At 41.9% G+C, this 59,461-nt stretch overlaps 2 protein-coding genes across 2 annotated transcripts; one reads left to right on the plus strand and one right to left on the minus strand.

The window, feature by feature from the left end:
• Positions 1-1,755: 1,755 nt before the first annotated feature.
• Positions 1,756-47,732, plus strand: phlpp1 (PH domain and leucine rich repeat protein phosphatase 1). Its single transcript, XM_084912134.1, has 17 exons — positions 1,756-3,720; positions 32,661-32,857; positions 33,940-34,065; positions 34,866-35,014; positions 37,666-37,812; positions 39,054-39,281; positions 40,065-40,267; positions 40,615-40,675; positions 41,298-41,393; positions 42,048-42,203; positions 42,509-42,709; positions 43,323-43,485; positions 43,582-43,712; positions 43,993-44,106; positions 44,469-44,663; positions 44,772-45,000; positions 45,133-47,732. The coding sequence occupies exons 1-17, from the start codon at positions 2,091-2,093 to the stop codon at positions 46,450-46,452; spliced, it is 5,346 nt and encodes a 1,781-aa protein (XP_084768260.1). The 5' UTR covers positions 1,756-2,090; the 3' UTR covers positions 46,453-47,732.
• A 340-nt stretch (positions 47,733-48,072) lies between these two features.
• Positions 48,073-55,718, minus strand: mep1bb (meprin A subunit beta b). The gene is made up of 14 exons (XM_084912135.1): positions 55,644-55,718; positions 55,500-55,518; positions 55,336-55,386; positions 55,182-55,225; positions 54,987-55,065; positions 54,254-54,371; positions 53,276-53,454; positions 52,782-53,000; positions 52,407-52,559; positions 50,249-50,464; positions 49,664-50,131; positions 49,358-49,537; positions 48,975-49,116; positions 48,073-48,296 (listed from the first exon to the last, which is right to left on the minus strand). Exons 1-14 carry the CDS (start codon positions 55,716-55,718, stop codon positions 48,077-48,079), a joined length of 2,163 nt encoding a protein of 720 aa, XP_084768261.1. The 3' UTR covers positions 48,073-48,076.
• Positions 55,719-59,461: the final 3,743 nt, after the last annotated feature.

Raw genomic sequence — 59,461 nt, forward strand, 5'->3', positions numbered from 1 at the left:
CCTATCTCCCCTCACCACACTCCCTGCCGGTGGCTGATGCCCTTAGACGTTGGTGTGTTGGTGGTCCTTGTCATCTGGGGCTGGGCGCTCATGCATGTACCGGCTCACTCCTGGTGGCCGATTGGCGGGGCCGGGCGCCTGTGGCCCGGCTGGGCTCCTTCCGGGGGGTGGGATGCCCTCAGGCCTCAGGCCTCTGGGCCTGAAGCTCGGTCCTCTCTGGCACAGCTGGCTGCCGGCGGAGCCCGCGGGCACGCCACTGCAACCCCCTCTGGCCTCTGCTCCGTAGCTGCGGGGTGACCTCTCGTTTGGGGCTCTACTCAGCTCTTCCCAGGAGGGTGGCACGGTTCCCCCCCCCTTTGGTGGTCCTCCTCGGGTCCTTGTACTCTGGGGCCTCTGGATATCTGGGGCCTGGATCTCCTCCATACCTGCTTCATACCCTGGTGGACGGGGCTATGGCTCCCCACACTCCCTAGCAGATCGTTACATGGAGAAACCTTTGGAATACAAGCATGCTGATCCACACAGGTATGCACACAGGTGTACACACGGGTGTTCACAGACGCGGACTACACCTTTCTTGGCTGCTGCCTCAAAGCACATTGTGCGCTGTCTATCTTGCGTGCTGCACAATATCGTTTATTATTTAGTATCTACTGTTATCTACTGCTAGCTAGTTTATTGTGATGGTGCTGTTTTTATTATGTTGCTCTTTGTTGTTTGCTTTCTCTTCTGTTTTTTTTCTCCATACAGGTGATCCAGGCGTTTTGTTTGTTTGTTTGTTTGTTTGTTTTTTCCTTTCTTCCCCCCCTTCTCACCGTCTCTTCTCCCCTTTGGTTTTCTTTCTCTCCCTCTCTTTCTTTCATTCTTTCTCCCTGTCCTATCCCCCAGTCACGTCTGTCCCGTTTGTAGCAACCGAAAATAAAATAAATACATAATTATAATAAAGGTCAATCAAATGGACCAATATGGCAAGGCCATGATGATCCACTTGGTAAAATAAATCCGCTTGGCATCTTTCTTGGCCTTAAGACAACAATTCTGATGGCTAAAGATCCAAACGGGACACAAAAAAAAAAAGAATGTGAACAAGTAGTCTGTCTGGTACAGTAAGGCTCGCTGTGGCCTCAACGCTCCACTAGATGGCGGAAAATACAACAGAATAAGTCGACGTACACTGAGCCGGACTGTATGGCCTTGTGAAATGGCGTCCTGATGAGATGGTGCCGAAGTTATTTGCTTCGTCACCACTTGTCTAAAACATTTAGACCTACAGCGAGGCTTAGTTTAACCTTGTAGCATAACAAAAACTTTCTCTTTTATTTTTAAGATAAATAACCGCCGTGTAAGCTAGCCAATGTGCAAGGAATCCTCGATAACAGTTGAAAGTTTCCTCACATATTCAACAGTTGACATTGACAACTCACTGTGTGACTGCGTCTTACAGTTTTACTCGCTGTTAGCGTACAAGTAGCAAAAGGTGAGTTCGCCACAGTAAACACAGGACGTGCTTCTGTAACGCAACACCAAACATTTTATAGGCGCTATGTTTACGCCTCTCAACTGTTCACCGCCTCACTTGACTGAAAGTGCAGAAAGGCTTGCTGGGAAATGTATTTTCTTAACAGTTTCGTCCCGGCAGCGGCGACTACAACACGCTAGCTAGCGCAATACTCTTCCCACAATTCACCGCGTTGTTGTTAGCGACCCCCATCTTGTGTCCTCCTCATGAATATATATTAGTCGGTATTTGCGTAGGAGGTCGGCCGACGTTCATTTCATATTCTAGCGCTGTGTTTTGGTCCAAATGGGACGCACAGTCACGTCTCCGCCCTGATCTGTCCCTGCTCGCCCAGCCTCTTTCCCAGCGAATTTAATCAGTAAGATGTGTTTTGGGAGCAGCGGAGGAGACTCCGACAGGGAAAGGAAGGCGAGGAGTGAATGACTACTAGTGGAATAACTCAGCAACACCGCCCAGTTGGCGGACATTTAGCGCGGCGGGCACGTATTCGGGCTTTTAAATGTAGAGCTTTTAGGCATAACCAAGTGCGCACCGTTATTTATTTAGAGCGGGGGACTTTTCATTGGCAGGGATGGAAAGTGTACAGGCTGTCGCTGGGGATGGCGCGTCAGATGGAGGCGCGACCAAGTTAATGAAGAAGCCCAGCGGACTGTCTGTCGCCCAGGGGACTCCAGCGGATGATGGCGGTGGACGTTTGGCACCCTCCCGCGCTGAGGCAAAGAACGGGAATAGCCTTTCTCATTCCGCCTCTACAGCGGGGACTAGTGCGTCAAACCGAGCCGTGGCGTTTAATGGCCGGAGCCCATCCAGCAACTCCAGCTCGCTCCTGTTGCGACGGAGGCGCTTGAAGAGGAACCTCTCAGCTGCAGCTGCAGCCACCACTACCACCTCAGCTGTCACCGCCGCTTGCGGCGCGAAGATGAACTCGGCCCTGTCCTCTGCGTCTTTACATACTCGAAGTCTGGATAGGAAGACTCTGATGAAGCACCGACAGAACATGCAGCTGCAGTCCGCAGATCGCGAGTGGGTGAGAGCAGATCTCCACCGGGGCGCCATACACGTCCACGACAGACTGACGCCCTCGTATCCCAGGCCGGTGCTTTGCACTATGGACACCACAGCCGGCGAGGTGGCCCTCCGACTGAGTAAACTCTCCAGCAAGTCGAGCTCTGTAATGCGCATTTTTTGTAAAGACGCCTCCAAGACGGACCAAAATGGGAACTGTAACGTGAATTATGAATATAACGATAATCAGGGCAAGGTAAAAGAAGACTCGAGTATAAAATGCAGCCACCTGACCCCACTGGAAACCACAGATTTAAGGACCCGTCCAAATGACAGGTTGAGACTGCTCCTCATGGAGAACGCAGATGTCAGGCAAAAGCAACAGGACGTTGATGGAAAACTTTTCACCCCGGAGTCAGAAGACAACATAACCTGTTCGCTGTCAGACTTGAATTCTAACTCTAACATGGATACCCCCAATGACGATGATTCGGAGCACAGGAACGGTGTGGACAGTTATGGATTAAACTCTGGTTCAGATGTGGAAAGCAGTGCATTTGACGACCTGAGCTCCGGGGCCCGCCTGAGTGAACACAGGGACTCCCTGAGTGATGACATGATCCTGGGAACTGAAGCATCCATCCTCAGTCCCTCCTTTGATAGTGCCACAGAGGGCCATGACATGTACGGGAGCTCGTCAGACGAACTGGAACTCGACTGTCCAGCATCGAGCTCAAGCATGGACCCCATCTCCCAGCATCATACTAATGGCATCACTGCTGTCACTGCCAACTACAAGCAGTGCAACGTGGGACATTTAAGCGACGTGACAAGCGACGTGGGGCCAGATAGCAGACTCAGCCCACACAGTCTGGGCAGCCTCCCACCCAGCAGTAGTTCCGGCTCATTGTCAAGAGCTGGTTCTACAGGTAACACACCTGACATCCAAGATCCGGACTGTGGCCAGGGGGCCGTAAAAACAGGGCTCACAGCACACCAGAATGGAGATTCTTATAATTCCAGCCCCACACTCTATGTTCAGCTGCATGGTGAAGCTGTTAGGAGGCTTAGCCCAGATGAGAGGCCTCTGCAGATCCAGAATGACTTTCTCTTTAAGCTTGGATTTAAGAACCCGTGGAGAGTTCAGGAGGAGGGGCTTAACACAGAAATTGGCTCCTTGTTACGTTTTTATGCAGGTAAATGAAACTACGTGTCTGTGTATACATGTGTAATATGACTAATATCATTATAATATCATCCTATTGCGATCCATGTGTGTTTTGCTCATTCTGATACTTACTGAGGCCTTTATATGAAGCCTTTGTTGTTTGGAGTAGAGATCCGTAATGTTGTAGTGCTTGGAACAGGTTGTTAACCTGTGAAAGAATGAATCTGGTGGATTCAGGCATTTGTATGGTATGACACCATATCCTTTTTGCAGAGGCAGGATAATATTTTCACAGGATGAGCTTGTGCAGTATGAGTGCAGCACAAAACCTGATAACTGCGACAACAGTTTAGAGGGTCATTATTAAAGGTCTGATAGACTAAGCCTGTTTCCCAGTGATGGGTTGCTATGTTCAGGTTATCCGTGTGCTTGCATTAATGGGTCAAAGTGAGGTCACGTTCCAGAAGGATGTTGATTTTACAGATCTACCTTGCATTACAGTCTTTGTTTGTTTTTTTTTGCTTCTTCCGGTTTCAGCTATCTTTGTTGGCCTGTAGCAGCACACTTTGCTCTCATGGACACACATGCCATTGGCTGCAAAGCCATCACCACAACTTATGGTGCTCAGACATGGGGGCCCTTTCCGGCTTTTGCCCCATTATCATCCTAATGAAAAGCCTGAATTCCTTTTTGGTTGGATGGAGAATAGGGGTGGGAGCGGTATGGCTGGGAAGACCATAAACCCTCTCTGTGGACTCTGTGAATTCTGGTCATTGAGATGCTGCACACTGCCTGTCCTACTGGCATCCAGCACAGCTACTGTCACACTAACTAACTGCTTGCCAAGCTGGGTTAACGTGCTTCTCCAAAGCTCAGGAAGCCCTTTTCTTCACCATGCCACTGCCTCCACCACCACTGCTATTGCTGTTTGCTGCTGTGGGAAGTCGAGTGCGTGGGTGGCGGTGGTGGTTGAGGGGTGATAATGTGAGTTGAATGAGGACAGTTGAGGAAACTGGTCTGAAGTGTGCAGACTGTAATGCTCTGTAGCTTCCTGTCCCTGGAGGCTGCTGAAATAGAAGTTATTTAATAAGAAGCTGAAAACGGCCATAGAACCAATTGTTTCCAATTGCTAGGATTATTTAATTACATGGAAGGCTGTATAAGCGTGCATACTGGGACTCCTTAATCAATGTCCATTTAGAGAAAATAACAAATCAAATCCTACATGAGCCTGTGCAGTCATCTGAGATGAGCCAGTAGCAAACAGCAGCTGTTAACTGCCGGCAGAGGAAGCCCTCACGGCCCTCTGATGGTGACGCCTCCACATCTCATGTGAGACAGCTTAACTACGATCACCTGAGCTCTCCTCCGGCACGCCCCCAGCACCACCACACAAAGTGCCACTCAACAACACCCAGGCTGCAGTCTGCAAACGAGGCTTGCCTCTTGTCCAGCCACATGTAGAACGACATTGAAGAGCACTACACACACACACATACACACACACACACACACACACACACACACACACACACACACACACACACACACACACACACAGAGGGATGCACTGTAAAGAGAGAGCAGTGCTGATGCCCTTGGGACTTTACTAGCCCGCTCTTCCGCTGTTTCCTTACTGCACTGAAGCACGTGAGGAATGTACGCTGGCTCCTCTAGAATGTCAGGCACGTCTTCTACAGAAGGGAATGAGAGGGCTGAGGGGGATGGGATGTATGAAGGAATTCTGCGCTGACACATGTTGAGCTGTCTTCGAATGGCTTTTTTTCTCTCAGATAGCGGCGATCAGACTAGCCCCAGCTGACTTGTTGGCTGAATCTCAGCCACAGCTGCCACAGCTGTAGGCCTCAGTCACACTGAAGACCTTTTTGTTTTATGTGTCTGGTCATGCAGAGTGGCCTTTGATACAGGAAGTTTAGTATCTAAACTATGTTTTCTCACGCTGTTGCACAGTACAAGCTCTATGCAATTTGAATCGTAACCTAGATATTAAGTATGAGAGCAGCTGCTATGCTGTGCTATATTTTTAATAAGAGTGACATATGAAGTACTCAGCAACTCTGCATGATTAGGGAAGCAGGAGAATGATGGGAAGGGGCTGTTAAGTCGAGGAGTTGCCATGGAGCATCTCGATAGATCCTTTGGACAATCCAGAGACCAGTTTGACTTGGAAGGGGTCAGGTCATGGTTTGAGAACACAGACTCTGCAGTGGTCAAATGAGAAAACTCACTTTGCCCTACTAGACACACAAGCACACACATATAGGCTGACTAGATCAAAGGGCCGCTGTCCTCTTTGGCAGGCTGATGAGTGATCCTTTCAGAGCTGCTCACACAGGAGTCTCTTGTAATGCCAAGCCAGCTTTATTAGAATTTGAGTATAAGGGAAAAAAATTATTTAAAAAATACAGAAAATACACACAATTTAAAGGCCACTTGGACTTATTATTAAACTAAAGTTTAGTGGAATCAAGAAAAATATGTATCTGCTTTGGTTTGCATGTTATTGCCACTTCTGTGAGTGTGTGTGTGTGTGTGTGTGTGTGTGTGTGTGTGTGTGTGTGTGTGTGTGTGTGTGTGTGTGTGTGTGTGTGTGCGTGTGTGAGAAAGAGCGAGAGCTGTCTGAGCCCCGACTACTGTAAAACTCTATCACAGATAGCAAAGTGTCTCATCTTTTTGAGAATAAATTCCTTTGAACTCGAGAGGCAGTGCCTCCCTGGAGCACATGTTTGGTGGATCTCTGATCTATCTATTTATCATTCTTCTTGTATTACCATTCTAGAAACTTATTCAATAAAAAATACACAAATATTTATTCTTTAATTATTGCTCTTGAAAATGTTGGTGATGGATACTTTCCTAGCTGTGAGCCATGTAGCAAAACAGTCTGTACCAGTCATGCTTTTTGGTGGTCTATCTTTCTAACTGTAAAGTAGTTGGTTATACAAGTTACCAGTGTTAGCTATCTACTATTCATCTAAAGATGATAAACTACATTCTGACTTTATTCTTGTTTCTAAGGAAAAACGAAAACAGACATTGCTATCACTTTAGACATAAAGAAAGATGGAAATTAAATAACAGTGACATTTGGAGGGTTAGTGAAGTCGTGTTTAGTGGGAGGAGATAAACACCATCATATGGCAGAAAGAAGGTGCTGAAAAAGGACCAAACATAAGCCAAGAAAACATTTCAGATGAGCCCATCTTAAATATTTAAGCATTTAAATATTTGGTGTTTAGGAGACTGTGAGCCTTAAAAAGGCACGTTAAAGGTTTCAGATAGCATATAAGCAGTGCTATCTGAAAGCTGGAGATCTAGAGAATGAACACTTACTTAGCATTACAACATGTTGAAAAGACAACAGCCTCAGTCAATGCAGTAGATGCTTTGACCTGGAAACAGGGCTGATGCATCATCGCTTAGCAAGCAAACAGAAGTTCTCTGTTAATCGACGGTGCGGTTTAGTAAAAATTGTAATATTTCAGATTAAAACATTATATTTTTTCAGTGTTACTCTGTAACCCAGTTTCTTCTCTGATGACTGCAAATCTCCAGTCCAGCAAACTAATGAAGTTACCTACCCCCTACTGGGATGCTTCTTTTCCATTACCCAGAGGTAGTAGTGTTTGTCTCTCTCTAGATATGTGTGTGTGTGTGTGTGTGTGTGTGTGTGTGTGTAGACTTGTTTTAAAGAGAAATGGCACACTGAACCCTAACATGCACACACTGGCACAGGGTTTCTCTAGAGGCAAAGAGCCTGAAGTTCTTAACTAAACCAAAGCAGCATGCTAAATTATTTAGATTCATTAGCCTACGGGGCGTCGCAAACACTCTCATCTATGCACTTAAGCATACCAGCTACTTTTTGTGAGCTCTGCCTTCGTACTCTATTAAAGTTGAAATGTTTGAAAAGCAGTTTCCTGTAGGTCTAAAGTGGGAAGATTTGGTGTGCCTTACGAGTGAAATTAATGACCACAGGCCTAGAAAATCAAGGTATTAATTCCTTTCAGTTCCATGCAGGTTCATAGCTCAAGCTTCTGTGGAAGTCAGTTTTGGTAGCCGTTTCAGCACACTGCACCCAATTTTCAGGTAATTCCCATGTCGTCATTGTGCGCCAGGAAGGTGAAATTGGCAGGAAGAATCAGCCATGAAGAACTAATAAAAGCAGAGATAATACCAATAATGACTCTGGTTTTATGAAACACAATATCTTCCTGATTAAAAATGTTTGCAGCTTTGCAGGTTTATGGTAGCTGTTAACGTTGTAATCTGAGTAATATTGGTTTTTCACAATGGCATTTTATAGTGCACAATTTTAATGAAATGTAACATTTTTATTTCAGTTTGTTTTTGCAAACCCTCAAGACCAACTGAAACATGGCCTCACTGATATTCAGGTGTTTACTTGCAACATTCGGGCAATAACTTGACTACTTTATTGCTTTGGGATCTAGCTACAAGGCCAAGGCTAACACTGCACATATTCTGCATTTTTGTCATCACCTGGGTTAATTCCACTACATCTAAAAATGGCAGTAATATTCCTTCAGCGTCTTACAGAAAGCTTTGTTTAAAGGGGGGAGGGGGGGTTTCTGCACTTATCCGGACCTTTTCAACACAAGCCTTCGAAGTTCCACAACTATTTATTTTTTCGTTTTTCCTCTGTGTTTGTGTGTCCTGTTCATGCTGAGAGATGTGTAACAGACAATCTGAGAACTATAAATGTAATTTAACTAACTAAAGCGCAAAGGAAAAAATTTAATCTAGAGTATGAGCAGGTGGCCTGTTGTAAAAAGGTTTCCCTTACCCCAAACTGCTATCATTTTTTTTCTTTTACCTAGCCAAGGAGCTTTGATGCCTAAGATAACAAACAATATATGAACAAAGTGTCATATTAATTGATCCCAATTCTTTTGCCGCCATACATTTTCTTAAAGAGACTTCTTTGCTTTGTAAAGGAAAATCCTGCTCAGTCTCTTGGTAACGTGTCTTATAGTCAGGAAAATGTCTTTGCCTGTGTGTGTGTGTGTGTGTGTGTGTGTGTGTGTGTGTGTGTGTGTGTGTGTTTGTTCATGGACACAAATTTTGTAAGTAATGCATTTCAATATGAAATATATTTTGTGTCAGATTCGCAGTTTTTTTTTTTTTGTTGTACAGAAAGAGCATGTGACACCATGGCAACCAGGAAAACAAAGTTCTAAAAGCTGTGGCAACTGTTGTATTTCAGCCAAACCACTTTTTTTTTTTTTTTTTTATTAATGCCTAACCTTAACCAAGTAGTTTTTAATAGCTAAATCTAAACATAACTATATGACATATCTGTAACACATACCCTACAAATGGTGTGTGAAGAAATGTATGGGTCTCTGGCGTGAAAGTCAAGAATGACTTACTCCTCCACCACCAGTCATGTTCAGGGACACCAAATAATTTTGGGAAATTTGTCATTACAAACATTAAAAAATGTGCTGTGAGATCAGCTTGAACTGTTATATGTCACTTCTCCAAATTTTGATAGTTGTCATCAGGTCATCACCTCTTTTCATTTTGGTAGGCAGATGTGTTGAACCCCTGCACGCCACCAGAACCAATGTACCTTGGCATTGATCACCAATTTCTTTCAAAAGATATTCTGATGTAGAGTGTTTTAGTGAAGGAGGTGAAGAAAGTTAACACTCTGGTCCAAAGTCTCTCGTGAATTTTCAGCTGGTATGCATAGCATATTAATCATATAGTTTTCATGCTCAAAAACTCATCAGTGACCCCTCATGTGGTTTGTATGTGGGCACAGTCATCCTGTAAGAGACCACTCCTGCTCTTGATGTAAAAAGTTGAAAGTGATCACTTAGAACAACTTTTTTCCCCCTCTGATACAAGTGGACTCAAATGATCCATGGCCTCCTAAAGCAAAGCAGAGCCACCAGATCCTCTTGTTGTAGAGGTGTGTGGGGGGGGCAAGTGTTCACGCTCAGCTGCCCTTGAATTTGTCACTCTTCTTACACATCTTTAAAAGATTTGTGGCTTTCTATTACTATATTTATCATATGATAATAAAGTCTCGGTGGAATCTTGAGTAGGTTGTTGCCTACGGTGTGAGGAACATGTTAACATTTCATGAAGATTGCAATAGTTTGACTACTCTCAAAGCTTTGTGAAATCTCTTTTCAGGACAGTATATTTCCACTGTTACCTCAGGGGCCTCTCTGAGGCGGCAGCGGCTAGTGACGTGATGACTTAAAGGACTGTGCAGGGTTTAAAGGCTTAATGAAGCTCCCAGCTTTCTCCAGCAGGCTCTGTGGCAGCTATCAAGCAGAAAACCACTCACTCTGTCTTGTCAGTGCCACGTTGCTCCCTTCGTACAGTCAGCGCGCCAGATTGCTCCCACACTCACACTTGCATTTCTATGAAAACATTTTCAAAGGCAGAAGGAGGACAGTCTGCGCGATTCTTGTCATTGTTTTGTTTTTTTGTTTTTATGAACGATTACTGGTTATCATAATAACAGTAGGAGGATGCCTTCCAGCGGTTTACTTTGGGTGAATTTTGTTATTCAAATGATGTTTTATTGGTGCTCGACGATTTTGATCATTTGCAATATTCAAGTGTCGCTTTCACTTAAACCTATAAAACGCAGCCGAACCAAAGGATCTCCGTGTGTGTAAAGGCTCCTGCATCATCTCTGCAGAAGTGAGGCGCTGGGGCTGCCTCATCCTTCCTCACATTCACGTTCTCGCCTGACAGCTAATGGTCTTTCTAAATGGCCCATTGCTGAGTCATTATGTAATTGTGTAACCAGATTTCACACGTTCCAGAGCTCAAATCCAATACGCATGTGTTGGTGTGCGCTGAGGTTTTTCTGGCTTTCGCTAGTGTATCTGTGTGCCCAAGAGAAAACTGAGCGATCAAAGAATAGATTTACTGTATGCATTTTACTTTTGTTCACATGCGAGCCGCACGTGCGCAAGCGGTCTTAAACGAATAGTGACCATAGAGTCTCAGTGCTGAGCTGGATGTTAGTATCTCGGAGGATTCACGTGTGTGTCTACTGAGGCAGACTTGGAGAGGATGGTGGTATCAGCTTGTAGCAGTTAAAGCAAGGGGAACTGTGTTCTGTCTAATATAGATTGCCTTCTTGGCTGACATCCGCCACCCTCCCCTTCTCTCCTCTCACGCCGAATCATCCTCCCTCTCTCAATTTCTCTCATGATCGATCCTCCTCCCTTTCCTCTCGCTATCTTTTCTCGCATCTCCTCCTCCCTCACACCATCTGACAGTTTGCATTTATCTTCCCATATCTCTACCCTTTCCTTGCTTATTGCTTTTCCTTTCATATTGCTTTTTCACAATTAGTGGTCACCCTCCTGGTTGTCTTATTAATAAATGACAAAAACCAACAGCTAACATCATTGCTTTTAGACGCTTAAAAGTCTCTGTCTGATTGCTGTCTCCGTGCGTGGATTTGCTTGCTTGGGTATATAGCATGCCCACTGTGTAAACACTGTAAGTAAAAAAGAAACAGGGTTGTATGCAGCTGAAAGTGCCTTTGTAAACAGTTGAATCTAGGCTGAGCAATGTCATGCTGATATGTCACTGTTGTCTGCCAGCCGGCACATCTTTGATAGGGAATTGGGAAAGGGGGTTGGGAAGGGCAGCGGATTTTCCTGCCCTGTGGGAGAAGCCCATCCTCTTAGCTGTCTGTCAAGCTGCCCTTGCCAAATGCTCCCCGGAAATCTCGGAGGTTTGGAATAGTCGATGTTCACCAAACAAAAAGCAATGAAAGGGTTCCCCCTTCGGCAGGGTCACGGGCTCGGCTGACTGTCCCCGAGCTGAGCACCAGCCCCTGGCCCCGACCACATCCATGAGCGGGGGATTAGAAGCCGACCAGCAGGGGCTGACTTTATGCAGCTTTGATCAGCAGCAGCATAGCCTAATACCCAACAACATCTGCAACTCTCAGCATTAAAGAGGCCCAAAAAAAGCGGCCTGCTTGCCTGCTAGTCTACTGGACAGAACTGTGTCAATTTGGATGTTTTTTTAAATACCACCACTCCAGTGGTGCTTAGACTGATTTGTTTTACAAAGCCCACGTCTCCAGACAGGGTAGCTTGCTTTGTGTTTGAAAATCCAGTGTCTTAGCTTTTTGTTTTCACTAGAAGAAAAGATAGGATCACTTTGCTTTTTGGGGTGGCTCTGTATTTCTTTTCTTTTTTTTTTTTACAGATACATTTTCCTGCTTTGCAGAAACGGAACAGAAAAAGCTAAGGAGGTATAATGTTTTGCAAACATTATTGTGTAAAGAATGTTACCAGGCGGTCTTTGAATCTTTGTATATGTCATCTGGACACAGTTAGATAAGGTGTGTTTGGGTGGAGCTGAGCTCATTTCTTTGGACTCTGCTCTAATAGAAAGTGGACAGAGTTGTCATTTCATATCAACAACATATCTGTTGATATGAACTGACCTATTTTGAAGTTCATCTCTCTCAAAAAAAAATGCTGAAGCACAATGAAAGTACTTCCTCATTGGTGAGCGAATGAAGAAAGAAAGGTTATTAAAAAACAAGAAGGATGCCACCACACGCCAGTGATTTACTGAAACAGATTTGCATGATTACTGCGCAAGACACATGCACAGATATTATACTTAAAATTCGAAAATGTTATATCCATAGCGCTCCATTCTTCTTTTAATCTGATCACACTTGGCTATAGTGTTTTTAATTTATTCTTATAGCTTTAATTGTGCTGTTTGCTCCAAAGCAGTCCCTGTATCCAGGTGGGATACACCAAAAACCCACTCAGTGCCACCTGCCTGTCACCAAACACCAGACAGAAAGAAACAAATTGTAACTATTTGATAAAACTGGATAGTTAACAAAAAGAACATCTTAAAGGAAAGTGAATAATTTACTGGCATTCATTAATTGGCCAGAAACACATCTAAGAGTTAATAGAACAGGTTACCGTCGTTCTTTCACTATTTGGTGTTTAGAATATCAAAATAAGTAGTGTAACAATTTCAGTTTGTCCCAGTTGGATTATTACAGATGCGTTACATTTCCCAAAACTGAACAGATTCATCAGCAGCTACCAAAACATTTATACAGGTAAGATTTGTTATAGGCGCCCTAAACTGCCAAGTGGATGTTAACAGTTAGGTTCATATGTATTTTTGGCATTTCAACTGTTTATCAAAATATATTTTAGTGACATTTATATCTTTAATTGAATGGGATTACATCAAAATTCATGAATCACAACTCTTTCTCAAGTGACTGCTTGTCTCAGACCCCTTTTTATAGACAGGTGTGGTCTATTCCATCATTCTCGCTGTAGCATTTGCTTTTTGAAGTCGCTGCTGTGAACCCACTGCATGCTGTTGAGGAAGCAATACATGCAAATAAGAAATGCATCAGAGAGATATACATTAGCAATTGCGAATGTTTGAGCATGCGTTTTAGCTGCTGGCACAAAGAAAAGGGGCGAACAAACAGCATTAAAGGATTGGTAGAGCATCAGAAAAGAGGAAGTCCTTTATTTTATTATTTTATTTTTGTTTTAGTCCATGGGTTTCAAGTATTTAAAATAAGAATTTTAAATATTATTGTGTCCAACCGTACAGTATAGGTATACCCTCCAAGTATTTCTTGACCTAACTGTATAATAGTGGTGTGTCTGTATAGGTGAAGGCTCAACATCAGCCTTTAGAGAATGGACAGGTGAAACTGTGGCCTGTGTGCAGCCTGTCTCAGTCATCAGCAGGGCAATTTGCTAGTCTCTTTCTGTTAGCTGTGCAGTTTGATAATTACCCAGGTCCTGGAAAAAAGTGAAGGCGTCACCTGCTGCACCAGGAAGTTACCCTTCACTTTTCTCTCATGTCCTTCCCCTGTGGATTTTACTCTCTTGCGCATACTTATTCTGCCCAGTGTCAGTTCCTGTTTCATTTGTGGTTTCTTTCACATAAACACTTGGTGTCTTTTATCAACTCTCACTTGGCCTCCACTTTTCTATTTTTCCCAGCTCCTCTGATTAAAGACTTTCCCTCTTTTGTTTTCTCACTACCTCCCCCTTCTCTCTTGCTCTCTCCCTCTCTCTCCCTCACTGCCCTCCCACCCTGGCACCCCCTCACCCCTCCTCCCTCTCCCTCAGTGCCACTGTGTTCACATGGCCCCTGCATGTGACATGAAGCTGAGCCAAAACACCCCGGATGCCCGCTTCAGCCCTTCGCTGTTCCAGACCTTGTTAAATTTTAAACAAAACAAAAGGACAGGGGAAGGAGGGAGGAGGGAGAATGAGAAGAAAGAGAAAAGTGAGCACGTGGGGCCAGGGGAATGTGCAACAACATCACAATTTCATTCATTCACTCGTTCTGTCCCTCTGCATCATCACAAGAGCACAGCCCTTTAATTCTTGCCCTCTGTCCATTTACTGGTGTGAAAGGCTTTCTCTTGTCTCTGTCCTCTCTCTCTCTGCTCTGGGTCGGACTAGTTGAGGCTTCAAGCAAAGATCTGGAGTCTGATTACTTCATGGACTGTCCTTCTTTGGTATTAAAGAACAACTGCTTTGCTGACTTGCAGTCTTCATGGACAAGCTTCAGTAGCCTATCTAAAAAAGTAGGCTTTTTAATAGAAATAGCTAGAAATATGGATGAGAAAACGCAGAAATCAGCTTTGTGAAATGCAGTGACTTGCAGACAATATCTGAAAAGTTGGGACAGGGGTATGTTTACTACTGTGTTGCATCACCACTTCTGTGTTTGGAAAATAGGAAGAGCAGTTGCTGCAGTTTTGAAAGCTAATGGATGATACGGGGTTTCAGCTGGTTAGCAGTTCTGGGCCTCCTTTGATGCTTGGCCTGGTCAGGCCAATTTATCAGTAAATTGTGTAACTAGAGAGTCATACTGCTGGGATACGTGCAGAATGTGGTCTTCCTTATATGAGCAGGGCCTTGTGTGCTGCAAGGCTAAATACAGCAGCCTGACCCATGCCTTCCTCAGGCTCTCTCTCTCTCTCCCTGCTTCACTGTCTAATCTTTACTCCGCTATCTAATAAAGCTGAAACCCCCCAACAGATAATTAACAGATCACTAAAAAAGTCATCATGTAGATGCTCTCTCTGTATTTACACTATGTTGTTTAGTGTTAATGGTGCCTTCACAGCTGTGCAAGTAATCCATGTCATACTATGATACAGTGACAGGTGCTGGCTTTTGAACTATATTGGGTCTATCTTCTCTACAAGAGGAAAAGAAGCCATGCAGACTGTGCTAAGCTTTACTCTTTTTAAATGTTGTCCCTTATATACAGAGTTTTTGATTTCTTGGTCATTTTTAGACAGCCACAGTAGAGAGTAGACAGGAGGGTAGTGAGAATGACCTGCAGAATGACCTGCAGCCTTTCAGCATGTGGTTTTCCTGCTCAACCAAGTGAGCTGTAACAGCAGCCATACAGAGAGTACAGAAAGGGTCTGTTCGCTTATATTAAATACCAAATAAGTGTTTATTTAAAAAAAAAAAACAACAACAACAATACTATTTCTTAGTTTCAACATTTGTTTATATGTTTATATTACTTTAAAATCACATGCAGGTCACCAATCTGTTGTGGCTCTAACACAGACAACCATTCACACCTACAGCTAATTTAGAATTACCAATTAGCATACTGTTGGACATAGTGCAGCACTTTGGGTGAAAGTACCCGAAGACTCGAACCACGAAAACGCCATACAGAAGGGTCCCAGCCAGCCAGTGGATTCAAATCCAGCACCTTCTTAGTGTGACGCCACACATCCATGCTGCCAACATGGCAACCCTTAATGTATTTTATCCCAGAATAACTTGAATGCCTGCAGTACCTCGGTGGATATGTGCCAGATTTAGCCAAGCTGTGAGGGTCATTTATAGCTTCTGATAATAAATGGCGGTAAAGGTTAAGTACTTACTATAAGAAGTGATCTTGTTATCTGTATGTCTGGTTTACCCGCTGGTAATGCTTGGAACTGAAAGTGATTTGATTGTGTTTCAGCTTGGTTTAACAGCTAATCAATCAGGAATGAGAAAGTTGTCTTTGCCACTATGCACTGCTCATATAAAGACAGGGCTAACTGAGCTTGATTTACAGTTTTCTTGCAGTAATGGTCAAAACACGTCAGCTCAGTGTATCTCTGCTATCAAATGGCACGTTGCGTATGAGGAAAAACAAGTTCAGACAGGAGCCTCAAGCAGCCTGCAGTTTTCAGTCTGCCGAGCATAATATTAATCCCCACCAATCACACACGCTTTCTTTATGATTTTGTACACTGCTCTGGTATTCAGCCAGTCTCTAGCTCACTCCAGTGCTATTCTAGTTCTGCACGTATGAAAATGTTGCTGCCGCCCACTTAAATCTGCCTCTTTTTTCTAAGCAGGAATCTGTCTACACTTTGATTTGTAGCACATGCTCAGTGCACACAGTCGATAATATCACATCTGTTGATGGTGATCATCGCTGTTGTCCTCAAAGCATTTTGTGCAGCATTTTACAGCACAACGATCTATACTTACTTGTTAAGCTGCATTGCCATGTTGTTTAAGCCAGCGGTCCCCAACCTTTTTTGCGATATGACCAAAAATATTTATCACGATATACATTTGAAAATTTGCGATAACGATATAACTGACGATATAATTGACACTAGACAAAATACTTTACAACTCCACAACTTTATTAGTGCAAAAAACCCCATCAATGTATTTTCACTTAAACAAGCAGCTGTTTTTTATGTGCATTAAAGTTATATAAAAATGTAACAGTGTAAATTCCTTGCTGACAGTTTAACCAAAAGGCATTTCCAGTGGAAATTGGCCGACATATCCTCAGCATAACCATGTATAATATCTGCAAAACTTAAAAAGAGGTTATACACACACAATACGGTAATATTATGTTGAAGCGCAGTACGTATCACTCTGCGAGGCTCCTGCCTACGATAGCCGTAATGCTCCGACGCTGCGGCTTCGTAGCTCAGCAAAGTCGTACTAAAACATTTGACAGATTTTCGAGCGCCGTGTACCACATAAAATCGTTTCGACGTCAGTAAACACAACCAGAATTCATACATAAGGCACACGGGATTATAAGGGGCACTGTCGATTTTCAGAAAAATCAAAGGATTGATTTTAAGTGTGCCGTATTTTCCAAACAACACGGTAATAACAACGGCCCGCTAGCATGCTCTACCAAAAATAGTGCTTTGTTGTGTATCTGATGGACGAAAGCTAAACCAGTTCCACACCACTGAAGTTTCAGCATTTTTACAAACAATTCTGATTCATCCGTTTCATTCAGCGATCCACTTTCGCTCTTCTCATTCTGCGTCGCCGCCATGTGCGTATGTAAACATAGGCACTGCGCATGCGCGTTTTACCCATATTCTATCGCGATATTTCATTTTCCTATCGTTGCCCAAAATTACACCGGTATTACCGTGAACGGTATGATATAGCCCAGCCCTACATGGCTGTAAACTGACATACACTAGAGGCAGATTAATCCATTTGCCCACTTTATTATGCCTTCAGCCTTTGAGTTTTAAAGGCATCATGTGCGAATGGCTGACAGGTACACACACAAAGTCTCGGTTAGGGCTGGGCCATATCATACCATTCACGGTAATACCGGTGTAATGTTGGGCAACGATAGGAAAATGACATATCGCGATAGAATATGGGTAAAACGCGCATGCGCAGTGCCTTTGTTTACATACGAACATGGCGGCGACGCAGAATGAGAAGGGCGAAAGTGGATCGTTGAATGAAACTGATGAACCTGAACTGGTTTGTAAAAATGCTGCAACTTCAGTGGTGTGGAACTGGTTTAGCTTTTGTCCGTCAGATACACAACAAAGCACTATTTTTGGTAGCGCATGCTAGCGGGCCGTCGTTATTACCGTGTTGTTTGGAAAATACGGCACACTTAAAATCAATCCTTTGATTTCTCTGAAAAGCGACAGAGCCCCCTATAATCCCGTGTGCCTTATGTATGAATCCTGGTTGTGTTTACTGACCTCGAAACGATTTTATGTACACGGCGCTCGAAAATCTGTCAAATGTTTCAGTACGACTTTGCTAAGCTACGAAGCCGCACCGCTTGATGGATTGTCGGAGCGTTACGGCTATCGTAGGCGGAGCCTCGCGGAGTGATACGCACTGTGCTTCAACATAATATTACCATATTGTGTGTGTATAACCTCTTTTTAAGTTTTGTGGATATTATACATGGTTATGCTGAGGATATGTCGGCCAGTTTCCACTGGAAATGCCTTTTGGTTAAACTGTCAGCGAGGAATTTGCATTTGCACTTTTACATTTTTATATAACTTTAATGCACATAAAAAAACAGCTGCTTGTTTAAGTGAGAATACTTTGATGGGTTTTTTGCACTAATAAAGTTGTGGAGTTGTAAAGTATTTTGTCTCGTGTCAATTATATCGTCAGTTATATCGTTATCGCAAATTTTCAAATGTATATCGTGATAAATATTTTTAGTCATATCGCCCTGCTCTAGTCTCGGTCATAACAAAATATGAAGAAAAGGGATTTAGCTGCCGTGCAGGAGTTAACAGTCAAATATATACATAAATGTACCGAGAGTTGGCAATCCTCCTGCTCCTGTAATTATGATTTTTACTTATTGTCACATTAACTTTTTAAGGCCTTTGGAGCTTCATTATGAACACTGTCCATAAATTAACAAGTAGGTTGTTTATGCCTTTTTAGAACTCTCCAAATGTCATGGAATCGCAGTCGTCAGTGTTGCCATGACTCAAACAATCCACCTGATTATCTGTAGCAGTTTTGCTCTTTTGTGACCTTTAAATTTTCTCCTTCTAATGGGCGTCCGTGTCGGCCTTCAGGCTGTGGAAGTGAAGTTCTGGTGTCTCAATTAAAAGCCTCTATTTTAGAGTGTTAATTGGATTAAATTGGTGGCTTACTGATATGAAGTACGATTATTATTATTATCATTAATATGGGAGGACCGTGCTGAAATGCAGAGGGGGATTTCGACTCTGCAGTTGACTTTGATGGCTCATTCTGGTGTTATTAAAGTTATTTTTTTTTCTTTTTAGAGCCATGGTGCTCTGTGCCTATACCACATACTGTTTGACTGTGTGTGTGTGTGTGTGTGTGTGTGTGTGTGTGTGTGTAAATATCCCAAATGTCAAGTTTGTCATCCATGCATTACCATTATTTTCTCGTTTCTCGCCATTTGAAAGGAAGAAATATTAGTTTTACTGAAAAGGGCAGTGGCATGATGATGAGAAGAGAAGGGTGGCGCATCGGAGAGTGTATGTTAAATGTCCCATCTTAATTACTGCCAGCATTATTAATGCTGTGGTACAAATGAACAGGGAAACCCAAGGTGACAAACACATGGGAGTCCCTATATGCTAATTAGTCACCGACGTAAACACAAATGTGTGAGTGTGTGTCTCCATGCTTGTGCAACCCACCGCTATCAGTTTTAACCTTTTGCTCAACATCAAACCTTCACTCGCTTACCAATTACTATACTCATCTCGCGTCTTTAGCCTCTGTATCAGCAGGAGGTGTTGTCAGCCTGCTCCTTATCGCCGCAGTCTCTTCATCCCTAGCTCTCGTATTTCACCCTCCCTTGATGCACTTCCCAGGGGGGTTGAGTGTGAGGTGGGTAAGCCTAAACCTCTCTGTTTGGATGGGTGTTATTGTACTGTGCTTAAGATGACAGTACCCACCTCCCCACCCCTACCTCACTTTCTTTAAGCCCCACATACAGTATAAGGCACTGCACTTTATCAAGGCTGTATAGAGTGCAGCAGAAACAGGCTGCTGCTGCTGTATGCAGGCCATTAGCAACTGCTGAGTGACAGAATGCGGAGGCTGAAGTGACACAGTGTTAGCGCTGATGAGCAACCAGTGTTGCAAACGATAACATAATATGTGTGTCTGTGAAAGCTCTTGCATGATTTGGGTAAATCTTAAAAATAATGCTCCTAAAGGAGAGCATTTTTTTCTGATTCAGTGATGAGAAAATTTGCACTCAAAACTTTTCTAGAGGCCTGGTCAATATCTTTGTATGGTTTGCTTGCTTTTGTACATGCATAACTGTAGCCACAGTAAACAGCTTGCCTCTTGAGTATAATTTGTAAAGTAAAATGAAGATGCACCGCCCATTTGAGAAGCCAGAAACCAGCAAATCCTTGGCTTTTTTCCCCAAAGTGTCATTAATGAGACATAGTGCTCTCTCAGCTTGTGAAAACAGTAATAGCAGCTTTGGAGAGACCTTCCTGTGGTTTAAAAAAAAAAATCTGGATTCGGGAGACAAACACCCTCTCTACTTTTAAGATTAGGCTTAAAACTTTCCTTTTTGATAAGGTCTATGGCTAGGGTTGGATCAGGTGACCCTGAGTCCTCCTTAGTTATGCTCCAATAAATCTAGGCTGCTGGGGGATTCCCATGATGCATTGAGTGTTTCTTCTTCAGTCACTTTTTTCACTCATCATGTGTTTATACACCTCTCTCCATGTAATTATTAGGTATTATTAATCTCTAACTCTCTTCCACAGCATATCTTTGTCCTGTCTTCATCTGCTCACCCCCAACCAGTCGTGGCAGATGTCTGCCCTCCCTGAGTCTCGTTCTGCTGGAGTTTCTTCCTGTTAAAAGGGAGTTTTTCCTTCCTTCTGTTTTCTTTGTATTATTGTGGCGTCTTTACCTTACACTATAAAGCGCCTTGAGGCAACTGTTGTTGTGATTTGGTGCTATTTAAACAAAATTGAATTGAACTGAATTAAAAACAGCCCTTTATTTTTATGACAGAAAACCTTTGTTTGCTAGACTTTTTGGCACAGCCCGAAGAGCATGTTGTCTCACATTTTAACGTACCCCTCATGTACTGAGTTCTGATGGTAATTATAAAACATTATAGCCAACATAATAAAGGAGCTTGTGAATGTATGCTTGAGTTCATATTGGGTTTAAGTAAAAACTCCTCGAGGCAGATGCTGTTAACACGGCATTGTTTCTTTAATTGCAACTTCATACTACACTGCAGTCAGCCTTTGTTACATTGTGCATGCATTTCCTGTGTGCTAGCTTTTCTCATGTGTTTGTCAAAGAGCTGTTAAGACCAAAGGCGAGTGCTGCATCATTCATGAGTGTGTGCCACCCTGTGCCCAGACTGCAGTGACCCATAGCTGTCAACAGTGTATCCTTGAACATAATGGCACAGGTTGTGCTGAGGACACACTGCAGGGACCACTGGCATGTGGAGGTCTGTGGGTGGGGCCAGGGGATGGGTGGGCTAGTTGGGGTTGTAAATGGAGAGAAGCACTGAATAAAGCACTAATATAAATGCAGTCATTTCTCTCTTTTTCTTTTAATTCTCTTTTTTGCTTTCGGGTACTGCCTGTACCAGTATATTTCAAAAGATGGCTAAGGTTTTTATAGGTTTGCAAAAAAAAGAGAGAGAGCAAGAGAGAGCAAGAGAGGGGTCAGGCTGTGAGTAACCTGGGCTAGAAATCATTCCCTACCCACATGAACAGCCACTGAACCACTGGACAGAAGAAAGTGAGGAAAAAACAAAGTGTGAATAACAGCTGGAGATACTGAAACCTGACATTATATATACAAGGTTTATGAAGAAAGATGTGTAGGAAAAAGGAGGAATTTTGGTCCTGCTGAGGGCTTCTTGTCCTATAAAATATTTCATATGCACGCACACACACACACACACACACACAGAGCTGAAACCTGTGTGTGTCTGTGTGTGTGTGTGTGTGAGAGAGAGAGAGAGGAAGCAAGTAAGACAGAGACGCATTACATAACTGGACACCATGGGTTTCCTGCCAGTTTACTATCACACAGCAGTAACTCAGTTCACACGTGTGCAGGCTTGCTTTATTTTGTGTGTGAAAGCTTAGCAACCTCCCGTTTGTTTCTCACGCGTTCATGACCTGCTGGTAATTTATGATTTCCCTACTTAGCCAACCTCTTCCACACCAGAGGACAAATTCACCATGCAGTGCAGCTCCACATGAAACAGCATTATGTTATGTATATAATATAAAGGCTAGAAGAAGGGTTTGACAGGAATTACATCTGACTTTTAGCTGGCAAGATATTAGACAGCTATTGCAAGTGACTGAATCTTGATTCTTCTCGCCTCATTTCTTAAACAAAACATACAAAAACACACACAAAAAAGGTTTTACTTCTGTTTGAAGCAATCCGCCAATACTGACTGAACATGTGTTTTTTTTTGAGGTCATTTGTGTTACTAACATAATAATAACAATGATGATAATAATACTAATAATAATAATAATGATAACTTGAACTGATCATTTACAGAACAGATGATGGACAGTCACTGTGACATTTTAGTTATGTTTCTCGTGAGATGTTTATTACAGTTAAATTATCGCAGTGACAGTTTTTTGGGGAGCTATTATTACTTATTTTGTTATTCAAAAAAACTTTTTTGAGTATTTTAAACAAAATATGATCAATAAAATGAATACTCATCGTCAGCGGTAATCATCCACTGTAATTTACAGACATAACTCATCCGAACTACAAAACCTAGCTCACTGATTTTATATTATCACTCTAAATCTGTCAGCTGGAAACGACAGTATTTTGTGTATTTTCAGGTTTACTGCTGACTGAGATTTACTCCCATAACATTTTCATTGCACTTTCCTCTTGTGAATCTTTCTGCCTGAGGTGACAGAACATGCCACTAGCCAATTCATCCCGTCTGTTTATATTGTGCATCTGTTTGTCTTTACATCTATTATCGTTTCACTTCTTCATCTTAGCCCATTTTTATCTTGTTCTTGTTAGCGTCAACTTTTCTTTCCGTCCGTAGAGCTCCATTTATTTGCATCGTTCTCTCTGTTGCCTTATACTAGACTGCCATGCTTCCACTATTGATGCTTTTAACATGCCTTTTGGCCCTCATCTTTTTCTGCACTTGTAGAAAAAGATAATGCACAAGCATACTAATAATTAATTTGGGAGTCCAACAAACTTCCACAGCCTTGGAATTATACTCATATACTCATAACACCCATGCTTTCAGTTAATTTGTAGTACACGCTCCCATGCAAAAAACTGTATGCATTCACTTGAATACAAAAGAAAAGCTAATAAATGAAAAAAATCCCCACAGCTCTTGTGTGTCTGTGTATGAATGTGTGAGCTAGCTGACCGGGAGGCCTGTGTATTTCAATGTAAGGTTTCATAACACACACTCATTACATAACAGCAGCAGGAGTGGAGCTGGGAAGAGAGAGGGGGAGCACAAATGTACGTCAGTATCCAACCCTTTCACTGGCAGGAAATCACTGGGGAACATTTTTTTTTCTCTCACCCTGATGCCAGCACCTGAATTTGAAGCATCCATAATACAATTCTATCCACTGCACCTAAGTGGTGTTTAGTGTTTTTTAAATAACGTGATGAAGCATGTTACCAGTGTAATGGGTGGCTTGAAGGACTGTGTTACTTTTATTTAAAGGCACAAACTTTATATATTTAATATTTAAATAGCTGCACAGGATGATTCGCTAAACACTTGTTGAGCCTTTATAACTCCTCGTGCCAACGGTCAGGCGCATGTTACACATTCATACATCGTTTACATTTGCAATTGCGTCTGCCTTTCAGTACTGATTTATCTCAGGTTAATATGATCTGATATGGAATGATATTAAGTGGACTGAGTTTTTTTTTTTTCTTTCGCCCAGCATGCATTAACTAACGTTAGAAATTAAAAATGCAGAAGTGCAAGTGAGTGTGCAAATGGGCAAAAGCGAAGTGACAAAAAAGGCAGCGTTAAAGACAAATTCATCTTCAGATAAGACAACCCTTCCTTTATCCCAGTGCTTCTCTGCATCCGGGCATTATCCCTGCAGGTGGTGGGTGGTAATGCAATGACCTGATAACTGGAGTTGTATAATGCCTTTAATAGCAGAGGACTGTTTAGTTCCCTTCTTCCCAGGGGCAAAGGGTAATAATGGTTTGATGGAGAAGATATCGCAGGCTGTGACCTCATTTGGATTCAGAATGTGTTTCACTGGACTGAGAGTTTGAGAGAGTGATATTTTGTGTAGTGTCTGTGTGTGTGTGCATGTTGCCCTCCTTGGTGACAAGTTTAAAAGAGATGAGGTTTCAGAATTTTACGGCATCCTTCACACTAATAATTGTCCACCTCATCCTCTCTGTTGTGATAGAGTGATGTCACATGGGCACCTGGGTCACTACAATACCCTAGACTCCAGTTCTCATCTCTCTGGCTCTGCTGTGCTACTGTTGGGGGGAGGGGGCATCACCTCGGCTGTGCTGTTAAGACTGAAGGATGTCCACTGACAGCAGACAGGAGCTCGAAGCTGAATGTAACTCAAACTGGAGCCAGTAATTAAAGCACTAAAAAAAGTGAACACAGACAGTGGACTACCTATCATATCCAATATCCTTATAAAAGATTACTCATCAAAATGACAATTTTATACTTATAGCAGGCTCTCTTTCTCTGATTTATAAGGTATTACTAGGTATCTGAATAATTCAGAATGTTAGAAAAAATATAGCTTTATGCTAGCCACAGTAGTTCGATCTTTTACATTATTGCCCATTAATTTTAGGCTTTTAATTTTTTGGATGCATTCATAAACGAGCTTTAAACTAGACTAGAACAATATTGTTTTAAAAATGCATTTTTTCTTGACTTTTTAACTCAAACTTTTTCCAGTTAGCTTAGCTTAGCATAAGAGACTGCCCCTATATGCTAACAAGTTCACAATGCTAACAAGTTAATATTGGCTTAATGTTTTTCAGGTTAATCGTAGTACAGTATGTTGTCACACTAACATAAAGTAGACAATAGTGTTCCCATATACTAATAGGCTCACATATGTTAATGTCTATATTTTTGTGTTTTTTACGTTCATCTCATCATCACATTAGCTTACCATGTTATCATGCTAAGTTAATATGCTTAGCATGATAACATTGCACGATAACACTTGATGTATGCCAACATGTTATCATACATAATTTACAAGACATTGGCCTCATAGCTCAAGAGGCTCACGACGCTAACATGTTAATATTGAGAATGTGTAATATTTTTAAGGTTTATCCTATTAGTTTAGCATGTTACGCTGATAACATTTGCATAATGTACATGATGCTGAGGGAGGATCTTTTTTTCCTCATCTAACAAAAACTAAATTCTTAACAGTTTCATATTTTGACCCTTGAACATTTTATTAAACTTTGCCTCCCTTTAAAAGTTTAAATTATTCAAACTTGAGCCCTAAGACAACAGGGAAATGTAGAACATTCATGCTCAGCACAAAGTAAAGTAAGAATACACAGATGCTGTATTTGCCCAACTCTAAGCACTTGTGCAAATTTAGTGTCACGCAGTGATAATGCAGGAACACTTATTTCCCATGCAAACATCCACCTCATCTCCTTATCACTTTTTACACAAAGGACAGCTTGACACATTTCACACATCAACACCTCTTTAGTCCCTGAGGCCAAAGCAACCCCTTCTGTCTGTTTGGACCGGTTTGTGCAGTAACATCTGGAAAGTTTTAAAGAGCAGTTTGTAGGATTACGAAGTTACAAATTAAGGGTTACTCATTACAAAAACGATGAAACTGTGCGGTTTAAACGGGCTTGAGACCTTCCTAAAAATTTCCATTGTGCACTATGTTGTTTTTTATCACTACCGCACATTCACAGTTCAGCCTGTGTATATCTCTGAAAGGTACAGAGAGGTAAAAATGTAATGTAAGGGAAAATGTGGAGTATTAACATGAATACAGCAAGCAGTCTGTCACCCGCGATGGCTTTTGCCACCTTCGAGCATGGCTCATCAACCACTGCCTGTCACTTTTCATCTGAGTAATCACCTTCCACAGAGAAGGAGTACTGCTGAAGAAATAAAGAAAGGAATAGCAAGACTCAGACTGAGGGACGCAGCAAGTAAAATGTAGGACAAATATCACTCTCTTGCCTGAGACAAGTCACCTTTGAGTAGGTATATTTTGACTTATTGTGTTTGTATATGTTTGAAGCAGAAGCATCTATTTTGTGTTGGAGAGTAACAGCTGACGTTTCTGTTTTACATCTCCAACAACTCCTCTCAACTCCAGTTTCCTTTTTGTAAATGTATAAGACATCTCATCAAAGTCTCTTTTAGTCAGTTTTCTATGCTGTTAAATATTTATATGATTCATTTTGGTTGCATTTAAAGAAGTAAAATATATATATACTGACTTGGAAGCATTTATATATCACCAGAGTCTTGCCAGTCATTAAATTGGATTGGTCATTGCTTATAATAAACAAGTGTGTCTTTACAAGCTCATGCTCGGTTGTGACTTATGTGGGTCATTGATGCCCTACGGTATGGCATGCCCAGTCCTTTACAGATAGTGTGCTGATGTCAGGTTATAATCTTATTATTACCGAGAAGATCCACAAGAAAGATGTTGATCTGTTAAATAGGAGATGGATGTAGAGAGGCTGGCCTAGTTGACTGATTGCTAACAATGACGGATGACGGGGACATCAGGGCATCGGTAGTCAGATTTTCTAGTGCGCCAGAGTCAGCTCAGGGCTCTTTATTTCATGTCACTGGACGTTATTGCCCAAAAAACTCACTGTATACTTTGCTGGTAGATCTTATACAATATAGATGTCTGTATTCAGAGAGGGCAAGGTCCTCAGTGTCAGTAGTAGCTGTTACATCTTCGTGCTTAATCTTAAATTAAACATTAATGTGTGTTTCACAGGGCTGAAGTCCTGGAATGAACTGAAGAAGTGGAAGTGCTACCATAACAGTAGACTAAAATGGTCTTTGGCATGTATAATTTTGTCATCTGGATATTTTCTCTCTCTTATCAGTGATTGCATTTCAAATCATTGGGACGCAAGACTAGTGGGACCATTATTTGACCAAAATTTGCCTTTGCAGGCTAACTCTCGCTCTGACTGTTTCAGTATTTTTAGGATGTACAGGATTTTCAAAGGCTTCTTGGAGCTGGAATTTACTGGAAGATTGTGCCGTCAAAAACAGAGAGAAGTGTTCTTTAAGAAGAAATTAACCAGTGGTGTTTTTATATGTGTTTTATTTTTTTCCAAGTATTGCAATTGGATTCTAGGGACTCATTTGTATGTACAGTAAAAACAGAACAAGTATTTTTACTAATGATTAATTTTTTTTTAACTATACTCAGAGGTGCCGAGCCCACAAGGGCTTACAGGAAGAAAGTTATTCTTACATAGAGAAGCAATAAAACTATGGGGAAGTATGCAAATGCTTAGCACATTATGCAAAATTGGATAAGCTGTGCTATTTCTTTCCATTGCATCGTATACCACATAAATAAATATATGGCCGTCTCAGAAACCGATGAATTGAGTAGCTTCTACTGCAAGATCTAATTGAGTTGCAGATTTCAGAGTGTACCTGTAAGCTTTTGCAGAAGTAAGATTTTCAACATTGAGAGAAAGTCAGGTTTCTAATAGTGCCGTTTGTTCTTTCATCCTGTGAGTGTGTGCATATTTATGTTTGTGTTAAAGCAGTAGTGGTGCACACACTTGGATATTTGAGCCTAATGTGGAAGGGAAACTGTTATTTCCTGAGCCTGGGGAAAAGGAAGGAAACCATCTTTAGATACCAACACACACACACACACACACACACACACACACACACACACACACACAAACTGTACTACTCCAGCTCCTACATACAGTAGGGCTAGGAATAGACTGACTTCTGAACATGAGCACACCCACCTTAAAGAGCCTGACTATTATTTTTCAAATTCACAGTCTTATGCATTGGCCATATAATACGGGATAGCTGACCACCGTGAGTAACACCATCGTTGTTTATCATGTTTTCACTGCAAGTGGGATGTGGTTCATCCATTTGGAATAATCACAGATGCCTCCTATAACTTCCTTCCCCTACAAAAACCAGGAAAAAGACCCTGGTTTTCTCTGATCTACCTCTGTAAACAGGATGCTCACGTCAGAGTCGCACCCATTTCTCTGTTTCCTACGTTGTGCATTCCCATGGCTAGACTGAAATGTACTTCCATCCAGTCATCCCACGTCCATGTGAGATGGTTGTAAACGGCATTGTCAGTACAGGAGTAGCTATCAAACTTAGCACAAAACCAGCCCACTCAAGCTGACTGTATTCTTCTCCTTATGAGGGAAAAAAACCACTTTCTGATTTTGGGTCAGAATTGGATGGATGCACGCATGAAGATGGTTAATCACTGTCACTGTCACACTGTGTGTGTTTGTGTGTGTGTGTGTGTGTGTGTGTGTGTGTGTGTGTGTGTGGACGTTTATGTCAGCGAGGATAAGAGTAGGAGGAGGAGTGGGGTGTATGAGTGCATGTGTGCACATATGCTTGTGTGGGAGAGAGCATGCTCCAACAAAAGACCTAAAAATAGTAAGACTATGCTCATGTGACATATTGAGGCTAAAAGCTTGTGAATAATTTGTTTAATGCAACACATTCTCCTCCTAAGCTCTGTCATGAAAACATGTTCCTGCTAGTAACCTCTGCCAGCCAGCAGGTTGGAAGGGAAAGTTGTATCCAGCCTGTTTCAGTACCTCAGTTGGGTTTTCTGTCTGTTCATGGATGGCATTTGGATCATTTTTATATGTTTCAAGCAGGTACAGTAGTCGAGTTAAGTAAACACAGATACCAACCTGATAGTAACTATGTAACAGTCTTAGTTTAACTTAAAATTTCAGTCTTTTAAGTTGTTAAATATATCTTTACGTTATCAGTTCAGTTCCTTATCTAATCTTCCCCTTCCCCACGTTTCCTCTTAAAGGAAACGCGTATCTACAGTTTACCTCGCTTATCCGAGCCATTTATTACAAGTTGAAGTTGAAAATAGACACCTGTTATATTTGTCTGTTGCCTTGTGAATGTATTTGTGTGCGCCACTCGACTGGACTAAAGTTAAATTGGAAACCAACTTTGCAAAATGTAATAGACTTTTATTTCCTCTCAGATATGTGAATGAGGCATTAGGATTTAGAAATGCGATCAAGGTATAAACAAGTGTTTGGCTTGTCGTGTCTTGTCTTGCCAAGAGGACTTGTTGACTTATTTGAAGCTGTGCATGCAATATCATTATATGCAATTATATGCAACAGGAATGATGTTCCAAATCTGTGAAAAGAATAAAAAGGGAAAGGGACCGCTTTCCTAGTGTCTGGTATTTTCTTGTCTGTACCTAAAATACTTTATACACGTAGTCACAATAATACAAATCATTAATGGTGTTTCCTGCAAAGTGGATGGTAATAATGTCTCTTTAAAGAGACATAAAACCTTCAGTTTCATTTGCTCCTTTCACACTCCACTTGTTTCAGAAGTACAATTAAATGAGTGTGGAGATCAACAGTGGGGGTTGTGGGGGGGTGGGGGGGTTTGCACAGAGGGAACAGTTTGTGTGGGGTTTTTTTCTTTTTGGAGGCAGCATGAATGACAAAAACAGAACATCCAGTGATGTTCACTTATGCCTTATTCTCAAGCATGAAATGTCACAAAGACAGTTTGTTGAGTTTTTGTTTTTAACAGATATATATTATTTTAACAACACCTACAGTGCTTAATAAATCTATTGACCACCACCAATGTAAGGTTTTTGCTACAGCTGCCCTAAATTAACAGTATTGCTCACTGACATTTTTTGTTTCTGTAATGGATCTTACTTTTTTTTAAAAAGTAAAGCACATTATTATTATTATTTTTTAAATAGAAAGTACATTTGTGTGTTTCTTGTTTTTATGACAGTTGGTCTAATAAATTTAAGCACTACACTTAACACAAAAGAGCGAATCTTTAGCTCCTTGAATCTCGAATTCACCATCTCAGGCTGAGTGAGACGTAGTACAGATGCCAGATTCATGATATTACATATTTGGTTAAAAAAATGCCTGTGAGGATTTGAATAATTTAAAACGTACAGAGATAGCTAATTTCTTATTGACATATTTGGAAAATATTGGTAATTATCTAATTGGATTAATGCATTAACCTAAAGTAAGAAAACAGAAAAAGAATGTTACATATATCCTTTCATATCTTTTAAGCTCATTAAAGCATATTTATTCGCACCAATAGGCTGTCAGCTTTTAATGCCTACTGTGAAGTCAAAACTGGCTGCCAGAGCACTGAGAGAAATTCTGAAAGAAATGTTAAACATATTGTCATATACACTGGACAATAAACAAACAAATTCTTTTGATCATAATGAGCTTTGTGCACAGTATAAACCTTGTTTAAGCTGTCGTTACCGGCAGATCTTCACATAAGTAGTCCTTCATTTAAAACAGTAAGAGTCATCTTTTTTGCCTAGAACCACAGACCCGATATGACTCATAATATGCACATAAATAGATTTTTTTTCTGCTTAATACATATTTCTGTCATTTCTGAAGTGTGTGTTAAGCTGCAAACGTGGCGTGTGTTTACCATGTTTCACTTCATATTTTGCTCACAGAAGTGTTTCTTCTCTTTAAAATCGGGCTGCTCCTTCATTTCTTATCTTAAACTTCTTTAGAGCCTTGCCCTCTGTCAGCAGCCCTGTAGTTTTAAGAATACCGATACAGCTCTCCACTATAGTTATGCACGACTCGTAATTGACATTTAACAACAGTGTTTTGTGTTACATACTCAGCATTCTGTCAGAGCAAATATCCTTTTGCAAATGAGACTATTGATTCTGCTGTGAGCACAAGATTAGCTTGCACCGCTGAGGAGATGTTAGGGCTCAGGCGCTTTGCTAATTTCAATAAATAAATAAATAAATAAATATCCTGGGTCGGTTTGAATCTCTGCGTCTCTCGCAAGATAATCTGATAATCATCAGATTAAAATGTGTATGTATTCTCGTGACCGTCGTCTTAACCACGCCAGCTCATGCAGTGCCACACAAGATACAATCTGCATGTGAAAGACCTGAATTATTTAAAGCCATGAGAGTGTGTGCAAGTTCTCACTTGCTTACCTTACTGACTCTTTCTTCCATAAACTCTCCACTGCCCCTCCCCAGCCCGTGCTTTGCTTAGTGTTTAGAAGGAAGTGAATAATGTGTGAAGGAGACGCCACAAGAAAGATGTGGATAGTTTAGAGCGAGCCACAGGACAAAAGACATTTTTCTATGACCATCTGTTGCTTGGAAAGGAAAACTTCTTGTGTCATGCCACAAATCTCTTAGCCAAATTAGAAAGCAATGAGGTTAAACATGCTGCGAAAGAAAAACATTGAAGCTGCAGATAGCAAGGGGGAAATCCAAAGGCAGGCAAGTTGGACAGATAGAAAGGGGAGATGATAGAGGGGAGGAGGACAGCACACGCCAGCCCAGGGAGATTTTTGCGGAGGTGGAGGTAGACAGAAAGCAGGTGGATGTTTAGACAGAACGATAACACAGCCTGGCTGACAGAACGCCTGATAAGCAGCCTGACTGTCAGGTTTGGCAGGCTAGCAGTGAAGTGAGAGATCCATGCAAGGGGGAAAGGCAGACAGACGGGTGAAACTGAATAAATGAGACCCAGATATTGTAAAAGCATCATTTTAAAAGAGGTTTACCTGGGGTTGAATTTGAGACTCTAATTATGTGGGCTGCACTGTTTTCAATGCAAATCTGGACTATTCACTTCTCATTCTAAAGCAAAGCATCCAATGGCGACAGTTGTGCCTAATATGTTTAGACTTCATGCTAAGCCTGCATCGTGATGTTAGCTCTCTTTGGCGAGCCGGATAAATATTGTCAATTTTGAGCTGCCTGAATGTTCATCGAGTTGCTGTTTTTTGTTTGTTTTTCGTTTGGTTGCTTGGTTTTTGAGTGACATCTTGACAGCTTGGTGGCGCACTGGTTCGAGTCAGATGACCGTGGGTGTAAACTTGCGAACATGAATGTCTCACCGTATTAGCCCTGCAACAGACGGTGACTTGTCCAGAGTGCAGAGCCCAGTGTCATTGTGAGCTTTTAGCACAGAGCACTGTTATACCAAAATATAGACTCAAATAATCAGTAGAATGGTTAAAGCCTGTTTGCTGGGTTTGACTTGTGCTTTATATTCATGGGAAACTTTCACTATGCCTTGCTCGTACCAGACAACTCTGACCATACGATCCGAATGTTGCAACAAAAATCAAGGCTTATCAGACCAGGCGATGTTTTCCAGTCTTCTGTTATCGCATTTCAGGTCAGCCTATGCGAATTGTAGCCTCAGTTTAATGTTCTTAGTGGCACCCAGTAGAGTCTTCTGCTGCTTCAAGGTTTGACACATTGTGCATTCATTGATGCTCTTCTGCATTCCTCGGTTGGTTATTTAAGTTACTTCTCTTTAAGCTACTTCTCGTTCCTTTCAGCTTAAAGAGTTCAGGCCAAGCTCTTCTGACCTCTGGCATGAACGAGGCCAAAAGAACTCCTGCTTCCTGGATATTTTCTCTCCTTTGGACCATTTTCTGTAAACCCTACAGATGGCTGTGTGGGAAAATCCCAGTAGATCAGAAGTTCCTGAAATACTCAGACTAGCCCATCTGGCACCGGCAACCTCGCTATGTTCATAGTCAATTAAATCAGATTTCTTATCAATTCTTAGTGTGAGCTTGGACAGGTCATCTTGACCATGTCTGCATGCTTAAATGCATGGTGTACCAAACAAAGTGACCCATGAAAGTATATGCTTTTGAGTGGTGTTGTATAGCTGTCTTCACTACCCTAACTTTCTCTGATTTTCGAAAAGTTTCTTCAGTGGTTTCACGTGGACTCTAACTGCAGCAGTAACTGATTCTGTCTAATCTGTATTCACGTCAAGTCTGCAGTGCTAACTGGACAAAACATTTCTTTCTCTGTTTCAGGGAAGCCCCAGAGCATCGAGAGCTCAGAGAGGGTCCAGCTGTCTGGAACCTACAACGTTCGGAAAGGGAAGCTTCAACTACCAGTCAACCGCTGGACCAGACGCCAGGTCATCCTATGCGGCACTTGCCTCATCGTCTCCTCTGTGAAGGAGAGCCAGACAGGGAAGATGCACATCCTGCCCCTCATTGGAGGAAAAGTATGTAAAAGTCACACCATGACAAGGCGTTACTGTTGTCACATAATCATTTTCTTTTCTCTCTCTCTCCCTCTTTTACCCTGGTCTTTTTATGGTGATGTTATATAGTTTATGCCTCGGATCATAAACCTATAACATGATATCATCAGAGAATGACCTGATAAAGTCAATGTTATTACCCTCTTCAAATGCCTCCCTGTGCAGGCAAGTTTGTCCTTGATGAAATGTCACCTTTAGTTTGACATCAAATACTGCTTCCTGCGTTGTTCATTTTAGCTCTCAAGGTCAGACAGGAATTGTGCAAGCCAGGGCTAAAGCACTGATGTGTGTTTTTTTTCTTCTTTTCTAATTTGGAGTCGAGACACACTTTAATATTTAGTATAATGGATCAGTATAGCGTTAAAACAGCTTTATGTCACTGTAGCGTTTTAAATTGCCTTCCCAAAAGTGACCTTTATCCATTTATTGCTTTATGTGCGCATGTGTGTATCTGCTAAACAAGCTCTAAGGGCTCCTCTGAAAAGCCTTATCTGCTTGTCTGCCTGATACAAAGAACACTCAGTGTGTCACCACGCCCAGTTTTTAAACATTTCACACTCAACACATTGACCTCGAGTCAACCCTCTTTTCTGTTCCTCTGTGTTTGTCTATAGTGAGTTTGTGTGCACGCCTGCTAGTATTCTGTGCAAACAACATAAGTAGTCAGCCATTCACCGAGCCTGCTGGAGTATGTGACTGTGGATGACTGAAAAGCAATTTCACATGCACACGTTTTGTTTCTAATGTCAGTCACGTGTGTGTGTGTTATTTCATTATACGAACGTGCGTGCTTTTTCTCTTTTTTTACAGGTGACTGAATCTGAGTAGCCTGCAGACATTTAGTGTGTTATTTGTTTCAACTGAAGTCCTTTTTTTATATATATATATGAGAACTAACCTATGTAGGCCTCCGTGTTTCATGTTTTCCTTTCACTTTTCTTTTCTGATGCCTAAAGATGAGCTTTTTAATTTATATTCAGAGGTGGATAAGAGATGTCAGTATTTTACACTCCAGTGACATTCTCGTGTGTGTCTGTCTCCAGGTGGAGGAGGTGAAGAAGCACAATCATTGTTTGGCCTTCAGCTCAGCAGGGCCTCAGAGTCAAACCTACTATGTCAGCTTTGACAGCTTCACGGAGCACCTGCGCTGGCAAAGACACGCTGCCAAGGTATTGTGTGGGCAAAAGAGTTCGAGAAAGAAAAGGAGGAGCATATGCTCCCTGGGCACTACTTTCGGGTCAGCTGCACTGTACGTTACAACACGCTCAACTGCACTACACCCACCACAATGCCGCTGTCGTATGAACCCGGTGAAGTTAAAACTGCACATATTTCACTGCTGTGCAGTCTGTACTCTATAACCTGTCTGGGTGCTCTCACACACATAAACACCACTGATGGCTCTCTCCTCTCTCTCATTTGAACTCAAGTAGGCCATAGCCAGAAAACCTCTTTTCTAAATATTAACAGGGACATGCATGTCACCAGCGCCCTGAGGGCCACTCAGAATAGAAGCCTGGATAGAAGCGGCACGTGCTGCAGTGACGACTGCTGAGCCTCTAGCTAAGTCAACTCTGAAAGGCTGCCGTTCACAGACAGTAGACTTTCTCCTCCAACATGACAGATGTCGTTTCGGTTTATATCATCCACGTTTCTTTGAAACTGACTTATCAAATGGACACAGACTAACTACTCTCTACACCTGCAGTTAACTAGATTACCCAATGTTATAACTCGTGATGTCAGGTTACCAAGCTGTTGGACTGTCCCTTGACTTCTTCTGACTCTCTAATCCTAAGAAGATTGCCTCTGAATGACATTTGAGCCCCTATCAGCAGGCTACAAAGACATCATGAACCAGTACAGTCTTATGTGGTCGGGGTAATCCTTTTTAACTCCACATTCTTTTTCTCTCCCTGTTACCTCTGCTCTCCTCTCTTCTTTGCTTTCCACTCCACCTCTTTTTTAGATGGTGTCCCAGAGAATCCACTCAGTTGATTTGTCCTGCTGCAGTCTGGAGCATCTTCCTCCCAATCTCTTTTATAGCCACGACCTGACCCACCTCAACCTAAAACACAACTTCCTGCCTGCAGATCAGCGGCTGCAGCAGCTGCAGAGGTACAGTGCCATTATAAGACTACTGTAAACACACCTGTGAATGAAAGAACAGACCTGAAGATTCACAATAGGTTGAGGAGGTGGTCTGGATGGGCCGGCTCGGGCAAGATGAGAACTAAAGAAAGATATGGTTTACAAAAGCTTAGCGTAACTTAACAACAGCTGGAGTCGAGATAGGCTTTTGTACAATATGGAGGAGACAAGACACCGACACAGTGGAAAGCTTTAGCTTTTGCCTGCAATTTGCAAGCCATCGACCTGAGCAGTCTAGGACTGGGGCCATTGGCACACAGGGACCAAAGAGGCTAGCCAGGGCTGTACCAGGCTAGGCCAAATCAGCCCAGAGCCCAGAAGGGTAGAAGTGTCTGCAGGGAAGCTTTTAATGTGCCTGGCCGCCCTCGCTCTTTCTCTCTGTGGGCACCATCTGCTGCATGCTTATCATGGTCGCAGATTAAAGACCACAGCCAAGATGCTGTATATGTGTCTCCACGTGTGTATGTGCACTTATGCATTTACAAATTAATATATTTGCACACTTGTTTCAACGTCTCTCTGTGGAGAAGATTACCATAAAATTGTTACCATTTGAATAGTGTGAATCTGGTGCCTGAGTATGTGTTAGCTGTGTGGAGTGTCAGTGTACGTGAGAGCTGCTTGCGTGTTGCACGCAACAGAAATAGTGGCTGCAGGCTACTGATTTGGGGTCAGCGCATACAGAGTCTTGATATAGTATGGCGTGTTCCTTCATTTTAACATGGCTGCACTAAAGGAATCCGCGTGTGTGTGTGTGTAGCTGTGCATCTATGATCTTTCTCACTTTTGTGTCTTCTTGATAGAATATTGTGAATGAATGAGGTCAGGATTTTATGTTTTCCTACCACAGTCATTTTTTGAGTCATCTTTTTTTTTTTAATCCCTGGCATAATGACTAATATTTAAAAAAAGATGATGTGAAGGGAAAATAGCTAGTTTTAATAATTGAGTGAAACACAGCTCCCCTGCTGGTCAAGTGAGAGACATCAATTTAGCCCTGCCAAATCTAAGTAGGCTCATCCGCATTTGACCCAGCATGACAGAAAATGAGGTCAGTAATGAGAAAGAGATGAATAGTTAGCTGAAAATAGAGAGGTTCTAACAGAACCGCGCAGCAGAGTTACTCGAATACTCGCTTTCCCCAGAGAGACTGAAGTCCAAAAAGCTGGACTCAAGAACAATAATACTCTGTATGCAGCCTCTATGAATGTGGGTGTGTGTATGTTTTTGTGTGGACTGTTGTGTGAGAGTCTGTTTTGCTTTCTGTATAAACACTAGCTTTCCTCTGACATCTGACGTGGGGTTATATTATAGTGTCTTTTATTTTTCCAAGAGCAATGGAACGTGAACCTGCCTCATGGCTCCTCCCCCCTCCGCCCCTTTCTATTTTCTTTCTGGCCAAATACTAACTGGTGGGTGATTTGCCAATCAGATATGCATAATCAGTTGTCTCGGATACTAGCGCTCTCCTCTGGCATGGGACTGCCTTCCCAGCATGCATCTCTTTTTGAGACAGAGGTTACCACTCACTGAGGGGAATGGCTGATGTTCCATGAATTTCATTGAACCTTTGGCCTTTTTTATTTACATATTTATGATAGCTTATCGAGTTATGAAGGACACAAAAGTCATTGAAATGAAGCAATGAAAGGCCAAGTGACCGGATTAAAGTTCCGACTGGTGCGCTCCTGCTGATGAGTAGCAAACATATAATTAAACGTATAAATAGCTAACTGTATAAACTGATAATTCTCTTTGAGGACACAACTTTTAGCAAAAACATATTGCAAGCAGTTGCTTCACTGGCTTTTTAAAAATAATTAACGCTGCTTTAAATAAATAAGAATGTAAGTAAGGTCAAAGCAGAGTAACATGAGAAGACAGAATGTCACAGCATGACAAAGACGCGTAGGGACTGTGAGGAGGGGTGTGAGCGTTACTCAGCAGATTGCAGGGGCTGATTTAATGGTGGAATGACATTTTCCCACATGCTCCGCATCCCCTGCCTGCAGGAGTCACCCTCAGCTGGAAATTCTCCGTCACTCTAATCAATAACCCGACGTCTAGGCTGGCTGCCCCCCCATATCACTGTGATATACTGTGTGTATGTGTGTGTAACCTGTATGTGTATAGCGCGGAAAATCAAGTGCCACTGTTAGCAGCTGCTCCAGCGTGCGGTGCAAATATGGCACGCTTCTCATCTCCAGATGCCTAGCTGAGCTCTCCGTGATAGATGATAGCAGGTCGCATGCGTGTGTCGGCATGTGTGTAAATGGATAAATAAAGACAGAACGAGCCAACTCCTGTGAAGGTCACTGATCTGCCAAAGGGCCAGCACGCTGAAAGCCACTGGTCACTGGTGTTTAAACGAACAACAGGCGTCTTTGCTGTGTTTGTTTGCTAAACATTCAAATGTGAAGGTTTAGCTGTACTATGAAGGAAGGGTTTGTTTATGGGTGTGTTGAATCTCACTCTGTGCTCACTTTAATTAAAAAGCATGGGTAAACTACACTTAGTTGAGATGTATAGATTTTTCTCTCTTGCAAAACTAACAGGATGAAACCACACTCTTCAATCACTCTTGTCTTTTCGTTAATACTTTTATTCACTGTCTCTAGATTTTCTCGTCTTCGGAGCCTCAATCTCTCCAACAACCACCTTGGCCAGTTCCCCCTGGCTATCTGTGACATACCCACTCTGACAGAGGTCAACCTCAGCTGTAACTACTTGGCCTCTGTCCCCAGCTCTGTGGGTGCCATGACCAAGTAAGTAAAAAGAAGAACATACTGAGAACACAGAAGTTTTTTTGTTTGTTTTTTTTACCAAAACTTTGAAAACCAACGGTAGTCATGACTGTAAAATCAAAATATTTTATAGAGTCAGAACATGAATATATCTGAGTTCTAGTTCAGAAGGATTTTTTTACTTTTGGTTTTGCTTTTTGTGTTTACCTTGCTTGTTAACTATATGCACAGCAGTGGCAGTGCACTAAGTCCTTGGAAATTGCCCAACTCTGTTCTGTACAGAACCGAAGCTTCTGACTTGGGGCAAAGCTTACTTGCATAGATGCCATTTGAGTTTAACTAATGAACCTTTTCGTAGACCAACCACATTTTTGCCTCTTTAAGCATTTACATAGTCAAATCTGAAAGTTACCTGGCAACAGTCACGTGACATGGCAACCACAATGATATATACATTCCTACTTCCAACATATAAGAAAACACCATAAGCTGTATATGTAATTCTGTGGTTTTTGCTGTAGCTCTCGAGTGTTCCCAGAGTCTTTTACTATATTATTGAGCAGATTTGTCATTATGAATGCCGTTTTGTCCGTCTCTTGTTTTGGTGAACACCTTAAGTTTTTTAAAAAAATTCCAAGCTACTTACGTTTCTAAGAAATACTTTTTTTGGCTGTACAAAATTTCATAATTCTGAGCCAGCATTTTGAAGAGGATGGAACATAGGTAATGTTGTTAGCTCAATGGCTTTTCTTTCCGTTACTAGTCATTCCCTGTAGAAAAAAAGCCCCATTACTGGCTCTTTAAAGCAGTGACAAAACATATACTTAAAAAATAAAGTCAGGACTTTGACCTTTAAAATCCTTGCACGTTTGGTCGATTTTACTCCACTTTGAATTTAGGGATTACGGGAATCAGTCTAGTAACTAGGGCAGAACTTGCAGTCTGGGTAATAATAGAGGTCCTTTAACTCAGCCTTTCTTCAAAACATACAGGTATGTTTGCTCATAAGAAATTAATCTCTGGAAATTATCTAGCATACCTGTAAATTCCTGAAGTGGCCAGTAGTGCATTTATGCAGCTACTGCCATCTACTGGGCATCAAGTTCACTGAGTTTTGGAAATGGCAATTGTCTTTTTTTAGTCCTGCTTGATACAACATGTCACAACAAGCACACTAACTATATATAGAAATACAATTGTGGTCTTTCTGTGTGATCTTTCATTAATTATGCCAACTGTCTAATCACATGTATTTGTCTCAGTTTGCAGACATTCCTACTGGATGGAAACAGCTTAAATGAACTGCCCAATGAGCTGGGTTCCTTGCAGAGGCTGAGTTACTTGGGCCTTTCCTTCAACCAGTTCAACCACGTGCCCCAGGTGCTGGAGCGGCTGTCCTCCATGGAGAAGCTCTGCATGGCTGGCAACCACCTAGAGACTCTTACCCTGCAGAATTTCAGACTGCTCCATGTCAAACACATCGACCTAAGGTATGACATGGTGTCCTAATTATTACCCATTTATTCACTATGAAGACGAGAACAGCATGTCCTAAGAGTTTGTCCCAGGGTTACATGTGACACTGAGAACATGCACACATGCGTAAATACTAGAAAACAAAAATAAAAGGAGGAAGCCAAAACACAAGCAGATTGCCAGACAGCACAAAACGGGGAAATCATTTGCCTAGCGCGTCTCCCGTTGTCTGAAAAAGTGCAGAGCTGGTGTGACTTGCACTATTTTACAGTTAATACTTTACTTTTTCTTACTTTTCTTGGCCGGGGTTTGTAAATTATTTGTTTTCTGTCCAGCATCAACACATTTTTGGACAAAGATCACTCGGTGTCACTGATAAGTTTACATTTCATACAACATTTTGAAACTCTGCTTTCTTAACAAAGAAGTGCAGTTATGAATGATTTGATGTTCTGAAAAGAAATTTCTGTTCAATAAATTTAAAAAGCTCCTTTCGGTGGATTTGAAGTTGTTCTTAAGGCTGGAAAATTTTGTAAACTTTTTAATCCAGCTAAACTGAGCAGAGCCAGTTCTAGACCAAAGTCACATATTTATGCCTCTTTTATCTCTTATTCATTCTTTGGTTCTTATCGATTGAGCGCTTGAACAATTCAAGATAAACTGTTAACACTCAGGACCAGACTACTAAACAAACTGCACAATATATCAGCAGTCACCCTAGGCATGTTCCCTGCTGTAAAGGCCAAAGCCTGTGCACTTGGATGAACCTTTGCCTCCTTCATGCCTCCTCTTGTCAGGTTGAATAAAATCTCCATCATGGTGCCGGACGAGCCTGACCTACTGAGGCACGTGACCCAGCTGGACGTGAGGGATAACAGGCTGACGGAGCTGGACGCCTCGGTCTTCCCCAGGCTGGAGGTGCTTCACTGCGAGAGGAACCACATCACCAGCCTGAAGGCTAAGGGCTGCTTGCTCAAAGGCATCTACGCCTCCAACAATGGTGAGTTTGGCTTTACTGTGACCTCACACATTTCTAAACTGAGATCACTGATTTGTATCTCTCTTTTCTGAATTTCAACACATAATGTATGTGTGTGTATGTGTGGATATGTAACACCTCACAGACATCACCATGTTTTTATATATATTACTTCCATGTTCGTCTGCATACACCCTTAATCCTCATCAGTGCAGCAGTCTAACATCATTCCTCTCTAACATGTCATCACCATCCTCCCCTGCCTAATGCGTCCCCCATTTTCCATTTTCCTGCATTTATAATAGACCTTTGTAGGAGACCTTGTCTGTCCTTGCTGTAAGTTAATGTGTTTGGATTTCTCCCTACAGAGCTCCGACAGCTAGATGTCAGCCCTGTGCCCTCCAATCTGAGTTACATGGATATCTCGAGGTGAGAGAAATTCCAGAAATGTACATGAATTTAAAAAATGAATAAATAAAACAGAAATATTTGGAAGTTCCTTCTGAAAGTAAATGCAGCTTATTTACAGTACATCTGCCCTACAAGAGCGGAAGGGCAGCAGTTGTTCAGTGTGATGCTTTAAAGATTGTGCAACTACACGAAATTAGGAAATACACGGTCTCTGCAAGTGGAGTGAAATATAAACTTAGAGAGGTCATTTTTAACCATGCTAATCCTGACCTTCTGTACTTACTGTAGCTGTAGTCAATAAAATGCACGAACTAATCACTGCACTTTAAAATACCTTTAAATCAAAATGCTAGTCTTAAAGAGTTTACCCATAAGTCACACAGAGCTTACTTCTATTCACTTTGTCTTTAACTTCTTAAAAGGGCAGTGTCCACGAGACTGTCACACTTAAGAAAGATCACATCTTTTAAAAGTTGCATTTATCTTTTTTTTTAATCTTTTGTTTAGCTGTTTATCTTTTGGTAAACTGAATCTGAAAGATAGTAAAATGTAAACAAACAAACCAAAGCTGAAGTTTAATATATGGAGCGTTGCAGACTGCTAGGATTCATCATCGTCGTCTCTCCTTCTCTTCCCTCAGGAACCATATGGAGTCCTTGCCAGACTGGCTATGTGAAGCTAAGAAACTGGAAGTCCTGGACGCGAGCCACAACCTCATTGCTGAGCTACCGGCACGGTGAGTGTCTCACACAGCAAAACCTGTAAATGCTGTACAATGCTGCATTATTCCCCCTGCCCTTTGCTGGCCTGTCATTTATCCCCCAAAAGGCCTCATAAATCACACAGATAGCCTATAACCTCCGCAGCATCCATCCATTCTCTTCTCCTTTATGTACCCTTTTAGAAGGTCAGTTGAGTTGCACCTCTTCGTCTTTTCTATGTCTTACATCGGCTGTGTCAAACTTGCTCCACTCCTTTTCTCTTTCTTCCCCTCTCTCTCTACCTCTGGCCCCCTCATTGTCTGTAGATTTATTTTTTACCCAATAAGTGTCAGGATGATGAATTTCAGCCGCGGGCTCCACTAGAGGCACTGCTATTTTTTGATTTTTTTTTTTTCTCCCATTCTTATCCATACTGTCATCATCCTTCTGCACTATTGTCATTTTTAATACTGTTTCAGGCTTCCCCGGTTACAGTCGTTCAAGAACCGGTGTGGAAAAAAGTGTCACCTTATCTATTTACCAACCAGTCTATCGATCTATCTTCATCTATATAGCCATCTAGCTATCACTGTGTAACACTTTTTTTTACACGTTTTTACGAGGGCCTTCCTGTCTGTCTTTAATCTTCTAGCAGTGACCTAACCATCTATATGTTCTTCTTGCTGCAGGTTGTTATGCAGCAACAGTCTGAGGAAGCTCAGTGCTGGACATAACCAGCTGCAGAAGCTGCCTGAAAGAGTTGAGCGCCCTCTGCTGGAGGTTTTGGATGTACAGCACAATCAACTGGTTGAGTTGCCCTGCAACCTGTTCCTCAAATCTGACAGGTAGCATTTATTATCAGCTGAAAGTGATTTTTCTTTGACTAATGTTCACCTGACAAGAAGATTAAATGTAGGGACAGTGCAGGTAAATGAAGATAAAGCACAGAAATTCTAATTAGGAGTTTCCTGTGAAGGACAAGACCACCAAGGGCAAGGATGACAGGCAAATAAAAAACAATCAGTCTGTAGAAGGACATGTTTTTTGCAGTGAAGTATTAAGTAAGAATTTATGGAGTAGTTTGCAATTAAAATGAATCATCTCAGTGTTGTCTGTCCCTCTCTGAAGGAGATTTTTTTTCTCCTTTCAGCTTACGATGCGTAAATGCATCAGCTAATAAGCTGGAGCACCTGCCACCATCCAGTCTGTCAGAGGAAAGCCACAGCATCCTGCAGGAATTCTACCTGACCAATAACCGACTGACAGACAAGTGTGTACCCATGCTAACAGGCCATACACACCTACGAGTTTTGCACATGGCCTACAACCATCTCCAGACCTTCCCAGCCAGGTAAAAAAGTCATATGTTAAAGGGGACTTATTCCTTTCCTTAATCTCTGTCATATATACTATATGCACAAAAGCAATGTGACACCTACCTACACACAAACTGCTCACCCATATATGCCCATGCTATAGTGATGCCTGTGCACAGTTTTTGGAATGATGCTAATGCTAGAGGAAGTTGGGGACTCTGCAGTCATTGAGTCAGCACTACATTTTTAAAGATTTTTATGCACCCCAATCCACAACTTTGCATGCTCTTAGTTGCTGTTGTTCCTAAACACTTGCACTTTGCAATAACACCACTTACAGTCGAGTAAGTATCTGGTAGTGATATAGGAATAAAGAAATTTCACCAACTGACTTGTTGCAATTAAACATCCTATTGCAGTGCCTTGCTTGAATTCAGTGAGCTCTTTAGAACGACCCATTCTCAAAGAAATTTTCTGTCAAGTCAGACTGCATGACTTACGTCCTTGATGTTGTGCACCTGTTGCAATGGAACCAGGATCAATATGCCATTTGTACTGGGGGGGGGGGTGTCTTTTGACTAAGCAATTGATTGTTTCAGTACTATTTTACACACTTGACTTCACCTACTGCTCTCTCTGATCTTTCAGTAAAATGGCTAAGCTGGAGGAGCTGGAGGAGGTGGACCTGAGTGGCAACATGCTGAAGACTGTCCCCACCACCATTATGAACTGCCGGCGAATGCACACACTCATAGCCCACTCTAATGCCATTGAAGTCTTTCCTGAGGTCATGCAGCTGATGGAGATGAAAGTAAGTCAGGGGCAATAATTAATATCTTTGATGCCCTGACTTTGTAATGCATGTGCATTTGTGCGAGTATTGACATCTGCTCTTTGTTGTTGTCAGTGTGTGGACCTGAGCTGTAATGAGCTGAGTGAGATCACTCTACCAGAGAATCTACCCCCAAAGCTCCAGGAGCTGGACCTCACTGGAAACCCTCGCCTAAACCTGGACCACAAGACCCTCGAGCAGCTAAAGTATGTCTGGGGTTTTGTTTTGTTTTTGTTTTTGTTTTTTGGTTTTTTTGGGGGGTGGGGTTTAGTCCTGCAGTTGTTTTTTTGTTTTATATGCGCCATCATAGCCCCGTTAATGTGGCTGCAATTTGTACTTTGCATAGAGGGAATCTGAGTTACCACATGATGTTTGGGATTTTATTTCATGTATGGCTGTTAGAAATACTTCAAGTGGTTTTCATTTCTTTTTGCCCCTGAAACAGTGCGGTGAATTTGACCTTGTTTGCGTTTTCTTGTTTTTCAGCAATATTCGCTGCTTCCGTATCGATCCACCTCCGACCTTTTCATCGAGTGAGGCGTCTGGCGGGCCTGCTGTGTGGAGTCATGGTTACACAGAGGCCTCGGGCGTCAAGAACAAGTAAGCACAATTCAATCAATGATGAAATGACAACCAGCACCACCACACTCGCCCGTTGAAGCCGCACTAATCGCAACCTCTTGAGAGTGCACATCATTAAAGCCGTGCGACTCAAATGAAGGAAATGTTAAAGCGGTGCTCGTTGAAAGCAAGAACTGTGTACATTCACATCCTGTGTGGACTAAATTGCTAATTCAGCATTTGAAAGTGTGTTCTGATGGCAAGTCTTCTATATCAAGGTTCTGCTTTACAGTCAAAGGAGTCATTTAAGGCATTGCTTATGCATAGCATATGGAGTGACATGATAAATAGTTGCACAGGGGAGTTGTGGTCCTCAGAGCTCTCATTCTTTCCTCTTTCAGACTCTGTGTTGCTGCCCTTTCGGTAAACAGCTTCTGTGGGAGTCGTGAAGCTCTGTATGGTGTGTTTGATGGAGACAGGAATGTGGAAGTGCCCTACCTCCTGCAGTGCACAATGAATGATGTGCTGGCGGAAGAAATTCACAAGACGAAGAGCGAAGAGGACTATATGACCAACACGTTCCTTGTCATGCAAAGGTTTGCAATAGATTCTACATGCCTCATCTTCACTGTATGTAACAAATTTCTCATTTCTGCCTCAAAAACCTCATCCTCTTCCCGTCTTTCCTTCTTCCACCCTTGCAGGAAGCTTGGAACTGCAGGACAGAAACTGGGTGGCTCGGCAGCTCTGTGTCACATTCGCCATGACCCCACTGACCCTGGTGGCTGCTTCACCCTCACGGCTGCTAATGTGGGAAAGTGCCAGGCCATTCTGTGCCGTGATGGAAAGCCGTTGTCTCTGTCACTCCTTCACAATGTAGGGCTGGAGGAGGAATACCGCAGGATCAGGCAGCACAAAGCTATCATCACTGAGGTAGAGATCTTTTTTTTTTTCAGAGTACTGAAAAATTGGTGTAAAGTACATTCATGTAAATGCAGGATTACTTGCATCCTGCCTGAACACTGTATTGATTTGTATCTCTTTCTTTTTTTCTTTTCTCCACAGGACAACAAAGTGAACGGTGTAACTGATTCTACACGAATCATGGGCTACTCCTTCCTCTACCCTTCTGTCATCCCTTGTCCCTATGTGCAGACAGTCACTCTAACCCCTCAGGATGAGTTCTTCATTCTCGGTAGCCGTGGCCTGTGGGATGCTGTGTCCCCCACAGAGGCGGTGGAGGCTGTTCGGAATGTCCCCGATGGCCTGGCTGCTGCTAAAAAGCTTTGCACATTGGCGCAGGGCTACGGCTGCACCGACAGCCTCAGCGCCGTCGTTGTGCAGCTCAATGTGAGTGAAGACTGCTGTTCCTGCTGTTGTTCTGACCCTCCCCAGCCACCTCCCAGTCCAGGCTTGGGACCTTATCCTCCATCGTCCTCTGCCATCAAGGAGAGACCCTCAGACGGCTCCCTCCCTGTTCCCCCCTCCTCCTGTAGTGAAATTAGCAGTGAGATTAGCACCAGTGAGATGAGCAGTGAGGTGGGCTCTACCGCCTCATCGGACGAGCCTCCACAGAGCTCCTTGGTCCTACTGCAAGAGCAGTCCCACCACCCTCACCTTCACTTGCACCATCAGGCCCACTTGCTGCCTCTACAGCACCAGCAGGCTCACACAAGTACCCAGCCCTGCCACTATCTTTTCCCGGGTTCAGAGCTGCCTTCATCCCGAAGCTGCTGTGCCCTCCACCCTGCCTGCTTAGCACACTCCTTTCAGAGGCAGCTCTCTAGTGCCACTTTCTCCAGCGCCCTTTCTGACAACGGGCTGGACAGCGAGGATGAAGAGCCCATCGCTGGGGTTTTCTCTAACGGTAGCCGTGTGGAAGTAGAGGCAGATGTTCACTGCCTGAAAGCACAGTCCTGCTTGTCCTCATCACCCAAAACACCCGTACCCTCATCCTCCAGTCAGGAACGCAACCTGCTCACACTTCCCCCACCTCCTCCACCACCGTGCACCCCAGAGCCCCTAGAGGAGGGGATTGACATGAGCCAAGGGGAGGCTGAGAACGGGCTTGAAAGGGATGAGTCATGGCCGGGAGCTGGAGTGGGATGCGGGGATGGAGGGAAGCTAGCAGGCAAGAGAAGGGTTAATGGGTCCGTGGCACAGCAGGAAAAGAGCCACAACCTTATTGAGGTGGCTGCTGATGCTCCCTCCAAGAAGTCCGGGGGTTACTTCACAGCTCCAGCCCAACCTGACCCAGACGACCAGTTCATCATCCCACCCGAGCTGGAGGAAGAGGTGAAGGAAATCATGAAGCAGCATCAGCAGAAACAGCAGAAGCCTGCTGGGACAGATCAACCCACAGACTACTATGACACCCCTCTCTGAACAGCAGTACCAACTTTGGCCTCATCCTCTTTACGTGAACTAAACTGGTCTGATTTTCCTACACATGGACACAAACAAATGAGATTTGGCGAGAGGCTGTAAAATGCACACTGAAAAGTTTCATCAAGCTTTTTCTGTGTAGTCTCTCTTCTCCACGCAGCCCTGTCATTGGAGAGAAATGCACTGTAACCCGCTCCAGTTATAGAATAAAACAAGCAAATGAGCCCTTTAATGATACTCAATCCTCTTGAAAAGCCTATGGACGCAGCTCCAAGTGTCCATGGTCGTGCCCTTCTCACAGACTGTGGAACATTTATTTTTTACATTAGACAACCAGCTGAGTATGTAATCAACACTAGTCTCTTTGCTATAGCATTAGCTTGCCACAACACTTGTTAATATAAATAACAATTCAATGGTTTGTTTGTTTGTTTTTTAAAGAACTTACCATATCTTTTAATGTGAAAGCAGTGAAGTTTCTGGAAGAACTTTTTAAAAGCAGAGACACATAATCTTTTTATTATCAGTGAACTATGTTGAATGGTACACCAATAATACCACATCTAACTGTTGTAGATAGGGCACTTACAATACTGTATTTCTTCAGTAAATCATGGCTCTTGGCCTGTAAAATGGCATAGTAATTTTTTTGTAGAAATTTTCAATACTAACTCCTAGGAGTTGCATACTCTTTATGGTGACTCAGTCACTTTTACTAATCTTCTCTGAGAGAAATGGTGATTTTTTTTCTCCAATGATTGTAAATAAGAGAAATGTTGTATACTGAGGCTTTTAAAGGAACTGTATGTCGGTGAAGGTTTTAGTGGCGAGGAGGATGCGTTTGTTTGCAGTTATGGAGGTGTCACCCTCCCTTTCCCCTTTATCTTACAGTTTAAGCCCACGCACACACACACACAGACACACAAATGTAAATGTGCAGTAGCAGGTCAGAAAACCCAACATTCCATGCAGTATAACTACACTAAGTGGCTCTGGTTTGCTCCACTCCAATTGTGATGTCCTGTAGTCATCACTGCATCTCCTGAACACTAATAGACCGATCTTTGCATGCACACACACACCCATGCAGACATGACATGCATACAAGCACACATACACAGACACTTGGTTGATATTAGTCCCACCTCCCTCCTACAGTAACTGTTATCACCGGCATGACTGTGTCAAGTTCAGTAATACAAACAAATATATCCACATGGAAAAGAAACAACACAAATGTTCCTGTCTTTGGTATAATAAATTTTAAATTTGTGAATATACCTCATGTTGTCTAGGACTGTTTTTTAACAAATGAATTCATACATAAAATCAGATTATCATGATTTTTTATTAATTTTTTTGATACACTAATAATGATGCATCGCTCTGCTGTGTTTCCACTGAATGATCAGTAAGGGGCAGTCTAATGTAATATTTTGATCCAGTACAGAATACAAAAGTCTTATTTCTATATCATCAAAAGCCTTGTTTTTTTACAGTATTTAGCAGGGAAATTTTTTTTTAAACATTTTCAACTATTTTACTCATTTTTTGTTTGTTTTTGCTGTGTTCTTCTGTTCACCAAGTTGTCATTGTGAAGTTCAAGGTCTGCCTCTTGAAGTCTCTAATTAGCATGTGAGTTCAGGATGACGGCGTTATTATTATTATTATTCGTGCGTTTTTTATACTTTTTCTTCACGCAGATGACACTGACTACTGTAACTACCAACATTACTCCCAGTACAGATAGAGAAGAGGCAAGTGCAAGGGTGGTTTTGTCACTGTTGGACCCTCTGTGCTGACATCTGTCCCCGTAGTACCACCAGTCGTCACCCACGTCACACCTGGACACCAGAGGAAAAGGATGAACATGAGAGACAGAAAACATACTTGAAGGTTTACCCAGTATTCACCACGTAGCTGATCGTGATGGTGGAAATTAGAGAAGGCTAAAGGTACAACTGAAACATTTGTGTGTTATTTGTATTTTAAATGTTGAATACCATTAGGTCTTCAAGGGAATACAAACAGGCATTTTGTGAAATACGCTCATACATTTACAAGGAGTTACATGAATCTGGTACCACTTTCATGACCACATTGTAAATATGTAACTAGAATCAAAGAAACAATGAGTAACATCTTCCTGAGCTCTGTCCAAAGGTAACAAAGTTAACAAGTAGAACTAGCAAAAAAACAGTAAAAAAAACCTGAAATCTGGCATGACCTATATAATTTTGATTTGATGTGTAACAGGTTGTTTGACTGTCCAAACTACTCAAGCGCTTGACACTCTTAATGTGCTTGCTGACAGGACATAATTAGTTCACAGTGATATAAAACACAATATGAGAGGTTCAGTAGCACCTCTCAATCTTTTTTCTAAATAGGTGCACTTAAAACAAGTGTTCAACTGTTGCCAAAAATGGACAACACATTGATATAATATTAAAGTGTGTTAACGTCCATTTTTTGGTAAATGCCGTGAAGTTAGCATAGTGGATGACATCAAAAGTGCTCACCTGCAAGCAGGTTTGCCTTCATCCACGACACAGACACCGCCATTCTGGCATTGCACATGGTAGCAAACTTCAGAAGGTGTGGTGGTGACAGGCTGTGAAGTTGTAGGAGGCAGGGGCTGGCTCACAGTTAAATGGGACACATCTGAAGAAGAGGAGCAAATGAGACAGCAGGTTAAAGAAACCCACGTGAAAGAGCTAATTGTTTGGATTACCTGCTGTGACCTGATCTGAGGGTTAATAAATCCTAGATGTGATCATGTATGCTGAATTACATAGTCCTACTTGTGCTGCTTGCCGAATTAGCATTACAGAATATGTTCGGATTTACAAAAAATGGTACATTTACAAAATTAAAATGCATCTTGTATATCTGGTGCTTTTACCCTCCATGGTGAGGAGGAAGATTGCATCTCCTCCCTTAATAAAATCTCTGCTTTTAGCTCTGAGGTGGGTGAGATACGCTGCAGTTCCATAGCCTGGCCCTCGGAAATACTTTGATCCGTCTGTATCTGTGACCTCAACGCCGACCTTACGAGGATCATCCCAGAAAAATTCATCAGAGCCTGTTAAAAAGAATATTAAAAGAGTGCAAAAACTGTAATACAGCAAAAAGCCATGATTTCATGATTTGTTTGTAATTTGCAAACAATTTCTGTGACTCTTTTTGAAAAAAGTTGAAATGACTGCACCTGCTGCCTTCATGTTGGGGTCAGTGGTGATGCTGCGCTGGTTGGACATGCGCTTTTGAATATGTGGATGCTGGTCCATTAGCATCATGGTTATCTGTTTCCAAGGACATGGCCATATCTGTCCTGTGTCCCCTTCACGGGCCACCAGATGAGCATAGGCTGACAACTGCCCCTGGTAGCCCTCTCTACCGCTGGGGTAAAGCATAATTTGGAAGGTATAACCCTCTTTAGAGGTGAATAGGGGGCTAAATATAGGTGTGTTTATTGGGGTGTTTTCCATAACATGACTGAAGTTTTTAACTCTCCAAATAAACTCTGGGCAGGTGGTCTCTGAAACGTTGATGTCATCCAAAGACTGTCCACCTAATGGGGGCCCAGCTTCCACTTTGGTCCCTTCAAAGACTACGCGGAATTTCATTTTAGCATCTAGACTGACGTGGTGCAGTTGCCAAAGCTCCTGAGGGGACCCTGTTATGGCACATGAGGTAAATGCACTGAATGTATTAAAAAGCAAGTGTACAAACCTTATATTTCAAGCAATATTCTGACAGTAGATTGCGAACAGAAGATTTCCAAAAATGTCACCTTCTATGGTCTTTATAAGGCGCAGACTTCCATTGGGGTTAGCGTTGTCATACTCTCTGACATAGACCTTCAGTGTGTCACTGGGCCCAGCACTGTTGTAATAGAAGAACTGCAGACATTGGTAGCCTCTTTTGGGGTAAAGCAATCTACTTTCCAGCAGAGCTTTGTCCCCGGTATTGGCTCTGCCGGTGCTGAAGTGCATAAAATACCCAGAGCCTAAAGATATAAGTTTCACTTCATTAATAGGTTCGGTATCTAAGCATGTTTGCACAGTGGATAATAAGACATAAGAGTACTCAAGCCAATCCAAAGCTACAGTGGCTTGCAAAAGTATTCGGCCCCCTTGAACTTTCCCACATTTTGTCACATTACAGCCACAAACATGAATCAATTTTATTGGAATTCCACGTGAAAGACCAAAACAAAGTGGTGCACACGTGAGAAGTGGAACGAAAATCATACATGATTCCAAACATTTTTTACAAATAAATAACTGAAAAGTGGGGTGTGTGTAATTATTCAGCCCCCTTTGGTCTGAGTGCAGTCAGTTGCCCATAGACATTGCCTGATGAGTGCTAATGACTAAATAGAGTGCACCTGTGTGTAATCTAATGTCAGTACAAATACAGCTGCTCTGTGACGGCCTCAGAGGTCGTCTAAGAGAATATTGGGAGCAACAACACCATGAAGTCCAAAGAACACACCAGACAGGTCAGGGATAAAGTTATTGAGAAATTTAAAGCAGGCTTAGGCTACAAAAAGATTTCCCAAGCCTTGAACATCCCACGGAGCACTGTTCAAGCGATCATTCAGAAATGGAAGGAGTATGGCACAACTGTAAACCTACCAAGACAAGGCCGTCCACCTAAACTCACAGGCCGAACAAGGAGAGCGCTGATCAGAAATGCAGCCAAGAGGCCCATGGTGACTCTGGACGAGCTGCAGAGATCTTCAGCTCAGGTGGGGGAATCTGTCCATAGGACAACTATTAGTCGTGCACTGCACAAAGTTGGCCTTTATGGAAGAGTGGCAAGAAGAAAGCCATTGTTAACAGAAAACCATAAGAAGTCCTGTTTGCAGTTTGCAACAAGCCATGTGGGGTCACAGCAAACATGTGGAAGAAGGTGCTCTGGTCAGAAGAGACCAAAATGGAACTTTTTGGCCAAAATGCAAAACGCTGTGTGGCGGAAAACTAACACTGCACATCACTCTGAACACACCATCCCCACTGTCAAATATGGTGGTGGCAGCATCATGCTCTGGGGGTGCTTCTCTTCAGCGGGGACAGGGAAGCTGGTCAGAGTTGATGGGAAGATGAATGGAGCCAAATACAGGGCAATCTTGGAAGAAAACCTCTTGGAGTCTGCAAAAGACTTGAGACTGGGGCGGGGGTTCACCTTCCAGCAGGACAACGACCCTAAACATAAAGCCAGGGCAACAATGGAGTGGTTTAAAACAAAACATATCCATGTGTTAGAATGGCCCAGTCAAAGTCCAGATCTAAATCCAATCAAGAATCTGTGGCAAGATCTGAAAACTGCTGTTCACAAACGCTGTCCATCTCATCTGATTGAGCTGGAGCTGTTTTGCAAAGAAGAATGTGCAAGGATTTCAGTCTCTAGATGTGCAAAGCTGGTAGAGACATACCCTAAAAGACCGGCAGCTGTAATTGCAGCAAAAGGTGGTTCTACAAAGTGCTGACTCGGGGGGCTGAATAATTACGCACACCCCACTGTTCAGTTATTTATTTGTAAAAAATGTTTGGAATCATGTATGATTTTCGTTCCACTTCTCACGTGTACAACACTTTGTGTTTGTCTTTCACGTGGAATTCCAATAAAATTGATTCATGTTTGTGGCTGTAATGTGACAAAATGTGGGAAAGTTCAAGGGGGCCGAATACTTTTGCAAGCCACTGTAAAACTGAAACATAAACTAGTTTCACATTTTACAAGTCTGTCATAAAAAATGTTTAGTGTGATCTCATAAACAAGAGACCACAGTAAATATGTTCACATGTTCCTATGAAGATATTTTTTTCAAATGTTCTATGCAGAGGAGATTTAGTACACTAAGAAGTATCTGAACATTGTTTTAAGAAAGAATTGTAAAAATATGAACCTATCCTTTCATACATTTCATAGTAGATTGTTCTCACCAGTGCATTTGCCCATGTTGGAGTAATCAGTGTCAGGCCCTCCAGTAGCTGTTGTAACCCTGTCCCAATCTGCCTGATCCCCTTGTCCCTGTATCATACCACAGATGTTTTCACGTTCAAAGTCGCACGAGTCCAGAAAGGTGGAACCTTGAGCTGCAGAGCAGATTTCATAAACACACATAAACAAGTGTTGCAGCACTTTGAACCACAATAAACTAGAAAAAAAATCAAGGGACAAGCCATGTCATGAACATCATTATTGATGAATGTCACAAAACATGAAGTTGAACAGATCAGTACTGCAGGTGCAGGACAAGTTGACTTTTATAATGGAGAAAATAAAATAATACTTGTGCACTGACTGCTGAATCTTACTGCAGTTATAGAGGCGGTTCAGCTTGAGCAGGTCACTGTCGCTGAACTCCATACGCTGGCCAATGATGTCACTGAAAGCAGGGATCTTGGTGACGATGGTGGGCTCCGTGCCGTTCTTAAAAGCAGTTTTACTGTAGTGCATCATGGAGCTGTAGTCGTAAGGGACGCCCAAAGAGCTGGAGGTGGTGTCATCATAGGTGTTAAAATTGTGTCCTTTACCTGCAAATTGGACACAAATAAAGGCGCCATTGCAGTTTCATCCATTGTGACATTGCATTACTTATTATTGTATCATCCATATGACTTGGACCATAAATGCTGCTTATCAACAGGTGTCAGAGACTGCTGACTTATCAAAGTACTCATATAACAATACTTGGGTAAACAGGTACGTCATGAAGAAATCACCACATAAAGAGATAAAACTTTATGAGAGGATGAACAGCCAGTGTTTAAAAACTGTAGTTTGGTTGGATGAATAACAGTAGCTATACCCTCTGTAATGCGGTCCCACATGATTTCGACATAATCATCACGGTCTGCCCTGGACTGCTCGTGCCAGAAACCCAGCGCATGAAGGAACTCATGTTCAATGGTGGCAATGCGGTCACAGTTTGTTCCTATAGACAGTCTCTGCTTCCCAACATGCCGGTTGCCAACAGAGGAGAAACAGCTTATGGAAAGAAAATGAGGCTTTTGTGAAGATCAGATAAACTCCCAGTGTCTTCTCTCCAATACTTTTCTGTACTAAAAGTACAGAATAAATACACTCACTGGCCTCTCTGTTAGGTACATCTAATCATCTGCTTCTTAATGCAAATATCTAATCAGCCAATCAAATGGTATCAACTCAGTGCAGTTATGCATGGTCAAGTCAACCAGCTGAAGTTGAACTAAACATTCGGATAAGGTAGAAAGGTAATTTAAATGATTTTGAGTGTCCTGTGGTAGTTGGTGCCGAATGGGCTGGTATGAGTGTTCCAGAAACTGCTGATCTACTGGGATTTTCCCACACAACCATCTCTAGAGTTTAGAGAGAAGTATCCAAAAAAGAGAAATGATGTCAGAGGTCAGAGGAGAATGGCCCGACCTGTTCGACTTGAGAAAAAGGCAACGGTCACTCAATTAAACAATCAAATTATCTCTGAATTGACAACATGTTGAACTTTTAAGCAGATGAGCTACAGCAGTAGCATGCCGAGTACCGCTGCTGTCAGCAGAGAACATGAAAATAGAAAAAACTAGGCAAAACATTGGCTGGTATGATGAGTCTTGATTTCTGATATTGCACTTAGAAAGCCAGGAATATTTCTAGAACCTTATTGAATCTATGCAATAAAGAATCAAGGCACTACTGAAGGGCAAAGGGGAACCAACATGGTACAAGCAACATATACTTAATAGAGTGTCCAGTGAGTGTATATAATCCATCTAAAAAGAGATTTTAGAAGAATACGTTCTTCTTGCCTTACCCATCCCCTTTAAAGACAGAAATGTAGTTTGCTTCTCCGCTCCATGGCTTAAAGTCGATGCAGGTCTTGAGCCGGTACTGCTCAAAGGCCTTGAGAATCACACCTTTTGCATTGATCTCTGTGTACAAAATGAAAAATCAGTTTTATTATAGTTGAAAAAAGTTCTTTACGGTACCTTTTTTTAAGAACAACTGTAAGCCCCTGCTGAGTTATGATTACAGATGACACCCATACCCATATATTTTTGTGAAAGCACAAAAATATTGATAATAAAATGTGTTTAAATATCCAATTTATGACATTTGTTTTTTTTAATCTAAATTTTATCATTAATATTGTTTCCAAAAGCCATTAATAACATTGCATTTAGTCAAAAAGATTTTATTCTTTATTCTATTTTACTCTATTTTTAACTGCTTCAGATCCCATTGGCTTGTTAAGTAATAAAAAAATACATAATCTGAAAAGATTATGTATTTTTTTTCAAGTGCTTGAAAACAAATAACAGGAACAAGATTCATTTTAAAATTAAAATAAAAACATTAAATACTTGTAAACACAGAGCTAATAAAAATAATTCACATTTTCTCATTTATTTTGCTTCATTTATGCCACATGACTGTATATGCAAATATACTGTACTGTAGAGGCTTAAGTATGAAGCTAAATAATTTCAAATTGTAAAGAAAAACCCCCAAACAAACAAAAGGAAAAAAAACAAACTCGCTTTTACCCAAGTCATCTTGCATGTAGTATGGGATTGTCTTTGGCCACCTGTACTCTTCCCCTATTATAGAATTTCGGGGTTGCTTCTGCCACAGCCACAAAGAACAAACCACAAACAAAAGAACAAAATATTGAGCCATTGTTGAACTTTAATCCAATCCATTAATTTGTGTTGTTGGGGAAAGAAGTTCAATTAAGTTACCTCATCAAGAACTATGTCCCCTTCTGCAAGGTTCAACCCTGCCTCTGATGAGATTAAAGCACAAAGAAACTTTAAGAGAACTGAATTTGGAATTTGGAAGAAAAAGAGAACATTTTCTTCTGGGGTTTTTTTTTCTGTTTCTTTTCTAAAATACCTTCATTGATATCAAAAATGTCAAGGTCCCGTCCACCGTCCACATCATAGACTGTAAAAACAAAGTAGTAATTTAACATGAAAATTAGTAAAAAAAAACAAAAAACAAAAACAAAAACAAAAACAGTTAAAGTAGCCTTTGCTTGTTTGAGAAAAAAAACTTACCTAATAATTTTGCTGTTGGCTAAATATTAAAATAAATGAAAAAGGAATAATGGTTATTGATTTTCAAGTGTATAAAAGTCAACTTTCGAGTTCTCTTAAGACCACTTCTGATAATAAAAACTAAACAAAATGACAATTTCTCACCAAGCAGAGTGTGGTACCACAAAGGAGGCATGCAGTGTAAAGGATGAGCACACCTGTAGGTTCCCTTCCTGCCATGCCATAGAATCTCCCTCTACAAGAGTGTCCAAGTAAGACGTACTGAGCTCTGACGGGCATTCAGGAAGAAGAAATCAGAAAAGTGCATTTGGGGTGGAGAAATAAAATGTGTTCACAAGTCAATAACTGACAGAGCTATAATGGGCTCAAGTTAAACTACAACTTCAATCCACTCTGGTATCAGCCAATAAATCTTTGCACATTTGCGAGCAGCAGGCCTGATATAAGACATGTTGAAATTTATAGCAACCTCCTGATCTATGTGTACATTTCTGTTTTCAGGACATGTACTGTTATTATCGATTTCTATCTACACTGCATTAAAGTCAGCAACACTGTGGAGTGCTGCTGACTTCAACTGAGGATATTGTTGGGTGATAGAAGGAATACTTTGAAGATCTCCTTAATTCCACTGACACGTCTTCCATAGAGGAAGACGTGCCAGTGGGAAGACAAGTGTTCTGACTTATGCATTACAGAGGGCAAGGTCACAGCGCAGTTAAGCAACTCCTTGGTGGCAGGCTCCCTGGGATGGATACAGGAGGAACAATGCAGCTTTCGTCCCGGTTGTGGAACACTGGACCAGCTCTTTACCCTCTCGAAAATATTTGTGGATGCATGGGAGTTCACCCAACCACTCTACTTGTGTTTTGTGGACTTAGAGAATGCATTCAACCGTGTCCCTAAGAGTATTCTGTGGGAGCTGCTCCGGGGAGTATAGGCTCTCTGGCCGGTTGTTACGAGCCATTTGGTCCTTATACAATTGTTGCAAGAGCTTGATCCACATAGCTGCCAATAAGTCGGACTCATTCCCAGTGGGTGATGGACCGTTTCTGTTCAGTTGCAAAACGTTTCCACTTGGGTGGTCTCAGGACATCGTCTCTGCTTTTTGCAGATGATGTGGTTCTGTTTGCTTCATTGGGTGGTGGCTTCCAGCTTGCACGTGAGCGGTTTGCAGCCAAGTGAATTAGCACTTCCAAGTCTGGGGCCAGTTGGTCCTCAGCTGGAAAAGGGTGGAGTGCCCACTCCGTGTCAGGAAGAAGGTATTGCCCCGAGTTGAGGAGTTTAAGTTTCTCAGGGTCTTGTTCACGAGCGAAGGAAAAGGGGACCAAGAGATCCACAGACGGATTGATGTTGCAGCTGCAGAGATATGGACGTTGTCCCTGTCTGTTGTGGTGAAGAGAGTATTGAGTACAAAAGCGAAGCTTTCGATTTAGCGGTCAATCTACGTCCCTACCCTTACCTATGGTCATGAGCTCTAGGTAGTGACCGAAAGAATGAGATTGTGGATACAAGCCCAGAAATGAGCTTTCTGCGAAGGGTGGCTGGCCTGTTCCCCCAGACAAACTGGAGGAGGTGGCTGGGGAGACAGAGGACCGGGCTTCACTGCTTGGGCTGCTGCCCCCATGAACGGCCCCGGATAAGTGGAAAATGGATGGGTGATAAATTGATGGATAAAATACACACACATATGCATACACATGCACATACGCACACTCACAAACATAAGAAAACAAAGGGAAAAAAAACATTTATTTCTAACATGCTTTGCCATTAAAAAGTTCGAGCTTTGTGATAAAAGATTTCTAGTTTTAAACATATACTAGTACACTCAATGCTTAATAGTCTTGAGGTTCTTATTGTCACTGAGAATAGCAATGTAGAACTGCAGGCTCTTGTTCTTGTAAACTTTCAGAGAAACACAAAGAGTCTACATCAGAATAGTACAGCAACAGTACTTTTAAAGAAAAACACTGAAAACTACATCTTACAAACACAGCAGTTAAGGACAAACCACAGCTTGGTTGCCATGATGATTACACTACAGCTGTCTTGAAAGCTTAACATTGTGTAATGAATCAACTTAACATTAACAGTCTGATGATTCATTACACAATCTGGTCACCCAATTTTGATGTTATCAGTCCATTGAATGGGTGTTGTCAACAGTAATTAGCCCCATAGATATAAACCAGTATGGACTGTCTACACCTAATACGTGTTATCATCCACTGAATAAACTGAAGCAAGTGTTCTGGTTCAAAACTATAATTAGTCTAAGAGACCACTCCCTTTAAGCTGATACATCATATATATATTCATTCTTAGGTGTGGTGGCAAAATCTAAACCCTTATTATGGAATGGGTACACACTGGTTAGATCAATTCAAACAACAGTAACCTCCATAATTTGTCCACTGTTCAACAATAAATAAGCATTCGTTCATACTCTACACAATTTTTCCTGTTCTTAGTCAAGGAAAACCCAACTACAGTGTGTATCAGTGACAGCTGACATGCTCTGCAGATCATCAGCCTATCTCAAGACTAAACAGACAAACATTTGCAAGCGCTGAAAGTTTCCCATTTGCTAGAATGGAAACCGGACCAGCCTAAAGAAAACCCGCAAAGACCCAGTAAGAACAGGCAAGCTATTGTCTATGATCAAAGTCTGCAGCTTTTGCTGTGAAGAAGCAAGATGCATGAAACCTCACGTAACTGTCTGCAACCAGTGATAAGCCCACTCTTTCATATTCAGTGAGATGTGTTTTCTGCACCAGATCAAACTGTTTAATCATGAATAGTTTTCACTTTCCCTTTTAAAATATGGAAATTATAGTGATAAATGCAAACACTGGTAACATTTAGAGCAGTAATGTGCAACTTTGAAAATAACCGTCACAAATGCAGTCCTTTTTTCTTCTTCTCCCTTTCTAATAGCTGCTGTAATACTTTTGTATATGTTTAGTTAAATTCTTAAAATATGTGACTGAAACCCGGTATTGCCACATCATTAGTTGTACAGTCACATTAACCTATTATACAATCATTTTGTGCTGCATTGTTATCAGAAAGCATAAAGATCTCACTTCTTTTGCAAAATTACTTTTCCAGACCACTAAAAATGAATGCTATTGCCACAGTTATTGTAACAGTTATGAAAATGGCAGAAATCATTAATTTCATCACCTTTAAATTGAATATTTACAAATGTATGTGCATGTCAAACTGCAAGATTGCTTTATTTTGTTCAATCACGGATGCAAGTTGTACTAGAGGACTCGGGTGTTTTACTTGCACCGTCCTGCAGATGGCAATATAGCAAGCTAAAGACCCCTTGCTCTGATCACCGTGGTTCCTTGCATTAAGAAAACATACTTTGGCAATTTCCAAATGAAAGTTTTTCTTTACCACCTTTGAGCAAAGAAATTGCTGTACGGACATACACATTCATGTGTCCTTGATAAGGGTTGTTTCTTTTCAAGTGCATTTCACTGTCCTTGATTGCAGTGGAACTAGGCCAAACAGGGCCAGGCAATCACAAAGCTGTCACACTCATGCAGCCTTTGTGTGCTTTGGTAGTTTTCAGCTATGGTGATTACATATTGATATTTCTTGGCTGCTGCTTTATATTACTTAAAAGAGGAGTTTGTGGGTTAGATAGAACTAATGGAGCTGAACTGATGCACCTCAGACTCTGGCCATATTTGTCCTGTGACTTACAGGCAGCAAAGAGGTAATATTTTATATGCAAAAAATATTCCCGGATGCAGAAAATTAGCAATAATAACACAGAAGTCTGCAGCGCTGTCATTTCCCACAGATGATTTTAGCACTGTATTACATCTCAGAAAATGCCTAATTTGTGACATTAAGACAATAGATGATGGTAGGTGGACAGCTTCTTGGTTGTGTAGAAAAGGCTCATGTGTATCCACTCATGTGGGAGGTATCTGCACAGC

The sequence above is a fragment of the Perissodus microlepis genome, chromosome 18, assembly GCF_051167445.1.
Source record: "Perissodus microlepis isolate ML-2025 ecotype Zambia chromosome 18, ASM5116744v1, whole genome shotgun sequence".
NCBI lineage: Eukaryota > Metazoa > Chordata > Actinopteri > Cichliformes > Cichlidae > Perissodus > Perissodus microlepis.

Coding starts and splice junctions, on each gene's coding strand:
- mep1bb (XM_084912135.1), bottom strand. CDS start 55,718: ATGGCAGGAAGGGAACCTACAGGTGTGCTCATCCTTTACACTGCATGC. Junction 50,465..52,406: donor CAACATGGGCAAATGCACTG/GTGAGAACAATC, acceptor TTATATCTTTAG/GCTCTGGGTATTTTATGCAC. Junction 48,297..48,974: donor GAAGGCAAACCTGCTTGCAG/GTGAGCACTTTT, acceptor TCTGGTGTCCAG/GTGTGACGTGGGTGACGACT.
- phlpp1 (XM_084912134.1), top strand. CDS start 2,091: ATGGAAAGTGTACAGGCTGTCGCTGGGGATGGCGCGTCAGATGGAGGC. Junction 32,858..33,939: donor TGCCCCTCATTGGAGGAAAA/GTATGTAAAAGT, acceptor GTCTGTCTCCAG/GTGGAGGAGGTGAAGAAGCA. Junction 40,268..40,614: donor CATCTACGCCTCCAACAATG/GTGAGTTTGGCT, acceptor TTCTCCCTACAG/AGCTCCGACAGCTAGATGTC.